Source organism: Antennarius striatus, chromosome 3, assembly GCF_040054535.1.
Source record: "Antennarius striatus isolate MH-2024 chromosome 3, ASM4005453v1, whole genome shotgun sequence".
Taxonomy (NCBI): Eukaryota; Metazoa; Chordata; class Actinopteri; order Lophiiformes; family Antennariidae; genus Antennarius; species Antennarius striatus.
The window spans coordinates 26,237,501-26,297,500 of NC_090778.1; the positions used below are offsets into that span (position 1 = coordinate 26,237,501).

At 46.0% G+C, this 60,000-nt stretch overlaps 3 protein-coding genes and 2 long non-coding RNA genes across 8 annotated transcripts in view; 4 read left to right on the forward strand and 1 right to left on the reverse strand.

The window, feature by feature from the left end:
• Positions 1-6,442, forward strand: part of tcf7l1b (transcription factor 7 like 1b) — a 28,912-nt gene extending 22,470 nt beyond the window's left edge. Inside the window, exons 6-13 of one of the 3 annotated variants that reach the window (XM_068309930.1) lie at positions 1,628-1,763; positions 1,861-1,963; positions 2,184-2,267; positions 3,714-3,854; positions 3,950-4,112; positions 4,216-4,323; positions 4,520-4,571; positions 4,946-5,959. In XM_068309930.1, coding sequence (XP_068166031.1) covers positions 1,628-1,763; positions 1,861-1,963; positions 2,184-2,267; positions 3,714-3,854; positions 3,950-4,112; positions 4,216-4,323; positions 4,520-4,571; positions 4,946-5,430 — 1,272 coding nt within the window. In that variant the 3' untranslated portion in view covers positions 5,431-5,959. Of the gene's footprint in view, positions 1-1,627; positions 1,764-1,860; positions 1,964-2,183; positions 2,268-3,713; positions 3,855-3,949; positions 4,113-4,215; positions 4,324-4,519; positions 4,572-4,945 lie in introns of all 3 variants that reach the window. The other 2 variants (XM_068309931.1, XM_068309932.1) reach the window with 2 other exon arrangements.
• A 3,338-nt stretch (positions 6,443-9,780) lies between these two features.
• On the forward strand, positions 9,781-14,308 carry tgoln2 (trans-golgi network protein 2). 2 transcript variants are annotated; one of them, XM_068311659.1, is made up of 5 exons: positions 9,781-9,942; positions 11,669-11,746; positions 12,148-13,493; positions 14,002-14,085; positions 14,172-14,308. In XM_068311659.1, exons 1-5 carry the CDS (start codon positions 9,888-9,890, stop codon positions 14,175-14,177), a joined length of 1,569 nt encoding a protein of 522 aa, XP_068167760.1. In that variant the 5' UTR covers positions 9,781-9,887; the 3' UTR covers positions 14,178-14,308. The 2 variants fall into 2 exon arrangements, with proteins under 2 accessions (XP_068167760.1, XP_068167759.1); XM_068311658.1 differs by lacking the exon at positions 14,172-14,308 and having other exon boundaries at positions 14,002-14,140.
• A 2,265-nt stretch (positions 14,309-16,573) lies between these two features.
• Positions 16,574-17,195, reverse strand: zgc:153044 (uncharacterized protein LOC751678 homolog). The gene has a single exon (XM_068311660.1). It carries the CDS (start codon positions 17,128-17,130, stop codon positions 16,576-16,578), a length of 555 nt encoding a protein of 184 aa, XP_068167761.1. The 5' UTR covers positions 17,131-17,195; the 3' UTR covers positions 16,574-16,575.
• A 2,035-nt stretch (positions 17,196-19,230) lies between these two features.
• Positions 19,231-22,942, forward strand: LOC137592961 (uncharacterized). The gene is made up of 4 exons (XR_011035057.1): positions 19,231-19,555; positions 19,656-19,774; positions 20,291-20,618; positions 20,983-22,942. It is a non-coding gene; the product is annotated as an uncharacterized lncRNA (long non-coding RNA).
• A 4,762-nt stretch (positions 22,943-27,704) lies between these two features.
• LOC137593128 (uncharacterized) lies at positions 27,705-45,163 on the forward strand. The gene is made up of 3 exons (XR_011035080.1): positions 27,705-28,073; positions 44,661-44,739; positions 44,825-45,163. It is a non-coding gene; the product is annotated as an uncharacterized lncRNA (long non-coding RNA).
• The last annotated feature ends 14,837 nt before the right edge of the window (positions 45,164-60,000 follow it).

The window sequence follows — 60,000 nt, forward strand, 5'->3', positions numbered from 1 at the left end:
CTTTATCTGTCCTATCACTTAGATGTTGTTTATATTTAAAACACGTCTCGTGTTCCTTGTGGGTTTCCTTATTACACAAGTCGGAGGCATGAAGGTGCGGGCGAAAGGAATATAACTTCTACACATAAAGCGAGTGAAAGACGGCATTGATGCGCCAGTGTTTAGTTTGAAGTCACAGTCCAGCCTTTAGTCTGGAGAAAAGATCCAGTTTTTTGATTCGTTTAAGTCAGAAATGTCCTGACTTACACAGAATTAGCTCAATGCTAACGCTAAGACACTTAGTGGACTAACTCCGTTTTTCTCCGCGTTCCGTCGGGCCGGGTAGCCCCGGGTCTGAAACATGGTGCTTTCAAACTTCGGAATATGTCGAGAGCACACGATTGGTGTATTCCGGGATGTTAATATTTAATAGGCATCATTTCAAATTCTCACTGAAGTGCGTCCCGAAAAAAATGTGTTGGCACTCAGGTCTAAGGTCTCCAACAGCCTTCACAATGGAGGGAAAACTCAGGCATATTGTGCGTGAAGAACAACAAAAGCACAACTCAAATATACATGACGTGAGGGACGGAGGGGGGGGGGTGTCTCAACGCCGTTTCAACGCCGAGCTCCATCAAAGACTTTTCTGTGTCGAGTCGAGTTCTCTCGCGCGTCGTCGTGTTTCGTTAACCTGGAATGCTCCACGCCGCCGAGACGTCACCTTAATATAGCCGTAAACATTTCCCTCCCTCCGTCCGACATTAGCGAGAATCAAAGCGTGCTTCTTTTTTTTTTTTTTTTTAAACGGGGAGGAAAAAAAAAAAAAAGGTCAGACCCCCCCCCATCTCTCCCAACCCCCCCACCCCCTCTAAACGCGAAAGTGGCAGAAAATAAACTATCGTTTTGGAACAATTCTAAAGCGGTGAGGGAGTCTCAATGCGAACCTTGTTCCCTGGTCGGACCACGTTGGGGAGAGACGAGAGGTGGTGGTGGTGGGGGGGTGTTGAAGAAAGGTTTGCCTGGAGGAACAAGCCTCCTTTCTCCCACCCCTTGACCCTCCCATGTGACGCGTCGAGCCAACAAGCGCTCCATTCAGCCGGGCCTGGGGGGTGGTGGGGGGGGGGAATGACTACCAGGCCGGGGCGATGGCTAATGAAAGCAGAGACGCAGCTGATTATTATTGTCTTCACCGTCCAGCCGATCCGTTAGCGTCCACGCGTCTCTTAACGCGGCGGCGCGATCCGTCCCCGCCCACGGGCGTGTGATTCATCCAATCGTATGACTGCTGTCATCAGCGTGAGTTCACCCCTGAGTGTGTTTGCTCGTGGTTTGCTGGTGTGACTTTTGGACTTGGTGGCACCGTTTGGGTTTTTTTTGTTGGGCTGAACAAACAGTTTTTCGCCTCAAGTAAATCTCCATAATGGCCTTGGCTTGCGTCCGTGAGGCGTTTTTGAGTGTTTCTTGGTCCAGATTGCATCACAACGCCTCGGTCGGTGGGTGTTTACGGCGGGAGGGCGATCGCTCAAGCGCAAACCTTTCACAAGCAGTCACACTCCACGCGTCTGATGTCCCTGTGTTTAGACGTCCACGCTAGTCACTTCCTGTTTGTAAAATTGTCTTCTTCTCTTGTTCCTCCTCCTTCAAACAGTCCAATAAGGTCCCGGTGGTGCAGCACGCCCACCACGTCCACCCGCTGACGCCCCTCATCACCTACAGCAACGAACACTTCTCCCCCGGCACGCCGCCGTCGCACCTCTCCCCGGAGATCCTCGACCCAAAGACAGGTAGCGTTGGGTTACTTTTTTTTTTTTTAACTCCCCACCTTGAGAGTTTTGAAGTATAAAGCTCTGCGTTCTCGTTGCTGCCCTCTCCCTCCTGCAGGTATCCCTCGGACGCCCCATCCGTCAGAGCTCTCTCCGTACTACCCCCTCTCCCCCGGGGCTGTGGGCTCCATCGCACACCCCCTGGGATGGCTCATGCCACAGTAAGCCTCGTTTTAAGTCCGTAAAACAACGGTGCGTTCAATGTCGTGCATGTTTTCTGAAAGCCGCGATGCGTTCGATGGCTTCAGACATTTATTTTTAAATATAAACGGGACTTTAGAGATATTTTTTAACACTTTCTTTACTTTCGCGTAAAGAATGCCGCGGTTTCCAGTTCCTCCTCTTCCTCGCTCTGACTCCTCGCTCTGACTCTCTTCCCAGGCAGGGCCAGCCCATGTACTCCATCCCCCCGGGGGGTTTCCGTCACCCTTATCCGGCGCTCGCCATGAATGCATCCATGTCCAGGTGAGTGGATGGAGTTCGTCGACACACACAGCCTAATGTCTGTGACTCGATATCCGTGACTCGCCATCATCTTGTCGTAGAATAAACGCCTCGCACGCCGCTTTAGGCTCCCATTGTTAGAACTGAATTTACGGTAAACAGCAGGAATCTTATCACGGATGGGCGGCGGCGGCGGCGGCGTTGGGACCGCAAACGGAATAAGAAGTGTAACCCAGACAAGCGCAGCTTCTTAAACAGAGCGGAGGTGTGTTTGGCATTCCGTCCTCCTCCTCCTCTTCCTCCTCCTCTCCTGCCTTCTTCTCTCCCAGCTTGAACTCCTCGGCGTTGAGGCGGAGATGAAAGGAGCGAGGATCGATTAGGACCAATCAAAGCTCTCCTGAACCGACACCTCCCCATCGGACGCCAGCCGCTCACCTCCTCTCCAAACCCGAACAGATTTGTCGGGAAGCTTCCGCTGTTTGTAGGAGAGGAAATATTCGATAGCGGAGGCGGGGGGATGGGGGGGGGCAACAATCGCAATTCCCCAACACCTGAGGGAACCTCATACCGTCTGATGTTTCTGATTTCTGCTCATCAGACTTGAATGAGACTGGAAAATGAGCATGAGAATGAGAGTTAGGATCATATGGTTGTTCGATGTTCTTTTTTTTTTTAAAAACGCGGAACTTGACTGCAGCTCGGAGCGATTCATCGGGGAATACGCGGGATGTTTACACAGATAGTCAGTATAGGTTTATCACCCGGGGAAGCATAAATTATTGAGTGTGTCTAAGGAAAAGATGGGAGGTAAAGCAAAATGTCGGCTCTTAAATCACAAATATTTGATCTGATGTCGTTTGGTGATGCAGATTCTTTACTTTTCTGCTTATATCCGACGCTCAGTCGGTGTGAATGTTGACCGAGGAGCTAAAACAAGCAGAAAAATCCAGATAAACTGGGTCCAGAGAGACCCCCCCCCCATCCCCCCCCCCGGGTTCCCACCTGGGGTAACGTCTGCGGCGTGAAAGGAGGAGAAGGAAAAGTCGTTTCCCATTAAAGTTCACTTAGTGGAGGTGTTTGTGTGGACAGCTGTCAGAACGCTACCCGTGCTCTGGAAAGTGGTTTCGTATGTCGCGACCATGCTGTCCCCATGGTAACAACACACTCCACTTTCCCTCCGGACATCCCAGAATAAAGTGGCTTTAGAGGACTTTTGTCAAACTGAAGGCCCGGGGGCCAAATGTGGCCCTCCACATCATTTTATGTGGCACGCGAGAGCAAAAAAGACCAGAGTGTCTAAAAGTTAATAGGTCAAGAGTGTGCTTTGAGCAAAACTACATTTCCCACAATGCAGCAATTCTTAACCTGACAAATGTGTTTTTCTGTGTCACTGTGATGCCGCTGAATTCAAACGCCTGATTTTAACCCTGACTTTTGCCCCCCTCCCCCATCCTCCTTCTCCCTCAGTTTGGTGTCCAGCCGCTTCTCCCCTCACATGGTGACCCCGCCCCCTCACAGCCTCCATCAGACCGGCATCCCCCACCCCGCCATCGTCTCCCCGGCCATCAAGCAGGAGCCCAGCGGTGACATCAGCCCCACCATGCACGCGTGAGAACCGCTCCCTCTGCGTTCGCTCTCGCTCCTGATCAATAGCAGGTTATATATACAGTATATATATACATATATTATGTTTTTCGGATTAGCAGGAAATCCCCCATCCCCCCCAAGAAAGAAGAGGACAAGAGGCCTCACATCAAGAAACCCTTGAATGCTTTCATGCTGTATATGAAGGAGATGAGAGCCAAAGTGGTGGCGGAGTGCACTCTGAAGGAGAGCGCCGCCATCAACCAGATCCTGGGGAGACGGGTGAGTGGCGTAGCCCGTGTGTGTGTGTGTGTGTGTGTGTGTGTGTGTGTGTGTGTGTGTGTGTATGCAACAGTTGTTCACCTCATCCGTTTCGGGTCGGCAGTGGCATTCCCTGTCCCGAGAAGAACAAGCCAAATATTACGAACTGGCCAGGAAAGAGAGGCAACTCCACTCGCAGCTCTACCCGGGATGGTCGGCGCGCGACAACTACGTGAGTCACGTGGCGATTATTATTATTATTATTATTATTATTATTATTATTATTATTATTATTATTATTATTATTATTATTATTATTATTATTATTATTATTATTATTATTATTATTATTATTATTATTATTATTAGAACGTCGTAACGCAAAAAAAAACCAAAAAAAAAACCCGGCTATCGTTTTGTTTCCGCAGGGGAAGCGGAAAAAGAGGAAGAGGGACAATAAACCGGATTCCAAACCGGAAGGTAAGGAGCGTCTTCCTGCTGCTGCCGTGTGATTGGCTGGATTCTTCCCTCACTAACGCGTCCCTGTAACCTCTTTCCCTGCTTCCACACTCTTGACAAGCAGCTTATGAGCTTCAGTGCTAATAGCAGCAGGTACGTCTGCTGTTGTCGTGTCTGTTTTTGACCAGAACTTGGCGATCTCTTTCCACGTCTTCTGTTTGCCCTGTGCGTGCGTACCGTGTCAACGTGTCTGCATTCGTTCCGCCGCCGTCATTTTTAGTCGTCGCTCGTCCGCTCTGGCCGGCGGCGTTGAGGGATGTGGACTAGATCTGGAGCCAGCGGCGGATCCATAATTCAGTTCTTTCTCCATCCCCCCACCCCCCACCCCCCACCAGACTTCTCCATCAGGACCAAGAAGCAGTGCGTTCAGTACCTGCCCTCGGAGAAGATGTGCGACAGCCCCGCCTCCTCCCACGGCAGCATGCTGGACTCGCCGGCCACGCCCTCCGCCGCCCTGGCCTCGCCGGCAGCGCCGGCCGCCACCCACTCCGAGCAGGCCCAGCCGCTGTCGCTCACCACCAAACCGGAGGGACGCATGCACCACCACTTCTCCCTCCCCGGGAAGGCGTCCGGCTCCTCCTCCTCCTCTTCCTCCTCTTCATCCACTTCCTCTTCCTCCTCCTCCCAGCCCATCTCCATCCCAGCTGGTACTTCAGGCAGCCACTCGACCGCCCCCATCCTCACCCGGCCGATCCCCTTCACCTCCCTGCACCCCTCCATGCTCTCCCCTCCCTCCCCCTTCCACCAGGCGGCCCTGCACTCCCATCATGCCTTGTTCCAGTCGCAGCCCCTCTCCCTGGTCACCAAACCCACCGAATGAATCCGCAGAGGCGCGTTCCTCCCATTTATTGTTGCTGTATATTGCTTTTCTTTTTATTTTTATTTTTTATTTTAAAAAAAATAGGTATTAGATCAACTTTTTTTCTAAATAATGAAAAGGAAGAAATATTATTGGTCAATATTTGACCGCCTCCTTTTCTACATCTCTCAATGAAAACAAAATGTATTTTTTGTAAAGTTTACTGCAGAACTGGTTTCTTTCTTCTTCTTTTTTTTTTTTTTTTGATGCATTTATTCAATGAACCTCTTGTATAAAAGAAGCGATGTACATAAAGTTTCTTTACAAAAACAAAAAGGAACAAAAAATATGTTTTCTTTTTAGCCTACCCCCCACCCCAAAACTTGGATTAATGTTAGTATTAAGTTGAAGTCATAGTTCTGGCTAATAATTACAGCCCCTTCCTCCTCCTCCTGATCATCCCCCCACTTTTCAATTCACGAGTGTGTGCCCCTTCTTTTGACATGTTAAATAAACATTTGAAATTGTTTCTTATAAGAAAAGTCTCCGTTTGTCTTTGAGCTCTTGTGTTTTTGTCCTTTAATAAGGAAACAATGCAGCGTGGTTTGGATGAGAGCTCATAATCGTGACCACAATGCATAACAAGTCGATAACTGCCTTAAGCTGCTGCTTGGAATATAGATTTAATGAGCAGTGTGCTTTTATTACAGCCACACAGAAAATGAGTGAAACCGTAGAACACACCTGCTTTTAAAAAATAAAAATAAAAAAAATAAAAAAAACACAAAAGTTTTATTCCCAAATAAGGTACAAATTAATAAAATCCCAGTTGATGCTGGACGATTTTAATATTTAAGAAAACAGAATGAGGTTAACCGCACTGGAAAATGAGCTCCAACTAAATTAAAAAAAAAAAAGCCCAGAATAAATACAAATAAAAAAAAAAAATAGACATCTGCTGCGTCTTGGCGCGCAGCGTCCCACAACAATGACAGAAAAGCAGGTCAGCCCCACCCCCCCACCCCCCCCCAATCCCAGAACACCCAACCCGGCCGGGTTCCCTGTTCCTTTTGCACTTTTACTGCATCTTTATTCACCGTTTGGCTCACGGCTCGGGCTGTAATGAACTCGGAGGTAATGGGATGGGGCCCCCGGGACCTCATTAGGCTTTTCAATTAGTGGAAAATACACAAGGTACGTTCGGGGGGGTTTTTTTTTTGGTGGCTTTGGAGACGAGGCTTCCAGTGCCAGGGATGGACCAATTATGACGGAGAAAAGAGGAGGTGGAGAGGGGGTCAAGTGACGTCATCAGTCGGTCTACAGACGGAGATATCTGATTGGATCTGAGTTATCAGGAAGGAGGAAGTAGAATTATCCTTATAATAATCTTATTATGAGGACTTTTCTTCTCCTCCCAACTTCTCCAAACTCAAACCAGATAAATTAAACACCAGAAACAGTTGAGCTGCTAAAAAAAAAAAAAAGGATCAGATTTCCTCCAAATCATTTCCCCTCTGGACTTTATGTCCAAACTGATGGATTTGCTGTGGTGGTGGTGGTGGTGGGGGGGTGTCGGATGTGTCGCCTCCAGATGACTCCTGCTTCCAAATGTTCCCTTTTAAATACCAGAGGGAACGATTTTTTATGCTGCTTAAATGTGGAACTGGAGATCAAAATCGCGAGACTTCTTTGTATTTTAGACGAGGAAATGAAATAATCTTTTTAATCTGCATCAGAATTTGGAGAAAAATCTGTTTTTTAATCCTTCATTTTTTTTTTTTTTTTACTGTTTTAAGCCCTGATGTTTACCACTGTTATTATCTATTTACTGGGAAATAAAACCCTTCTTCTCTCAAACACATGTGGTCAGAGGATGACCCCCTACCACCAACACTCCATCACACACACCCCCACCCTTCAGCAAACTGTCAAGTCTCCACCAGCTATGTCTTAAGCAATCATTAGCTATAATAAGTCTTTGCCTGTTTGCTGTCCTCTCTTACATCATTGCAGACACACTCCGGTGCCATTTCTCTACCCGGAGACGCTTCGCCGAGCCGTCAGTGAAATTATGGGTAATGAGTTGTCAAACCGGCCGACGGATCCGTCTCCTCGAGGCCCGACTTCAGGCGCGGCGTTCAGCGCCGCTAATGCTGAACCCTTATCATCAAATTCAACCAGTTCCACCAGTTTGTTCCTACCATTTGGAATAAAAATCATTTATTTTATTCTATTTTTTTAATCTAAGCTTTATTACAGTGAAGGAAATCACCCGAGGTCGACAAACGGAGAGAGTAAACCCCTCACGGCTCCCTCTGACTGTTTCCTTATAATAACCTATCTGGTTGCAACATCTGCCATGTAAGCACCAGGTCAGATTTAATACATGTTAATTTTTGCTCATTGAATTCTTCCAATCTCTTGCCAAGCTTCCTTTTCGGGCCTTCCTTTGATCCTGAATTCATTCCAGGTTAACCCTTTCGTGAGAGGCTTCTGGGAGCAACTTTTAAAAAATTTTTTTTCAATCACACACACACACACACACGATGGCGTTTGACGCTCTGACGTGAGATGACGTGGACGTCTCAATCAGAGCAAACCGAGACTGCGTCTTCCATTGATTGGTGACCTTACGCATCCCGTTAATAACAGGATGGCTGCTTTGCTTCCCGGGCGGATACTCAAAGTGATATTAATTGATTATTTCTGTAACATTCAGCGCGGCTTAGCAGGGCTCAGCTGGGGCCTTTGTGGAGGCAGGTATGGCTGGCTGTGAGCTTAAGAACCTCCTCCATGTATTATTCATACCCGTTTGACCTTAAAGATGGAAATGCAAATGCATGTCAAGAATGAGGGGATCATTGGACTTTTTAAAATGTCAAACAGCCTGCCACAATTAAGACGTATTCATTACAAGAGCCCCCCCAGGTCCCAAACATCCAGCTGAGATGTAAAACACCTCCAATTAGCATTTTAATGTTTATCTCTTCTAGAAAGCTTCTCACCCCCCCCACCCCCACCCCCCACCCCCCAGTATGAAGTCAAATGCTTGTTGTGTTGCTGAGCTGTGATGTTTGTGAATAAACGCTAGTTTATACCTGTCAGAGTTAATGTGTGGGGAGATTTTTGTCCCCCACCCACCAAAGATTCTTAAATACTGGTCATGGTTTATATATCAACACTGCCATCTGCTGATAGGGTCAATCATTGTCATCCCCCCCCCCCATCGGCAGGAGCCAATGGCGTCATCGTGCTCCTGTCTGGCCAGTAGGTGGCGGTAGCGACACAAATATTCACACGTGTGCCCATTTTTGGCTGCAGGAACCACATCCGTCCATCCAGGAAGTGGAAAAAAAGGGGGTTGCATCATCAAGAGAGGTAGAGCAGGGCTATGTTTGGGGCTCCTTGATGTTTGGGACCCCAAATCCACATCAGTGGGGGTCCCTCAGACATAAAGGCCCCCATAGTGGCTCCAAACCCCGGACCCTCTGCCTTTGAGTAAAATAAAAGTAATCTAATAGTTCATGATCGCTCCCATAGCGTAGTCAAGAATTTAGAGTCCTCTCCTCCCAGTTGGAATATGGGTCACATCAGTAAAAAGTATTTGGAAAATTAATGGGTCATTTCAAAGGCAAGAGTGTGACTTGAAGCATAACTGTCAACATGTAATGTAACTGTAAATATGACCGACTGAGGTACCGTCCAAGTTATCATCACTAATCAACTGACTGTGAATGACCTAATGTTGTCATAAATCACGATTAATATTTGCATCTGAATCTGATTGGAAATGTAATTTCAACTAAAAACTAAGTCATGGTTTGGAGTCTGAAGCACAAAAACAACACAACCTGACCAGCCTCTTGAACACGATCTGTCCCTTCAGAACAAGTTGTACCTGTTTTACTCAGCAGAACAGTGACCTACTTACACCTTTGTTCACACGCAGATACAGAAAACGGTCTTACGCTGCACTCCTGCCTCCAGCCAGCAAGCAGATAGCTGGAGTGAATGTATGCGTAAAAATATGATATGGGTGCATTTGTTTCGTCAGACACCTGTGATAATTATGTGATTGCATGTGAGGAAGTGGAATGAGGATTTATTTTCTCTATAATAATGGATAAAGTCTAAAGCGCCATGCACAAAAACAATACAATAAAATGCCCTTAATATTTACATTTATGATCCAGAATGTTTTAATGGACTCACTCCACTCCTAAACTCATGACAAGTAATAACAAACTTAATTTTAAACCAGCAAACTCAGCCAGTTTAGGTAATCCAAGCCTGTCGTGTGAGCGTCCTACCAGAGGGGGCAGCAGAGTCCGCCAGCGGGAGTCCACGAAGAAGAACAAACCGGAAGTGGATGAGATAACTACGTCCCTACCTGTCGGTGTTCATCTGTCAACGCGGATTTCGTCGCTAACCGGACAGAGATTACATCGGTTTGCTTGGTTTTTTGTGTCGCGGACACGATGAGGGTTTTTTTCCTGCTGCTCGCCGCGTCTCTGTGCGTCTATTCGGCCAGAGGTGAGTGGAGTTCTGCTGCTTAATGAAGCCAAAAGTGTTCCAACAGGTTATTTGGTTTGACTCATCCGTGAGCCCTGATGCTAATTTACGGCTAATTTCCCTCAGATTGGTCATCCGGTTTTCTTTTCACACAGGAAAGGGAACAGATTAAGTTTCAGCGTCAAAACGAATTAAAACTTCACCCACATAGAGATTAAACAATTTAAAATGACGGATTTGTGTGTTTAAATTTTCCTTTCTATTCCATGACATCAACATGTTTGTCCTTAAATGATTCTAAAGCAAACAAGGAGGTTTACAGTTTTAGGGAAATGTCTGGTTTACAACACGTCACACCGGAAATGAACTACCAAATCCGCTCGTGTCCAGGTACCCTTCAGGTGTTCCGCACACATCAGACCACGTATAGCTTTACTGCACCTCCAAGACAAACAACGTTTAGTTTGTAGCAACGTTGACAAACAGGCCTTCTGAGTATATTCACCCATCACCTGGATCTAGTCCAGAGATTAGGATTAATTTATTTGGTTGGTACTCCCACTCTTTCATCCGGTTTTATGGTAAACCACCAAGTAGTTTATGTTGTAATTCACAAAAAAATACCTCATTCAATTCCAATCCTTCCAATTCACTCCAGAAGTTGTTGGAAAATTACAAATAACGTAACTCCCTGTTCTGTACCCAATTCTTTCCCAGTGTTTTGTCTGAAGACATCACATATTATTTATGATTAATAGAATAAATTAGTGAAAAATGTCATCCTTTATTGGGTTAAGAAACTGAAAATAATTTCTGGATATCCAGATCCAGTCCAAAATATAAAGCCGTTGGCACCATGGCCCAGCTACATGATGCTGCTGTGTTCTCCTTTTGTATCTCTGTTTTAAACAGTTCTAAAGCAAATTTGACAAAAGGTTACTCAGGTTACAAATCAATTATACTATAGTGTAAGAAATACCGTTGGTCTGATGTTGAAATCGGTTAGAAAAACATGGGACGCTGAAACAAGATTAAGGCATCTACATCTGCAGTCGCTGCACAATGCAGCACAACCAGATTGAGATGTTTGTGCCTCGGAAAGAATTCACACGCCGTCTGATTACAGTGCAGGATTTTCTGGCTTAAAACTGACAAGCCTACAAACCTGTTTATTCTGAAAACTGAGATCTCTGAGTCAGCCAGTTGAAATGCTTGGACCCTATTGATTCATTGACCTGCAAATGGTCTCGACTTTGACCCCATCGAATGGCTCGATAGGAGAAATCAAGCCAGACCTTCAAGTCCAGATCAGCACCTGACCCAAGAAATGGTCTAAAGGATGAATCATAAATTCCCACAGGCACACTTTGAGTCTTCCCAGAAGAGTGGAAGTTGTTGGGGCTGTAAGATGGACAAAACATTTGTCCTTATAGTTTTCTCCATGTTTTCATAAATAAGTATCTGACATTTTGGCCAAATTTAATGAAGCTGAGTCAACGGATTAGAAGAGGTAGACAGGACATTACGAACAAGTTCCAACCCAACAAACCAGTACCTATTATTTACTGTTAGTGCTTCTTGTTGGTAGAACAAACTAATGAAGGAAATTCAAACCAACTGGCTCTAGTTCCGTCATGCGGGATTCACAATGGCCTCATTCATGGCAGATATTACCAGATTGCATTTTCGAGTCTGATGATTAACAGTGTACAATTTCAACTTTATTTATTTATTATTTTTTTTACAGGGGCTGCAGTTCCGGAAAAATCAAACCCACAAGATGCAGCTGCATCCAATGCAGATGGGAATGACCACAATGAAAAAGGTAACAATAAATAAAGCTTAAAAGTAGAAGCTAAGGCTCCAGATAAGAATGTAATAACACCCACAGTTCCCAGTTGGAGAAGTTAAAAACTCAGTAACAGGCTAGAAATACTGGCCTGTTTGTGAACTCTGACCTCTAAAAGCCACTTAGCCAGCCTGTTGTTACCTAACAACATGAGAGTCTGGAACACACAATGTTCCTCCATCAGCCTCTGGGTTTTATTCAGGATATCGATTTTTATTACTTTTATTCCTGTTTGGTTTTACAAGCTAAATGGTTAAGTTATTTTCATATTTCACTTTCAAACATGTCATGACGCTTTATAACTTGTGTGAAGCCCTTTGAGTTGTCTTGGGCAAACTGACTATAAAGAAATAAGCTGACATTGTCTTTCCTTCCAGTGCCGGGGAGCAGTGACCCCAAAGACACGGGAGGACAGGGGTCCAGTCAGGATAACCCACCTGGTGTGAACGACAACAAGTCTTTACAAATGGGCGATCACAAAGGAAAGGTAGGAGCCACAGGCGATAACGGCAAATCAGGAGGAGACAAGGACCCTGGGAAAGGGTCGAATGGAGGCGCGGACCCCGGCAAAGGGTCGAATGGAGGCGCGGACCCCGGCAAAGGGTCAGAGGGAGGCGCGGACCCCGGCAAAGGGTCGGATGGAGGCGCGGAACCAAGCAAAGGGTCGGATGGAGGCGTGGACCCCGGCAAAGGTTCTGATGGAGGCGCGGACCCCGGCAAAGGGTCAGATGGAGGCGCGGAACCAAGCAAGGGGTCGGATGGAGGCGTGGACCCCGGCAAAGGGTCAGATGGAGGCGCGGACCCCGGCAAAGGGTCAGATGGAGGCGCGGACCCCGGCAAAGGGTCGGATGGAGGCGCGGAACCAAGCAAGGGGTCGGATGGAGGGGTGGACCCCGGCAAAGGGTCGAATGGAGGCGCGGACCCCGGCAAAGGGTCGAATGGAGGCGCGGACCCCGGCAAAGGGTCAGATGGAGGCGCGGACCCCGGCAAAGGGTCAGATGGAGGCGCGGACCCCGGCAAAGGGTCAGATGGAGGCGCGGAACCAAGCAAGGGGTCGGATGGAGGCGTGGACCCCGGCAAAGGGTCGGATGGAGGCGCGGAACCAAGCAAAGGGTCGGATGGAGGCGCGGAACCAAGCAAAGGGTCGGATGGAGGCGCGGACCCCGGCAAAGGGTCGGATGGAGGCGCGGACCCCGGCACAGGGTCGGATGGAGGCGCGGACCCCGGCAAAGGGTCGGATGGAGGCGCGGACCCCGGCACAGGGTCGGATGGAGGCGCGGACCCCGGCCTAGGGTCGGATGGAGGCGCGGACCCCGGCCTAGAGTCGGATGGAGGCGCGGACCCCGGCCTAGAGTCGGATGGAGGCGCGGACCCCGGCCTAGAGTCGGATGGAGGCGCGGACCCCGGCCTAGAGTTGGATGGAGGCGCGGACCCCGGCCTAGAGTCGGATGGAGGCGCGGGCAAAGGGTCGGATGGAGGCGCGGGCAAAGGGTCGGATGGAGGCGCGGGCAAAGGGTCGGATGGAGGCGCGGGCAAAGGGTCGGATGGAGACGCTGACCCCGGCAAAGGGTCGGATGGAGGCACTGACCCCGGCAAAGGGTCGGATGGAGGCGCGGACCCCGGCCGTGACTCTGAGGCGGAGAGCAGTCATTTCTTCACCTACTTCATCCTGACGATGGTGCTGGTCCCAATCCTCTACATCCTTTACCACAACAAGCGCAAGGTATTTCAGTTTTAACTACTTCCTGCACAGGTTTCCACCAACCTACCTCTGAGGTCACACGTCTGGGGGTTCTTTAAACATGATTGTTGACAACTGTAGTTTTTGAACTACCCTTATGGGTCAGTCTAAACTAAAAACTGATTTGTTGCTCTTCCAACTTGTGGCTGAGGACTAACACTTGATTTCCTCCACAACATTTGCTAACAGCTCAATGTTTGTCATATTTAACCAGTGACAACTTGAAATCAAAGTAAACTGAAAGTTGTCACTAAACTTTTAACAACCGCATTTCCCAAAAGTGGAAGTTTTTGTCAAAGCGAAGCTAACTTTCATTTAGCCCCATGTATAGAAGCTTTAATGTAACTAGAGGATCTATTTGGATCTGCTTTGTTGAAACATGCAGGGGATTTTTAGACACAACCCTGGCCTCCTTGTTCTGTAGATCTTGCTCCAAACAGGCAAACAAGAGTGAGTTCAAAAGAAGTCTTTGTCTTTTTTCCCCCCCCAGATATTTGCCTTCCTTTTGGAAGGAAAGAAATCGAGATCCACACGGCGACCTAAATACGCAGAATACCAGAAGCTGGAGCAGCATGTGAGTCTCGGATAAAAGGAAACCCTGGCCTTTTTTGTGTGAACTAAACGACGGCGTCGCTGTGAATTCTCTCTTCTGTCTTACAGAAGTGATCTCAAGACTTTGTTGAAGCCATTGACTCGAGCGGTTGAAAACACTGGGCTTCGTGTGAGGGAAGGATGAACGGCTGCTGGCGTTAAACGTGTTCTTTGCGTTGATTTCACCGTGTGTTAAGTGCACGTCCTTCTTTAAAGTACCTTCTGAATGCTTATTGTCTGACTATGCAGATGACACTGTTGCCTTACTGGGGAATTAGTGACACGCAGTGAAGGTGAAGTAAGCATGCTGTTTTTTGCACTTGTGATTTCGCTTTGAAAGCAATCTTGTAATTCTATGTGACCAAGGTCCTGACTCAGGTGAATTGAGTAGCAGATAGACACTAGCCGGCTGCAGAACCTTTTGTACAGTAGATTGCACTGCGTTACCTTATCTGGTTTTATATGGTCTCAGCTGTGCAGCCTCCTCATTCAATGATCTGAGCTCCACCAAAAGAAAACTTGCCCATGAAGGCCTTTTATTTAGCAATCAATGATTTTTCCATTCCAACCAAATGTTTGTTTTCATCTTACTGAAGTTAAAAATGAAAGTCTTCATAAATCTGATCGGTTTGTTACGTTAATCATCACACGTTGTGATTACTACGTTTCCTTCCTCCCTTCATGTTGAAGACCTAAGGAGGGAGAGAACCGTGTGGAACACTCTAAAACGTTGGCTCTTCTGGTCTTAAGTGTGTGTTAAAGTTTGTTAAGCTTCCATCTAGATGTTCATAATGTTCACTGGGATTTCTGCTTGTTTCCATAACCACATGTTGTTGGCCAGATGAATGTAACGACAACCTTTACTGTCCAAATCTGATGTTAGCTCCACGCTCGCCCACGCTAATGCTAAAAATGTTCAAGGCTAAACAGAGTAAAGATTTTAAAGCAATAGTTTATGATTTTGTGTTGTGATACTTGCTTTTTCATGCTGATAAGATCAATATCACTTTTATAGTCCGTTTTTCCTGGCAGTGGAAGACTGTCTGTTGGCCTAGTTTAGCTTTATGGATAGTAAACGGACACAACTACCCTGGTTTCGTCTGAAAGCTGTAAAATCTGGCTGGAACGTTTGAAACTGAATCTGTCAACATGAGCAATCTTTGTTTGAATTGTAAAGTTGTTAAATTGGTATGTTATGGTTTTATTTGGGGGGGGGGGTGTCATTATATGGGAGAATTTTATAAAAGCTAAACTAACCAGCTAATGACTACATGCTTCGTTGGTGTAAACATGCTCAATTTGATCTAAAAGGTTGAAAAATTAGTGTGAAGTACATCTTATGACACGGTTACAGTTATTTGAAGGGCAGCTTAATGTTTTCTGCCTGGTTGAAGTTGTTTTCCTTGGGTTGAACGTCACCACTTGTGCTGCTTGTTCTCTGAAACGTTTGAAATTAAAGATGATTTTTTTTTCTGTGACAGGAAGTTGTCTCACATTGTTCAGACTGTATTGGAGCGACAAAACCTTTCCGGGTATTGGTTGACCACTCATCAGATCAAATCTTTCTCGAGTAGACGTGTGTTTATGTTCAAAGATTACAAACCTGTGCCAAATGTTGATGTGATTCTCGACTTTTGCCTGTCGATTGCAGTAACTTTTATTTCTTCTGAGTACTTGTTGAAATATACGAAGACCACTTTATGTAAAAAAAAAAGAAAATCAAATATTTCTCAGTAGAGAATTTTATTTTTTTGGAAAAATCCAAATAAAATCCAGCGTTTTAAGCGAGTTCATTTGCAGTACGATACATTGCTCTTTCATGACACAATAGAAGTAGTGACATACCACGATTTTGAGACTGTATTTGGTTAACTTAGTATATTTAATATTTTTAGAGTGGCTGTCCACGTTTCTGTGTGTGCTGAATTAAATAAAGGCTTTTTGTACTTACTGGCCTCAAATCTGTTGGACTGACTGCCTTCACGGCTGTGGAACCGTCGTCACGGTACAGCGATACTCGAGGGATCTTAAAAGATGCCCAATTTTCATGTGCAAAGGTTTTGGGAAGTTGGCGTTGTGTATAAATCCGTTTGCTCCGGAATCGGATTGTTTAGTAGGAGCAAAGATTCTGGATTTTGGATTCAGTGGCGATTACTTGGAACCAGTTTTGAGACTAGTTACACCTGCTTTATGGTTGTTTCATTTGTTCAACCGGGTTTGACCCGCAACTAGTAAACACTCCGGTGTGGAATGGTGAGAATTCCCCACTGGGAAGACTTGTTTGAGGCTCTGCTCCACCAACAGCAGTGACCTTCATGTCGGTCGGTCACTAACCTTTGTGTCAATTGCGGTAAGGCTCGTTTAAAGTGGGCTGTGACCACATGGTGTTCGGTTTTGGGTGGAAGTGAAAGAGTTGTTAATTTATATTTAAGTTCCAGTATACGTGACATCATATAAATGGAGACAAAGTGTTTCATTGAGTTGGTCCTAGTGGGATCATGTGTCTGGCCTCCTCCTCGTAGATGTCCGGTATCTCCCCTATGGGAGAAGATACCATCCGGACAGTGTTGCACCCGCGAAGCTCCATCTCAAAGCGGATGAGCTGCTTCCAGAAGCCCCGGTTCGGCCTCACCAGCGGCCGGCAGGACTTCACCCTCCCGTGGGCTTCCAGGAGCGTCATCCCGCGGTGCTTCACCAGGTAGGCCAGGCACAGGGCGGCCGAGCGGCTCACGCCGGCGTTACAGTGCACCAGCGTGCGGCCGCCGCGCTCCGACGTGACGTGGATCTTATCCGCCACCTCGTGGAAGTGCTCGCCGAGAGGGGAGTCCGGGGAGTCGGTGACCGGGATGTGGATGTACTCCGACACCGGGGGGGGGCGGCTGCAGCCGGGCTCGGTAGCGTCCACCACGCAGCTGATGTCGGACCCACGCAGCAGAGAGTGATCGCCCGCCGCTCGGGCATTACTGAGGAAGAGATGGTCCGTGACGCGACACAAGCCCACGGGGCCGCCACGACCCGCCCGACGCATTCAGACCGCGGAATTCCCCGTTACGTAAAGATGATTTACCAGGATATTGTAAACAAGACTCAAACGGCCACTACCGGCTGAGAAGAATGCTGAAGACCTCAACTGTCTCTGATTGGCTTATCTGGACACATGTCCCGCCCCTAAACAAGTTCCATTGGTCATTCTGAGATGGAGCGATCTCAACAAATAAGGGCTAAGAGCACTAGCCAATCACAGGCGGAGTAGAATGGGGCGGGCCTTGATCAAGGCGGATGTTACACAAGTACGGCAAGATAGGAAGGACAAACATGTGTGAACGCGGAAGTGTTTCCCCCCAGCCGCAATAAAATAGAACTTTAATGTCTGGGTTTATTAAATAAAACACATTGTTTTATAAATAAACGCAACTCAAATTATGCAATAAAATAATTCGTAGCCCAAAATAAAATGTAATTACATCTTAATCATCTTCTTTCGGCTTTTCCCTTCAGGGGTCACCACAGCGAATCAGTGTCCTCCATCTAACCCTGTCTTCTGCATCCTCTTCTCTCACACCAACTACCTTCATGTCCTCTTTCACTACATCCATAAACCTCCTCTTTGGTCTTCCTCTAGGCCTCCTGCCTGGCAGTTCAAAACTCAGCATCCTTCTACCAATATATTCACTATCTCTCCTCTGGACATGTCCAAACCATCTCAGTCTCTGACTTTATCTCCAAAACCTCTAACATGTGCTGTCCCTCTGATGTACTCATTCCTGATCCTATCCTTCCTGGTCACTCCCAGAGAGAACCTCAGCATCTTCATCTCTGCTACCTCCAGCTCTGCCTCCTGTCTTTTCCTCAGTGACACTGTCTCTAGACCAAACAACATCGCTGGTCTCACCACAGTTTTGTACACCTTTCCTTTCATTTTAGCTGAAACTCTTCTATCACACATCACACCTGACACTTTCCTCCACCCGTTCCATCCTGCCTGGACACGCTTCTTCACCTCTTTTCCACACTCTCCATTGCTCTGGACTGTTGAGCCTAAATACTTAATCCTCCACCTTCTTGATCTCTTCTCCCTATTCAGACGCTTTTCCGAAATAAAATAATATGTAATTAATAAATAGATTTTATAACCAGCACTGAGCCCAGTTATCGCTTAATAATTGACTCTGATAATGCTTATGCTACCATATAATGGAGATTTCTCGACTGTGGGACTAATAAAGGAATACTTTATCTTGTATTAATAAAATAATAATATTTAAACCAATAAACAAAAGTTGAGACGACTAACAAAACTAGGAAGTGCATGGTTGAGGACAGGAGTGCTTAATGTAGAACCAGAACTAACAGGAGACTATCAGGCACATCTTTGTGAAATAGAAACGCTGAGATCAACTAATCCTGTCCAACATATTAAGAAAAAAATAGTGACAAAATGCTCTGACATGCTAACAAACTCGATTGGAAACAAACAAACAAACAAACAAACAAAGACAATAGTCTATATATAGATGTTACTTAGTGAAGTTACACTGAGGATCTGCCTGGGAACATGTGGGCAGGTGGAAACGAGTCAGGCTGTTTAGTGTCGCTGTGACGACACCTAGTGGATGGAAGGAAAACTACAGGTGTGAAGGGTTCTACAGTAAAGCAGCAGAACCGGACTGGGACAACAGTTCTGACTGTCATGCTTGACATTGTCTTCACCTGTGGAACCACCAACATGTGGCGCCACCATCAGGTCAAAGTTTTTTGAACTATATAAAGTAAAAGATTTACCCATTCAGATGTATTCAGATCAAACCACATAAAGACGGTTAAAAATCGAATCCATTGACGTCACACCATTTATTTCTGCCTTTTATGTCCTTTCGCAGTTCAAACCTGAGGTGAAACCAATAATCGAACGTCAATATTGATTAAGAATCAGTTCTGTGATGGATTTTACCAGCTATTTGCATGTATTTTCGCATTCTTAATTGGATGCTGAATGATTCTTTTTCATATGAAGTTTAACTTCCAAAAATCAGACCCTAGAGTGTGTTTCTTTAAGTGGTCCTATAGCACACATACTGCTGGGTTGGGTTTTTTTTTGTTTTTTCAGAGGTGGTTGCTGTGTGTGAGCTGCTGGTGCCTGCAGGCAGTCCTCGGTTGCCCAGGAAACACAGATGGTGGATGAAGGGCGCGCATACAAAAGACTATAAACCTGTGGCAGCAGCTGGAGACCGAGACCACCGATTAATTCAGGTCTGCGCAGCCCTGCTCAGTCAAAGCCGTGGCTGTTCTCCTCAACGCCTCCCATCCATGTCTTTGTCCCGAGGCTTCCGTCTCCACTTCATCCCGCTTTCCCCGGACTGGACTCCCGTCAGTGCGCAGCTGTTGTCGGCACTCCCACATCTGCTCCCCTCGGCTCGGCGGCCATACACGACGCTCAGCCGCGCTTTGTGTCGGTGCGTAATGCGCATAGGTCCCGGGGTGGGGGTGGGGGGTGGGGGGGCGACGAGCCGTTTTAGTGCAGGTGTAATCGCTGCATGCATACGGCGTTTGCAGGTTCGGCAGTGCGCCCACAGCAAGGAAAGATGGAGAAGGAGATGAAGATGAAGGAGATGCGTTCGTCTCACACCGGTCCATGATGCGGGACGGGGGCGGGAGGAATCGAGAGATCACTGGTAGGAAAAATAAAAATTGTACAAACCTGCTTCTTTTTTCCCCCTCCGAGGTTTTTAATCAATCTGGTTTATTTGTTGTTGTTGTTTTAAAACTCTTCTATTGATGAGACGCATTTCCTGCAGAGGAGGGCCTCTATCGAGACCTCAATCTGACATCCCGGCAAGATTTATGAATATTAAAATGTTCTTATTTATAGAAAAACTATTTCTGGTCCACACGTACAGATTGGGGTGAAGTTGTGCGTCATGTTCCACACGAACATTTGTGGGTTTTAGCCTCTGTGGCCCTTAAATCCTCATCAACTGAAGCCACCAGAGGGGATGTTTTATTCTGCTTTAGCAACATAAAGACTGAACTGAAGCCTGATTTGGTCTAAATTTTTCGGCTGCGTCTATTTTTAGGGCAAAACGCGCAGAAATAATGCAGCGCTTCATCAAATGCACAATCATTCATGAATATGTATGATCATCTGTTGTGTGTTGCACACCCTCACTCCTCATGCTTTTATTTTGTAGCCAGCCAGGCGGTCAGTGTGGCGTGGATTTTTTTTGCACCGGATTGAAAGCGGAGGCGGTCAAGACACCGGGAGGAATCCGGACGGGAGGGGGCGACACCCGGACAGGTTATGTGTGCAGGCTGCCGTTTTTTAAATTTGTGTCAAAATAAACAGAAGAAGCAATAAAAACCACAGAAGAAGAAGTTCCTAGGAGGGTGGGGGGGAGTAGTTGGGGGTAGTTTTGTTGCGTCCCACCTTTCTGCTGCTTTGTCTTCCTGTCCAGTGACACCGATGGATCCACCTGGACCTGAGGAGAGGTGTGGCCCCGCCCTTCACCTACTCACCTGGTACCGGACCAGTCTGTAGTTTTACACCATGATCCGTTTTATATAAACCCGCAAAGAAAATCGGTCTCTGTTTGGCCCGCATTCGGGATTTGCGCACCTTGTGTGCGCTAAACCTGTGCGTAAACCTGTGCGTAAACCTGTGCGCGCAGAGGAACCCAGAACACGGGAGATAAAACCAGGTGTAAAACCGATGTAGTTCCTCTTCCGGATTAGGTTTGAAGAGCAGAGATTAATCAGATTATCCTAATCTGCTTCTCAGATTCCTCATTCAACATCACGCAGATTATCCCGGGAGAATGTGTGAGTTCGATCAGCGTGTTGGGAGTCTCTCCTTTCTGACCGTGACGTGTCGTTTCTCCCGCAGTGACGGATTTCCTGCTGACCTGGACCTTCATCATGGAGGAGGCGACCCACGTCCGAGCGCATCACACACCTGTCCACCCCCCCCCACACACACACCCACACCCACACCCCACCTCCACGCGTGAAGAGACGACATCTGCAGCTTTTTGTGTCTCATTGAAAAGGTGTTTGCGTTCAAGCTGAGTCAGCATCATCTGACTGGACACCCCCCCCCCCCCGCAGTGTAAAGAACACGCGTGTTTTCCTGGGTGTGACTAATTCAGCTTCATCCACCCACACTGTGTGTGTGTGTGTGTGTGTGTGTGTGTGTGTGTGTGTTACCTGCTTGTGTTGGCGTAAAAACCGCATTCTGTGGGCGTGCGTGTGCGCATGAGTTTTGCACGTGCTCCATTTGTGTGTATGCATATATATATATATATATCTGTGTGTGTGTGTGTGTTTATGTGTGTGTGTGTGTGTGTGTGTGTTCTCTCCCCCGTACGCGTGCATGCGTATCCAGTCCGTCTGACTGAACAGACATCCTGAAGCTACCAGCTGCTTCCCAACGACTCTCTCATAGCTGCCAAGTTCTATTAAAAAATGATAAAATGCCTGATCCTCTTCTTTTAGCCACCGGATGGACCCGAGAAGGGATAAAAAAAAAAAATTAAAAAAAATTATTTGCAAATGGTTCTTAGCATTTGTTTCAAGCACCAGTTTTAAGTGGGGATTGTCGTGATTTAGATAAGAACGAGAATGTTGCTGGAAATTAATGGTGTGTGTAGATTTCTAAATGACTCCCTGGCATTAATTCAACCTCTAATGAGTCACGGCGTCTGCAGCCCCGCCATCTGATGCTTAAGCAAATTAAAGCAAATGCCAATAATTATGTGCAAATAGCTTCTTTTTGTTTTTTTTCCTCTTTAAACCCAGGTCTGACTTGTTTCTACTAACATTCTCTCACTAATATCTAACATTACTAATGTCTGCTAACCGTCAGAGATACTAACCTGTCCTCTGAATGCTGATGGCTGGCCTTGTTCTCTCTAACCCTCTGACTAACCCTCTGCTTTAGTCTCTGCAGTCTGATGCACACACTCCTCTGTCAGGATCCTGCAATCCTTCTGTTATTGATTCTGTATTATTGATCAAAAATGAATGAAAGCATCAAACCGACCAAACCGAGAAGGGTTTCAGGACTCCTGAATCGGACCTCTTATTAACCGCTAGACGAAAAGAGGAACAGAAACAGCTGCTGAGGCCGAACCGGGGTTGACCACATACTTTGGTTTAATCCTCGCGCAGGTGATTGTGATCTGATTCCAAATTATAATCCCGGATTCTCCAGTCCCCACCCCCCCCACCCCCTTCACAGGTTGTGTGGTCAACCTCTGCAGGTGAGTGCCTGTCAGCTGTGATGTTAACGTGATGCTGACGCCCGCGGCGACCAGGCCGCAGACGTCCAGCTGCTAATCTCTAATCTCTGGACTGATTACAATTGTGATGTTAGTCTGGAAACAAATTATTCCAATCTGATTTGAAAAAAATAAATAAAATGAAGGCCTTAGAATAAAAACATTCAGCATGAGTCCCTGAAAACGAGCTGGATTTGTTCTGTCGGTGAACTTCTAACTAAAGACTAACCGAGGAGCTTTCATTAGCTCTCTGCAAACTAACCAACTAACCTACTAATGAACTAATGATCTAACAACTAACCAGAGATGCTAACATTGTGCTGACTGGGTGAGCTCATGAAGCCCCAAAGTGTGTGTATGCGTGTGCGTGTGTGTGTGTGTGTGTGTGTGTGAGAACTGATTTATTTCAAACATCAATCAAAAATCAGTGTGATTATTTTACATCTGCACAAATCATAGTCTGTAATCAAACCAAAGTATGGAAAAACAGCAATAAATTAAATGTACACAAGTACTTTTGTATTATATCCACTTATTTCCTTCACATATACTTTTGTAATAAACGTTTTATCCCTCAAATGAATAAAAAATGTTATTCTCTTGTCTCTTGTCTCAAACCATTTGAATAATTAATTCAAACATGTCATCTGACATAGAAATGATTGAATTACAAACTTTCCTTTGACTTCCTGTCATCAGACTGATGCTCGGTTACTGTGACAACATACACGGATTTTTGAAAAGTTAAAAAATAAATTAAAAAAATAAAATATATATTTAAATATATATTTCTAGGTTGTAAACGTACATCAGCACCCAAAACCTGCGTTACCGCTGCCGTCCAGCAGGGGGCAGCATCTCCCCGGATGACAGTCGAACATTTTCATTGGTTTTGTTGAAATTAGCGGCTACATTTCTGATGTTTGTGATGATGTAACGGTTCACACTCTTCTCTATTTATCTGGGTGATAAAATCCGTAAATCTAACGACGATTTAACGGACGTGTTCTCTGGCTCGCAGTCGTTTCCCACTAATAAGTCGGATTTCTGATATTCTGTCCGCCGGATTTTTGCAGTTTGACTCTTTTTAAACTGTAATGGATGAACAGAAATGTTGCTGAGGAAAGTGCAGCTTTAAATTGAGTTCATTTCTTTCTCTCATTGGTTTGTAATACAAAAGGTCAAAGGTCACATTTATAGCTGTGATGAATTCATTCTTACCTCAACTAAATGTTGAGATACTAACACACACACACACACACACCTCAGTAAACCTTTGTCTCATCCTCCTCCCTTTCTCCTGTCTGATGGGGGGCGGGGGGTCCACGCTCAGGCCCGATGTGATCCAGATGACAGGGGTTTCTGGCGGTAGGGGCCCGGGTCCCGGGGTCTCCATGGGTCAGCTGTAATTCACCACAGAGCCCAGAGAGCAGAATCCTAGCACACACAAAACCCCTGAAAGAGCAGCGAGGCTCCACTTAAAGTCTTAAATATCACACGACCCCCAGTTCAAAGGCTCGACGCCGGCATGAGGAGCATTAATCGGCTTAATGATGTTCTCCACTGGATGTTAGTTTAGTTTAAAAGCACACAGATGCTCCGGGTTACCGGGGGCTGCGACGCCACGGAGGCACGAACGACTGCAGAACCATCTCACCGGCAAATTCTACTCATTCTGTTTTTCTTTTTCATCCTGGAGTTAAAGGAGGAACAAAAGTGTGTGTCGGCGTGTGTGTGTGTGTGTGTGTGTGTGTGTGTGTGTGTGTGTGTGTGTGTGTGTGTGTGTGTGTGTGTGAGTGATCCAGGAGCAGCTCTGTGAAACCGGAGCCTCCATCCCGGGGAGGATGTCTGCCGAAAAAACAGCTCGCCGCCTCCGATGGAATCCGTCTGCGTGCTGTAAAAGATGGAGGGGAGGGGAAAGGGGGAGGAGGGGGGAGGAGGAGAGGGAAGAAAGAAGAAGAAGAAGAAGAAGTGAGACGGGGAAGTATTTCTCTCTGTGGCGCTGTAATCAACAGCACTCGACCCTGCAGAGTTTAAAATAGTAAATCCGCTCAAAGACAGTTCAAGGGCTGAATATAGATTACTGCTCCTGTGTGTGTGTGTGTGTGTGTGTGTGTGTGTGTGTGTGTGTGTGTGTGTGTGTTTGAGTGTGAATCTGGGTCTAGCGTTCCTTTTTGGAGTTTGGAGTTGGGGTTGGGATCTCGCTCACTAGCCTAAACCATCCCACGCTGCAGGTATGCTAATGCTAATGCTAATGCATGCTAATCCACACCGGTAGCAGCAGATCGTGGAGATGAAGCAGGAAACTCATCCTCGCACACACACACCTCTTCGTGCACATGTGGTCATGTGTTCGCGTCCCGTTCACCCAACTGCAGAAAACCCGTGAAATCCGCCGCTAACGACGAATAACGGATCTTATTATTCAGGGTGAGGGGGGGCGCTTCCGAGCAGACATGGAAACAGAGAGCCCCCTCCAAAAATTCCCGTTCAGGGGCCGTTAAGTTTGCGATACGAGCTTTGGGAGTTCAAGAAAATGGTTTGCAGACTTTTAAAACATTTAGAGAAGTCCAGCTAAATCGCTGAGCACTCAGCGATTTAGTTGGACTTCAGGTTCCCGAGCAAAAAAAACAAACAAAACACAACGATTTCTGTTCTCCGCTCATAAAAAATCATTCTTAACATCATCCTAAAAAACCTCTCCGCTTCAAAACCTTCCCATCAGGCAGCATTGAGCTATCCAGCAGACGATCTGCTTCCATTAAAGGATTTGACACATGATCCCCCGCTCCCTCCATCCTGCACCTTTCTTCCAAACACTAAGTCCTGTTAATAGTGCGAAAATGGTGATATTAAGTCGGAGACCCGGTGATTCCTAAATGCCTTCCGTTTCCCCGCCTACAGCTAACATTCCCGGAGCAGATAAGTGTTCGGTCGGACGAAGCCAATCTGTCCTGCTGGCTTGCTGAATGATGGACAGTAATTAAAAGTTAGCTAATAACCTCTTCACACCTGACATTTCAACAGGGAGGTCCTGGACACCATTATCTACATATAGATTAAACAGCATAATTGGCAGGGAGATAGGGTTAGGAGGATTGCACAAGGAAGAGGAAGGTTGAAATAAAAAAAAAAAAAGAGAAAAAAGAAAAAAGAAAAAGGCCAGGCCATCGCCAAACCATTAAGCGGAATATCTGAGTGACACTCTGATTTTGCTCGTCGCGCTAATGCGACAGGAATTGAGCTGAACTAAAATGTTAAATGAATGAAGCCTATCTCGGCGCGGTTATTACCAGGGCAAACATCGGCCACGGAAAATAGCTTTAATTTCATAATAATTGCCGGATGGACGTGACTCGTTAGAGACACAATATGAGAGGCGAGGGGGGAGACCGGGGAGGGGCGGCAGAGCTTTAACTCCCTCAAACCCGATGACGGCCTGGTGGAAGGCATTTCGTGTGGTTCAGACACTGGTTTACACAGGGTGGAACATCACGCGCCCCATGTAGCATCCTGATGGATTGGCTAACGGACGTGACATTTAGCTTCCCTGGCTCGCGGGAGCGGCTGCCATCAAGCTTTTAGTCTCGTTTGTTAATATTCTAAAACAAATGGTTTCAAATTCAAGCTTCATTTTTGTACAGTTAGATCAGAGAAATTGAAATTTGTCTTCGTAATCTAATGTTGGAGCGACTGTCTGAGTAGCTTAGCCCATTAGCTGGACTCCCTCTATCCGTGACTAAAGGTGACTAAATCTGTGTGGCAGCCCACGCTAGTTCACCATTTTAACATGCAATAGCTTTGTTTAGCCATAGTTAGCAGTTAGCAGCTAACTCAAAGACAGTCAAGTTGAGGTACTGATGATGTTTCAGTCCTTGGAAGTTGGCAGAAGATGAGGAAGTCTCTGCTATTGAAACACAAAGCCACCACCTGTTGGTGGCTACACTGTTTTGTACTAATGGTATGGTTACGTAATGTGATGCCAAAAAGGCCAACTTTGTCAAAAGTCAGAAAATGGGCTAAAACTACCTGAAAAAAAGTCTTTTTTTATTTACTTTCTCAAAAATAAATCAAGTCGACAACCGAACAATAAGGACAGAAGTATCCGGGATTTCGGACACAGACTTCCTTGAAGCCATCAGACGGTTTATGGTTACGTTAAACCCTGACAGGTCGCTGCTCCGCGTTCTTCTGACTCTGATTATTCTCTGGCGATGAAGATAAGCCCTCTCTCCTGCTATATGAGGGTAATTTTGTAGTCACATTTTGGACGGCTTCTGCGGGTTGGCCTATTATTTCCACTGTCTGCAAAAGGGCGATTAGCCTTCTGGTTGACACAACTGCATTTACCCAATAGCTCTTCTTCATTTTTCTTCGTGAGACATTCATCAAATGATAATAATGCACACCCCAGCACATAAATACACATAAAAATAGCCAGAAGATGGACACCACATCCTACTGAATAACAAAATACTTCAAGACAGGGTGGTCATCCTGAGTGGGCGCGTGCAGATTGGGTTTCTCCAGGAATATTATCGACCGTTTTGACGTGAATTCTTCTTTAACAACTCGTGCCTCCACCAAAACCATAGATATGAGAGACGGAGCTGTTCAAACCTACTTCACGAAAGACTATGAACAGAAGTATAGTCTTAGATCTTGCCAGGAAGTTGATCACCAAAAGGAAGCAGTTGGATGAATTAAGTCTTTCCTGATGGGAGGATTCGGTTGGCGGTGTGGGCACAGCTAGCTCAATGCTTTGCCTGCTTTCACTGTTGGTTTGAGAGGCTAACTAGGAGGAACTCCAGAAACCAGATGGATGCCTGAAACCAAAACACACTGGACCGACACTAGGTCGGAACCGACACAAAAGGGACCATGGATTAGCATTTTTGCTGCCCAATCCATCCCTAAAGGAAAAATAAAGATTCTTGTCTTGACCAAATCGCCAAATGCCTACATTCCAGTTAGCAAAGCCCCGACTGTGGCAGGAGATAGAGCATCATCACAAACCGGACGGGGCAAATTTACTGCCGAAACGGACCTCATCCTGCCAAACTGGTTCATTTGATCCCGGAGAAGTTCCCAGCTTGTCAGAACCAGACTCAAGGTTGATCCAGAGGTCCAAAAAGTTCCTGGTGAATCCATCCCAGAATGTCTGGTGTAACCCTGTCAGTAGAGGATTACTGGTAGTGGTCGTTTATTACTGAAAGTGGTAATTTATTATTAAAAATGGTAATTTATCCAGAGAATTATTTTAGATATGTTTATCTATATGTTATTGTGAAAAAAGGAAGTTACTGACTTTTATTTTGAAAACGTCCGCTAGAGCAGCGCAGGTGACTTCCGCCTCCTGCAGCGTGCCGAGAGTGAGGAGAAAGACGACTGAGAGGAAAGAAAAAGAGAAATAAGGTGTTCCTCTGCACCACGTGACAGTTTTAATGAGTGGAAATAATTTATGACAACAAGTTTGTGTTGATTTCACAAGAACTTTATTTTTTGTTTGACTTTTTTTTTTTTTTTTTTTTCTGGAGATTCATTTCGGGGAATCCAACCGGAACTGTTTCATTGATGCTCCACGGCGCCACCCTGTGGCCATTCCGAAATCGGTTTCAACACATGGTTCCAGGATGTGACATGAAGACGATTGATGCTGAGATCCACTGAAGTTGTCCAGATGAACTTTCTGATCCTGGTAGGATAACTTGCATCTTATTATTATTATTTTTTATAATTTTTATAATTACAAAACCTCGGGGTGTGTTTTGTTTATTGTTTTAATGATTTTTGGGCCGACATTCTTTTATCGCAGAAGTGTTATTTTCCTAAAATGTTCATGGTTTTTCTTAAGTATTATTTATAGATGACTGTTTACGTTCCTGAAAACTTTATACATGTTATCTAGTCAAACCTACTGAGTTTGTCTCTGTTTATTAGACCTCCTGCTCCAGTGATCAAACCTCCGCACTGGCCCAATCAAAAAAAAAGTTGAACTATGTGTTAAATGTCAAAATAAAATCTGTTGCGTTGATATTTTTAAAATTCCTCTCTGGTGATAAATATCAATATTAATGTTCCAACAAACAAAACAATCTTGGTGGGAAACCATCTTGCGGTGCAGTTCCCATCCCCGCCACTAGATGCCCCTCTTGCTTCAGCCTGGAGGCCGCTGCGCTGTGATTGGCTGGTTCTCAACCATCTGTCCACGACTTGTCTCTGCAGACCCCACGTTCATCCATCACGTCCAGAGGTGCGAGTCTCTCTAGAACCCAGCAGGAAAACATTTCTTCATCCCTCTGCTTCATCTCCATCGCTCGCCGTTCGCTCGCCGTTCGCTCGCCGTTCGCTCCCTCCGCCCGCCATCGATAAAAGGATCTCTTTACTGTTTATACAGGGGGATTGGTGTTGTTAACAGGTGTAGGGTAATGGGATCCCCGCCGGCAACCCGACACGGAGAGGGTCGCGCCCCTCCTCTTCCTCGCTCTCACACTCGCTCCTCTGATGGATTGCGCCGCCATTCGTCTAAATTATGTCGCCGCCAATAAGCCATCAGTTCAATCCGGCCTAAACGAAGCGCGGGGTTTGTTTCTGTCGACACTTCCTCAGCGTTCACTTCTCCTCCCGGTTACTGTCAGGGACTGATGTCACCCGGGCCCGGTTCCCTTTCGTGTAAGGGTTCACTTTCCGTTGGGACCGAGGTCTAGGTTGATCGGCGCCGCAGATCGTTCTACGTGAAGCGTGGCGTGTTACGCGTTTGCCACTTATTAGTTGAAACTTCACTCGAGGCGCAAATTGCTTCACCTTAACGTAAAAAAACGGGGTTTTATACCGTAAAGGTCAGTCTGTCCGGTTTGGCGAGGAAGTAACCGCGTTGGGAAGGTGTTCCTTCCTCTTCTGCCATTTCCATCCAGTCCGACCATTTTGGATCCTCTCTCCTCTTCCTCCAGCTCCTCCTCCATCGGTTTGACTCCCAGTTCTCCCGCCGTTCCTCAGAAACACTCCCAGCTGCGTCACAGATGTCAAAATTCATTTTTCCTTTCCTTTCCTTTCCTTTCCTTTCCTTTCCTTTCCTTTCCTTTCCTTTCCTTTCCTTTCCTTTCCTTCCCTTTCCTTTCCTTTCCTTTCCTTTCCTTTCCTTTCCTTCCCTTCTCCACCGACGACATCACATTCTCATCCTTCCTAACCTTTATTTTCCCTTTCTTAAACTTCGGTTTGATATTCCTCTCAAATCCGCAGCTCCACAGGAATTCCAACCCTTCCTTCTCCCAGTCAACCATTTTCTGATGGGAGGGGGGGAGGGGGGGGGGCTAGGATACGATGAGAAGACCCTGAAAACTTACTCCCTGGTCTCTCCTCCCAAATGAGCAAAGTTATCCCAGGGAAAGACTTTTTGATTCATGGAGCGAAATTCCTGCTGCTGATGATTTGACCATGTGGGTTCATTCATCATGCGAAGCTTGATATATATATATATATATTTTTTTTTAAAATTTTTTTTGTCGTGAAATGGTTCAGACCTCTTAACTACACGGGGGCGGGGAGCGGCGAAACAAGCAGGAATTGAGAAAAGAGAAAATGAGGAGGCTGGTTTTGTGATTCCCTGGTTAATTGAGCCTATCTAACACTCCGTTACCTTGTTATTTCAGATAAACAACCCCATAAATGTTCCCCAGATTACATTATTACAGCTGTAAAATGTACCCGGGGAATCACATCCTCCATATAAGAAGAACTGGTGATCATGTCTCCCCCATACTCATTGTTTTTTATTGAGTTCTTCACCCACAGGACCCAAATATAGCGGCGGAAGCCTCGCCGGTAGAAATAAGACGCAATACTCATCTCCAGCTCCACCCGTCTGCACGCTTGAAACCTCACAGGGACGACAAAACAAACGCCCCTTTCACCAGATTTGCGTCATTCCCTTCACGTCGAGTCTTTCTGGCTCTTTTTTTTTTTTTTTTTTTGGGGTGGGGTGGTGGGGGTGTTGGAACCCTACATCTGACGGGCGAGCATGTCATCTCCTGAGAGGGTGGTGTTTGACTGGAGTCACCGTGCCCACCCCACCCCCCCCGCCCCCATCGGTCCGTATTCATGAAGGTGCAGCCATTACTGACATATTTCCTTATGGGAACAAATCACCAGCGGGGTGTGAAGAAGCTGCAGCCGAGGCGTCGCTCTCGGGGAGTTTTGCTGCGTTCAGCCGATCTGAGTCCGGGACTTCCTGTCATCGCAGGAAGTCCCCACAGGCGGGACGGTTTCAGGAGAGTCAGCGGTTGTTGGTGGTGGTGGGGGGGGGGGGCGGTGGCAACAGAAGGGAAGACGGGAGGTGAAGATCAATGAGGACCGACGGCGAGACGGGTCAAAGTCGACTAGGAGAACACAGGATGAGGGAGCATCTGCGGGGTCGCCCGAACCCGACCCCCACACAGAATGGGTGGAGGGGGCGGAGCCAAAGCTCACGGTGATCCAGGCGTTGGGGTCAAAGCGACATAACGCGTAACGCAGATGTTGTATCTTTAACCTCGCACACATCCCAACGCGTCCACATTACGGGTCACATTGAGCCCACTCTGTGAGGACCACTTCAGGGACCGTGGGACGTTTCTGTTTTTGACTGAAACAAGTGTAAATATGAAATATTTCAGTCGTGTTTGTGGAAACTAAAGATCTCTGTAACCCTAAATGAGCAGAAAACACCAAAAATGTCAACATTTAAAGACGGAAATGATGAATAGGTGCAGATATTTAGTGTTTAAGGAACAGAAGAATCCCTTTTATTTGTCTGACCCTTGAACTGGTCGCAGCATCAGGACCGAATGACGACACGGGGCCAGCTGCATTCAGATTTCAACATCGTTTTTTGCATGAATGAAGATTTTTAATTTGATATAATCTTCAACTTCAAATTCACACTGGATGATCCAAACGCCCCCCCCCCCCACCCCCACCCCCCGTCACATTAACACTTTCAGATCTTTGCCGACCTCTTCTGATGGCGTGACCTTAACCGGACCATTATTGATCCGACACGCTGATTGTGTCTCATGTTGCAGGAGGAACATCCAACGTGGTTGAGGTGTGTGTGTGTGTGTGTGTGTGTGTGTTAGCAACAAGTCAATAACCGACACACCTCAGAGCGTTGAGGGTTGCGGGGGCGGCGCACGCCTGCAGACTGCTAACACGCGTTGTGCATTAGCAAAGCTCTTGCATGGCGATGACTTCGTTAGTCCGTTACGAGGCGCAGGTATTCCTCCTCTACCTCATTAGCGCTGATTTACGCCACGGCTAGGTGAAAGCAGCCAGGATGGACCTCCCCCCCATCCCACCCCATCTCCCCCCCCCCCCCCCACACACACACACATCCCTATCTCGCTCCTTCTCATTCTCCTGCCACGCACAGACAATGGGGCCCTGGAGAATACCGGCTTGTGCTGAATTATTCAGATCAGCAGTGGCAGCAAGCCGGAGAGCAAAGGAGAGAGGCGAGGAAGAGGAGAAGGGGAAGAGAGATGGGGGGGTGGGGGGGTGGGGGGGGAGAGAAAGGGGGGAGATAAAGCAGGGCGATGGGCGAGAGAGAGAGGAAGCGGTTGATGGAGGGAACGGCGTGGTGGAAGTGGTGGAACTCGTCGTCTCTGCATGCAAATGGCCTCCTCTTCATCGCCCCCCCCCCATCCGTGAGTCACCTCCTGCCCTTCACCGCTTCATTAATAAACATCTGTACCTCCTCTGCACCTCCTCGCTCCTAGTGATGAGGAAGAGAGGAACAGAAAAGGATTGTGGGAGTGAGGCGGTGGTGGTGGTGGTGGTGGTGGGGGGGGGGGTGGTGGTGATGGGGTGGGGGGGTGAGGTGCTCGACAGCAGCAGCAGCATCTCGCTGCTGGCAGGAGGAGAATGTGCCGGTAATTAGCCAGCACCGGTACAGACGAAGAAACCCAGGAAGGAGAAAGAAAGGAGAAGAAGAAGAGGAAGAGGAAAAGGGGGTGGGGGTGAGTGTGGGGGGGGGTAGAGGGGGGGGACAAAGCTCTGAAAACAAGCCTCCTGCCAGGCTAAACTCCCCAGAGGCGAGACCTGGACATGTTGGTGTGCATTCTGGGAACAAAGGAGGAAGAGGAGAGACGGGAGGCTGAGGAGCTGGTCCCTGACAGCACCTGTGTGTGTGTGTGTGTGTGTGTGTGTGTGTGTGTGTGTGTGTGTGTGTGTGTGTGTGTGTGTGTGTGTGTGTGTGTGTGTGTGTGGGCACGTCAGTGCTGTTTCCTTGTGATTATGTGCGCGTCTGGCTGAAGGATGCCTTCAGAGACGAGCCTCATCACCTGCAGGACGACACACACTCCTGTTTGACTTCTATTTAAAACACACTCCTCCAGAGTTACACACAGGTTCTGGAGACCGAACCCCCCCCCACCACCCCCTCCGATGTGGATCAGCACCTCACATCATATGCATGTACCCGTCTGTTAGCAGGGTAGCTATGAAGTCCGTAATAAGTTAAAGTACTGATAATTATTATTATTATTATTTTAAAAATCCGCATTATTTTAAAGTGGCAAGCGAGGATCCCTCGACTTCATCGGGTTTTTGAGCGCCTTATTAATAATTTCCGGTGTCAACGTGACTCTAATCTGAGAGCTTTAACTTTGATAATGCTAAAACGGCCGGCAGCGTCTCCGGAGGTCATGAAGCTGTCGTTTCCGCGGTGACGGAGACGCCTCTCTGCCAGGTGTCGTGGAAGGTTAATGAACTTAAGGCTAATGAAGAGGTGCCGACCTGTCCGCGCTAATTAGCTGAGAGCCTTTAAATCTTCACTACTTCCTTCACAAAGAGCTCCGAAAGATGAGTGTAAGTGGAGACAAAGTGTGTGTGTGTGTGTGTGTGTGTGTGTGTGTGTGTGTGTGTGTGTGTGTGTGTGTGTGTGTGTGGACAAGAGAGTGGGAGAGAACTTGACCCCCCGAGTCCTTTGCTAGCCTCATTAGCGAGACGACTTGGTTCATTAAATGATGTGAGCGAGTGGCGAGGCCGGGCGCTCCCGCGTTCCTTTTCTTCTACCCATAATTCAGTGGTAAAGAACGAGATCCGGCCTCACTGATGTTGTATCCATCCGCCAACGAGATTGTCAGTGGAGGCTCGTCCTCTCTGGACTTGGCGTTGGATCTTCTCGGCCCTCATGGCGTCAGGCCCATCCAACCATGCTGGACCCCCAGGAGAGCTGGTTGTAGTTTGACACCCCCAACCCACCCCCCCACTCCAGCGTACCTCCCGCAGCAGCCAATCGGCCGTCCCACCCGCCCGATAAAACCCGGCGTACCTTTTGGCGCGTCAGCCCAGCGAGCTCTACTGGGAGCCGGGCTTGGCAGCACCGGGTGCAGGGCTCAGATGGAGCCGCTGATGGGGACTTCTGCCCATCCACCCCCCCACACCCCCCCCATGAGGGCAAGTAGGACAGGGGGTGGGAGGGAGGGGGGGACAGGTGTGTTTGAGTTCCTCATGTCTCCACGGATTTCAGTGACAGCGATTTTAGAAAAGGCTGGGACTCAAACGAAGGTCAGGAGGGGGTCGGACGAGAGAGAGAGGAAGGGAAACGTGCTGCAATGGAATAAAAATTGATCTAATAAAATCTGCTCAATAAAAATCAATAGAAGCTTCCAGTAAGATGCAATTTGTGACAAAGGCTTCCCTTCCGCATCCGAGCTTGCGCATTATGATTTCCCCCGCTAACATATACCCCAGCCTTAGGCAGGAAACACATTACCGGAAAATCTGCTTCTCCAAACGCTCCCCGGACGCTTGTGAGGAGTCCCTTCATACTCATCACCGCCCTATTTCTATTTATTTATTTACTTTTTTTTGGTGAATATCACGCCATGCTCTTGGAGCCGGCGTTCACTCGGGGTGTCTAGGTTGATGACTGAAGCGGCGTCAGGTTGTTTGGCTCAGCAGGTTCCAAGGCTTTGAGTAATCAGGGTTTGGGGATTATAATTAGGACAATTAAATCCTAATTACAATGTAAACACATTCTGCTGCCAAAAGCTTAGACCCCCAGAGTGAGGCCTCTGTAGCGTAGCCTCCCATCCTGCCTCGCCGCCTGAGGAACGGAGCGGACCTAGCGTAGATTAAACAGCCGCAAAGTGGGAAAAAACACACAAAGAAGACGTTTAACCTCCGGAGTAAAGATTCCCCAGCTAAGATTTTAATCCTGTTAGAGCCAATACTGGAATAACAGCCGGTAACCTGATAAATTTGCCTGTTTTTTATATGTAATCCCTCGTTTTTTTTTTGCGCTTCAACATGCACGGCTTCACTACATCGTGGATTTTTGGTAGGTGGTCATGTGATGCTGTACAATACTGATTCTATCAAGGAGTTGCACTGGAATACGCTAAAACCACTAACGCTCCTCTTGTAGGTGACAGGAAGTTAGCCTCCACACCAGCAGGGGGCAGTGGTCTCTAAGCCAAAACAACTCAAGATGATTTCTTTCCAGGCGGTGGAGTTGTTGTAAACATATTGTGTACTCGGACTGTCGAACACCTGTAAACAGACCCTGGTAGAGGTCAGACTTACGCTAGCGCGTGGCGTAAAACTTTTAACACGAAACGATTCGAGTCCACGGAAAATATTTTATTTAAGGATTACCGTCACGTGTGTTGAATATGTATGGATGTGTGTGATTAAATTATGAACGTAGGTTTTGAGATCTGATTGATATTCTCTGCGTGGACGCAGTAGTTGTGTTCTACAATATGCATGCTGGACACACACACACACACACACACACACACACACACACACACACACACACACACACACACACACACACACACACACACACACACACACACACACACACACACACACACACACACACACACATTTCATCCTATAGCTGCAAATACAGATTTATTTATCTTTGAATCTCTTGGGCATTTACGCGTTTCCTGTTTATCTTATAGATGTTTACACGTAAACACCAGTGAACGCACATTTATTTGTGATGTAGGTCAAAACAACGTCGAGTCAAAACAGCGGAAACTAGTTAAAAACGGAGGCGGGGACGCGTCGTCGTGAGATTGTGTCAGCTTTTTCTCCCATCAGCCCCGTGGGCTCAGAGAGGAGAAACAAAAGCGAAGGAGCTCTAGAGACGATGGAGGTGACGGCGTGTCAGCCTGCTGTCACCGCTAAGGATCAAGAGTCTTGGCGGCGGAGAGAGGAAAGGTCAAAGGTCCGACGTCAGCCGTTAAACCACCGAGGGAAAAATACACGCTTGGATTTTTCAGCCCCCAGAACTGGTTTCCTTTCCGGAAGCTGGTTTCCTGATATTTTTCATTTGTTTCCACTGTTATTCTGGGAAAAACTTTGTCCGAATCCTCTCAAGGTCCACCTTCCGTGTCCTGTTCGGTGCAGAGTTTGGGATCCTGGCTGCCCTTCCAGAACCAAACCCACCCCCATCACCGAATCAGCGCCCTAATTGTCACGCCACTTCCCATTACCCACGTCATTCCTCACGCCGTCGCTCCCGTGTGACCGCGCGCTGGGCCAGCTGCTGGCGAAGGTGTCGCCGATGTCTGGTGTGAAAATCATTTCCGTGCAAAAAAAAAAAAAAAGCCAAGCATTGATTTTTTTTTTTTTGGGTTTTTGTTCCCAAATATGTTTTAAAAAAGCAGAAAAAATAGAAGTTGTTGTTATTGCACTTGTAAGTAAATACATTTCTGAATGTTTCCCTGGCTGAACGTCGCTGAGCACACAAGGAATATATCTGAACAGCGTGATATTAGACAGCTTTTGTTCTGTCTCATTACCTCTGCAAATGTAATCCATGACTCCAAAAGACTTCCATCCTTTTGAGCGCATATGCTCCTTATGATATTAATACCCCACCCCACCCTACCCCAATACCCCCACAGCACACACTCCATCCTCCATGAGGATATCTGGACCTGACAGCCCACCCCCCTCAACCTGTCATCACTTGGGACAAAGCAGGAACTATATTTAGGAAATGAAGTCTCCAAATGAGACTGTCATGATGTCACTTCCTGTCGGGCAGGTCTTGCGGAGTGGTGTGTGATGCTCAGGGCGCCCCGACTGAAGCCGCTGGAAATGGGATGTGAGGGTGAATGGTTGCCCTGCTATGAGGTGGCGTCTCATCCGGGGTGTACCCCCACCATTCACCTGTGGGAGACTTGTCACCCACAAAAGAGGGACAAGATGACGAGACGATCTCGTCTGCAGGACGGATGGAAGTTCCTAAACCAACAGTAAGAACGCCGGGCTGTATCTATAGCAACAACAGGTCATGTGACCTCATCAGGAAGTAGTGTGTTGTCCCCTGAGTATTCAGGAATCATTTCAATTCATTTGTTCTTTCTAAAAGTAAAAGCGATGCTTGTTTGGAACAGACTGAGGACTAACTATAATGATGTTGTTAATCCCTTGTGTTCATCTGTTTGTGTTCCCTCCGATCATCGTCTCTGCTGTCACAATAAATAAATACCAAACTATTAGCCTCCTTCGTCAGTTGACTCAGTTCCTCGACTTTCGGCTTCTAAAACCCTTCGGTTTGTTAACAAGACATGTTTCTGCACACGTCTTGGCGCCAATGCCATCCGAACGCAACTCCAGCATAAATAATCCCTGCTTTAACATATTCATGCCGACAGAGATCGGGAAAAAGTTGCGTTGACGTCCGACGAGACGCGTTGCTTTTAGGGTTTCTCGCCCGTAGCCGTCGCCAACTGATGGCGGATTCCTAAAGCAAATGATCATCGTAAGGAGACATCAAGACATTTCACCAGCAGCGCGGACGTCGGGCGGAAAAGGGAGCCGCCGCCGTCCGCCGCCGCCGCCGCCGCGTGCGCCGAGCCTTTTCCTGTGCTGGCTTCTTCTTTTATGGTTTGACCTTTCTCTTAATTGGCTGCCATGTCTTTACACTGAGATTCTGTTGGTCTCCCAGCCAAGTAATTTCCCCTTCTCTCCCAGCTAAAACGTCTCCCCATGACCCATAAATTGGAAGTGCTTTAACCTTTCCTGAGTGCTCACTTTATAGCGCTCTCTTTATTCCTTTATTATGCAGATGAGATGGATTTTCAAATTTCAAAAAAAAAAAAAAAGAAGAAGAAAAAAGTGACTGGTATCACTCGCACCTTCTTTCTCTTAAATCCTTTTTCATCGTCGAACGAGTGTTTCGACTGGTGAGTAGAGAACATAATAAATTGATGATGTTAATTCGCTCACAAAGGCTAATCTCTTTAAAACAGAAAATAATACCAGCGTATAAAGAAACACATTCTACATTGTGGCGTCTGTATTATAGTTAGAGATTAAAAAAAAAGAAAAAAAAAGAAAGTATCCTCATTAAAAGCCAGTAATCCCAAATTCACTTAAATCGGCAGGCATGTAATATTCCTCCCAGAATCAGATCCTAATCAGCAATGATGGCCTGGTTTGCTTGTTTCATCCAGTTATCTATAAAATTCATTACTTGTGCATTAATCAACCATCTGTTACGCCAAAACAAGCTTCATAATATATCTGTGAACTCCGACGTGTGTGCTCTCGCTGTAATATAGGTGATTTATTGATATGTTTATTTCAATTTATTTCCAGACCTCATCTTGTGACTCTGACCTTAGAATCGATACCTTCATTTATGGTCCACCACCTTCAATCAATCGTGGCCCCCGTCTCCGGACCGCCTCCGACTGGACACATGTAAACAGTCCGAGGCTTCCACGGCGCTGTGCGGTGGGAGGTAACCGGTCACTCCAATTCTAGATTGGCCGCCCCCCGGGGGTGGGGTTGTTTCGCACCTCCCAGCCGTTTGCCCTCTCCTGCACTCTCCTTCTACGCTGATGACTAGCGGCTGTTCATCTCTGATCCCCCCCCCCCCCCCGCCCCCATGAACCGAGCGAAGGAATCAGGTGGAGAACAAACGCTCTCGTCTCATCGTTCCCGTCGCGCTTCGTAGGCTTAGAATGCGTAATCTGGCGGGGTGGGTGGCGAGGGAGATTTACCCCCGGTCACCTCCTTTTTTCTTTCTTTTTTTTTTAGAAAAGCATAAGGCTGAGGAGCAGCGAGAGGTTTTACTCCTCTTAAAAAAGCCGCTGCTCAAACCAGCCCTTTGCCTCTTCTGGATTTATTAGCCAATTTCCACTACCATTGTCTTTCACTTCAATCTCAGAAGTGAGGGTGCAGCGGGCAGAATATAGGGCTGCAATCATCCGAGTGTGTGGAGACAAAACCTCCAGCGCTCGCACCTGGAACTCAATAGATATTCATGAACATTCTCGTATTTAGAGAAGGAAATAACTTAATACCGACAGTGTCGATGGAATAATAGCCATTTCCTGCCTGACTTGCAGCCCCTCAGAAAATGAGATTGCGCTGGCCGTCATTTTTCTTGTCTGCTGGGTGTTTCCACGCTGAGGTCTATAGCTGCAGCTATGCTCCCTGCATCGGCAATGAGGTGTCGGATGGAGGGAGGCGGAGGGAGGGCGAGAGAGGAAGAGGAGAACATAAAAGGAGAGAGAGAGAGAGAGAGAGAGGATGACGAGTGAGAGGGGTTGACTTCTGCGAGAGGTAGAGGATTTGTTGTCATATTTACCGGGAGGAGGAGGAGGAGGAGGAGGAGGAGGGATAAAAATGGAGGTTCAACAGAAAATAAAAAAAAACCCGTTAAAACAATAAAAGAATCTTTTTCTTAAAAAACGTCCAGGTGAAACACCTCCAGTCCAGAGACGTCGATCCCAGATTGAATATTTCATCAGCGATGGCTTCCGAAAAAAAAAAAAAAAAAAAGGGGATGTGTATCCAGGATAGGAGCGATGCCTGAGCGGAAAGACAAAAGGAATGGTTCAAACCGTTCTTTACGTTCCTCGGTCAGTCACGTTACTCCAGCCAGCGGTCTTATAAATTAACCATCTCACAGAGGAACCCTCGCTCTCCTGCACAATTAGCTTTCTCCTCCTTTGTAAGCCTTTCTTATCTCCGTCCTTTTCTTCTTCCTCTTCTTCTTTTTTTTTTAGAACTCAGGGGCCTCATCTTAAGACGTATGTCACGACCCCCCTTTGTTCCAATTCTCATTCAGACCTTCATCCTCACAAGTGCACTGCATTCATCATGAGTTTGAGAAGGTCTGTTTTAGATTCTGGTGTGGGCCATAAGCGGCTAGGAAAAAAACCCCCCCAAAACTCCAGAAATGTATGTATTTGGCGCCATAAAGGATCGTCTGGATTGTGTGTTCTCCAATCCAGGAACTCCGGCCATTTCACGTCTCCGTGCCGAGCGCGCAGACGGAGGAGGACAGTCTTGCTATTTTTGGCCGAGTTGAGAGTCTCCTTTGTGTGGGTTGTTTTCTCGAGGAGCGAGGACGCAGAGAAAAAGTGTCTGCGGGTGATTTCATGTGGGATAATACCAGGAATCAGTTCTGAGAGGAGAGATTTTTCTATACGGAGTTCAGAGTGGCAATAAAAGGAGTGGAGACGGTGAGGGGAGAAGTGGTGCTATAGCACTCGAGGAGCTGGAGGTGGAGGGGCGGCGGCGGCGGCGGCGGCGGCGTGTTTGAATTAATTTGATCTTGGATGCCTCAGAGACGCGAGTGGCGTGAGCTAGCCTCGCCATCCAGACGGAAACCTGAGCAGATTGCGCGTCTGCTTTGTATTCCAAATTAACTGGCCTCTGAAGATCGCCCTCCGCCCCCTCACGACAATACTGATGCGCGCTTTCCATCCCTCAATTAAAAGAGCGAACGCGCTTCGCAGCCCTCATTCCCCCTCATTCCCAACGACTTCTGACTCCCCTTGTTACCAAGAACACACACACACACACACACACACACACACACACACAAACCACCCCAGGAATTATACCGTCCTTCGGTTTTAGAGTGTGAGGCGATTGTCGTTATTTGTGCATAAGCGATGAGGCTGCCGGTCGTTATTATACCGTGCAAACAAATATAATGAATTCATGGAGGGATTCTGAACACGTGACACGTCGCCCATTGACGGATGGACTCACACGTTGCAGTTTTGGTCTTGTTTCCAAAGATGTGACAACAATAAATCCAACGGATTCCCATTCGGGGGACTTTGTTCTGGCACAAAATGTGGTGAAGTTTGTCGGATGTGACCGACCTGAAGAACCAGCACAGAAGAGCACCGCTAAGAACACTGGGAATTATGATAAGCTTTCACATTCCTTCTTAAATGTGCGGAACAAGCGTTAGCTGCAAACGCAACTCACTTGGCTATGCCAGCGCGGACGAACCGAGGAGATCCCAGAGAGGGGAATTCATTTTGGCTTCGTTTCACGATTCCTGTTTGAATGTGGGGGCGGTGGGGGGGTGGGGGCGATGATTAGAGGTCTCGGGGCCAAAATCATCTCAACCTATTCTCAACGAAGCTCGACTCGCCGGCTGGGAGCCACTCGCGGTTCAAAATAAATATGCAAATGGACCGCGTTCCACGTCTGGAAGCATTCCTTAAATTGACATCATCAGAAAACTTTCTGCAAAGCCGCGTTCTTAATCATTCAACCAGTTTCATCAGATAATGGAAAGATAAATCTTCTGTGAAATAAGACTAACATAACACGAAATGTTGGTTTTGGCTCAGCTGGGCCGACTGAAACGTTCAAAATAACCCGACGTCTGAGAGAGGACGAGAACGTCAACGCTTTTATTAAACTAGACTTAACATGCTAGACATTTGGCAACTAAAACCTTTAAAAAAAAAAAACCCCAAACAAACTAAATATGATTAAACCAATAAGGACGTTTGTCAGTCAACGTCTTTGCCTGGGACGTTTTCTTTCTCCATTCCTCGCAAATGTCAACGACGTTTTTTTCTGTGTTTTTTTTGGTGCGAAACAATAAGAGCTGAACTGTCGATATAAAAACGACAAAAAAAAAAAACATGTTCAGTAAATAAACGTCCTCCTGAGACGCCTCTTAGGAACTCCGCCAATCCCAGGCGGCGGCGTTTTTAATTCTAAGGGTTCCTTAATGAAGTTTCTGTTAAATAGGAGCTCAGTTTTCTATCTGATGGGTTGTATGATGTCAAATGTGACCTCCACAACCGGTCTGATGGTTCTCGTTCTGTTTTTTTTGTTTTTTTTTAACAAACTATGAAAGCTCCCTGAGCAGCAGGGGATCGGTTCGCATCCCCATCGGCCATAAATACGACATATTATTATTATGCGAAGCTCACTTTGCTCCTCGCTCGCTGGGAGGATTCTTTATCCCAAACAATCAGATTCGTACCTGGCCTCCTCCTCTGTCGCCGCGGCCTTCCGTGTAAAGAAAGTGATCCGTCTTGAAGTAAAAATAGTCGAGAAGTCTGACATATTTATTTATGAGGGCTCAGAAGTTTGGAGGGGAAGTAGTAATGTGGGATGAATCTATTTATTGAACAAAGGACGGCAAAACACCACAACAAACACCGGGCGAAAACACTCCCGGATCGGAGATATTTCAGTCGGGAGAGATGTGAACACGTTCTCAGAGGAGAATTGCCCCTGCGGACGACAAATGCCAAAACAACTCCGACAAAGAAAGAAAGGAGGAAAATGTGAGCGAACAGAAGGAACAACAATTATTTATGTAAATAATGTGCCATTGCTGCTTATAATTAGTGGGAAAATTAAGCAGAAACGGGGGGTGGAGGGTGGAGACATCACGCATGTCACCCAACTAATTTTTCTCATGCAAATTAACAATCGAAATTATAAATGGAAATGGTGTTGTTGTGATCGGGAGAGAGAGAAAGAGAGCAATGAGAGATGAACGGCTTTTCTTTTCTCCCCACCCCACCCCCACCCCCCCATCTTCTTCATACTGTTTGGAATTCATTAGCCGGTGAAGCAAGCAGAGGCAGATGCAGTTTGACACAAAGGAGGAAGTTTATGGCAGCAGCAGAAGGAAAGAAGTTGGGATTATTGTTTGGGATGGATCAAACATTAAAAATAGGACCGTTTCATGCAGGGGTGGGGGGTGGGGGGTTGGTATTGCAGTAATTCATGCAACAGTCACAAGATGCAATCGACTGGTGCACAAACATAGATATTGAATGCTTTTGTGATTTAGAGGTCTGTTTTTTTTCCATGGGGGGGTGGGGGTTTCGTTTCGTTTCGTTTTGTTTTCTCCACTGGAAAAAGCACCACAGACCCATTTTCCCCACTGAATGAACTCACTAGATCAGGGGTTCTTCACCTTGTTGGGGGTGCTGAACCCTGCCGGTTTCATATGCTCACTCACCGAACCCTTCTTTAGTAAATATATATATATATTTTTCAAATTTAAGACGTAAGTATATGTTTTACTGGTGTATTTAATGAATTGTGCATTAATGTCACCTTTTTCCAAGAACAAAACCATGACAGTGCATGAACTCACATGAAATGACCTACCTGCAAATCAGTTTGACTTCTGCTGTTGTTATAGAGACCAGTTCAGGTATGGGTGGTTTCACCTTGACAGGTGTTACTCTGATGTCATTTTCACAGCAAAGTCTGTTTCTGTTGTTTTCCATGCAGCTTAAGGAAGTGTTCCTTTATTTTTACCAGAGCCAGACTAGAGTTGCTCAACTTGACATTGCAAATCCTGCAGAACGCTGACTCCCATCACGTTCCGTTACACAGTACATGTACATTCACGTTACACATATTCGTCCGACCACTTCCTTCTTTTTTTGCTCAACATGGTTACTATGAATTAAAATGAAATCAATCAGACGACGTACCATCACGACAGGCATAAATCGACTACTGAGTGCGCAAAACCCTTATGTAGCACAGGTAGGCTAATCGATGTAGCGTCATGTGATCACCTGCAGCCAGTGATGGCTAAGGGGGGCGTGTCATCACCAATTGACACGATGTGTCAAACGTACACAGTGATTCGTGTGTGTTCGGTAAAAAACACTCGACAGATCATGTCGGGTGTTTTGTCTTGACCTCGGTCTCCACCGAACCCCTGAGACCGACTCACCGAACCCCTGGGGTTCGATCGAACCCAGGGTAAGAACCACTGGACTAGAGGGGTACTTAATGCCCCTGGAGCCCACTCCACTATGCTTTCTCCACTGGAGAGTCTCCATAGAGGTCAAGTCTTTTGTTTTCTCCAATGGAGAGTCACCATGAAGATTGAGTTGTATCACCTTCTCCATTGTAGAGTCCTCTTGTATGACGAGTTATTTCATTTTCTCCACTGGCAAAAGCATCACAGATTCCATTTTCCCCACTGAATGAACTCACTAGAGGGCACTTGATGCCCCTGGAGCCCCCTTCACTCTGTTTCCTCCTCTGGAGGGCGCTCCATCCTGTCGTGGGTGTTGTGTTCCGGTGTTCTTATCCCGTGTAGATGATGACCCGTGTTTCCCACTGAAGTGCATCTCTTTCCCAACACGGATCAGACGCGCCGCCGAGGTGCTGACACGGTTATTAGACGCTAAATCCCTGCAGCCCTCCCACACTCCCCCACCTCACCCCCCACCCCTCCAGTAAAGAGGTGGCGGTTGCAGGTCTGTGAAGGCGGCGTCAGCGACTGCGTGATAACTGTGAACGTCTGTCTACACGTGTCTCCTGTCTCGTTGCTCCTCGCTCACCGCCGCGACCTCCTTTTCTGCCTCTCCTCTGTCAACGGGAAGTGTTTCTTTTTTTTTTTTTTTTTTAAAAAAAGGAGCCGGGATCAAACGCAGTCGGAAAACGCCTGTGTGGCGTTCGCTTGACAGGCCTGCATCCTGAACCCTTTTAAAAAAGGAAAAGAGAGGAGAGAAAATAGGACATGTTTCACACAATTTATGCAGCGTTAATTTTCCAGCCCACGCGTCGACTGTTTACAGAGTCCTGCATTTCAAACCTCCATTTCTTGTACTCTGCACACCCCCCCTTCTCCATCTCTCATCCACAATCCCTCCTTTGCCTCCCCCCTTCCTCACCCTCCACCCTCCTCCCACCTCACTTTTTGTGGCTTATGTTATTCTGATTTTTTTTTTTCTTTCTCCAGTCTCTTTTTGTGTCACTCCTGTGGATGCTCGCCCTTGGGGAGGGGGGAGGGGGGGGGGCTAAATTTACATCTCTCCGTACGACAAACACAAACAAAAGAAGCAAATAAATCAAATGAGAGGAAGAAACTGTGATATTTATCAGCCTCAGAACATTTCTGTGTCTAAAACACATCTAAGAATATATGGATCCTATAATGATTAAATGCTCCTCTACAGACTCTACTACTCGCTTATATTTTTATTAATCATTATAAAATGACTATTTATTATTTATTTGTTAGATTTTGGATAAATTGCATCTCCTTAAAGCCAAACTGCTCCACGATGACACCAGATGGCAGCCGGCTGGAGAGCTTTTGGGTATGATTTGATAAAAAAAAAAAAAAAAAAAAAAAAAAAAACTATATATAAATATAGAAATGTGATTTTTTTTTTTCTTCTGCAGAGCCCGAAGCAGCTTCCGAACAGAGACTCACCTGGACAGAAGGAGTCATTACGGCGTCACCTGCCAGCGTCTCTACACCCAGGCTGGATGTGCGTGGGTGTACAGACTGGAGAGGCATGGCGATGTCAGAGGGCCCTGGAGGAGCTCACCTCCATCACCTCTCCCAACCCCTCCCTGCACAAAATCCCCCCATTAAATCACACTTTATGTTAATTTCTGCAGCGGAGATGAATCCCACAAAAACTTGCATTCACTTCCTGTTGAGGATGTACATGCATGTAAGTATGGGGCTTCAGCACACGTCAACAACACGCCACATGCATGCACTCAGATCTCTTTTCCCTGCCTCCTCTCTCTTTCCTGCTTCTAAATCTGAATATTGAGAGGAGCGTCGGGCGGGGTGGGGGTGGGGGGGGCTCCTGCAGACAAGGGGGCTTGATCAGTCATTCACCAAATGTATGTATGTGTGTGTGTGTGTGTGTGCTTGTCACAAGCAGAGGAGCCCTGCTGTGTCTCAGCGCGTCCTTTCTGATACATTATTAATTAGGCAGCGTTTAGAGTAACGAGCAGAGCATTTGAGCCCCCGCTACCCCCGTCTTTCGGTGACACGCTCCCTGGGAATCCGCCGTGTGACTGCAGATCAGAGAAAGCGACAATCCGACACCGCATCACCACCTTCCAGGAATACCGGAGAGCCGGGCTCCCGGGGAGACGGAAGACAGGAAGCATCATAATGCGTGCAGATTCAAGGTGGTCTGCAGCTCGCAGACCCCCGATATGCAGAACTTAAGCAGCACTTAACGCGACTTAACTTTTTTTTGTGTGTGTGCCAAATGTCTTCTCTGCCAGGAAAATGCAAACGGAACGAGTCAAGATAGTGTCGCTAAATGCTAAAGTCGCTAATAATTAACTTTCTGCAGCCGAGGCCTGAGTCAACGTCAGGTCCAAAACAGGCTAATGTCTACTTATAGATGTTTTATCCTGTTTTATTTTTGTTTTTCACGCTCACGTTTCTATAGTGATGAGTAATGCAGTCCGCTGAATTGAGAGGTAGCCGCTAACGCTAGCCAGTGCTAAGCGAAATGGTGTGGAACTTCAAGGATCAACAGCATGTTAATGAGCCACATCTCCTCCTCCTCCTCCTCCTCCTCCTCCTCCTCCTCATCATCATCATCATCATCATCATCATCCTCTCCTCTCCATCTCTTCTCTTTGCTGTTTCATGTACGTCTTCACATCATTCCCCTCTGTTTCTGCTATTACTGTCTGACTAATTCAATAATTTTCTCTTCCCTTTGTCACCCCCCCCACCACCACCACCACCTCCCCCACCTCCCCTCTTCTCTCCTCCGTCTGCCCTTCAAATCTTTTGGGTCTGGCTGACTTTCTGTTGTCTGCCTCATTACCGACTGTTCAGCCATTTGATTTTCTGAAACGGCTGTGCAGCCACGCTGAGACCCTCTCATCCTTATTATTGTCCAGCACACAAACAACCACACACACACACACACACACACACACACACACACACACACACACACACACACACACACACACACACACAGATGAATGTATAAAGACAAAGCAGGCTTTTCATTTTCTTGCGCGATGCATGCAGCATCAGTGAATATGTTGAACGTCTGTGTTTGGCGCGCCGACGCCGGACAGTGTTCTAGTGCGGCGGGGCGTGATGGTGACAGCCGAGATTTAGCGTTTATTTTTCCAGGGCTACTCAGCAGAATGTAAAAAGTGCCTCCATAAAAAAAGTGTATCGTGGAGCGACTGGCTGTGATTCCACACCACAGCCGGCGATGACACCGCCATTCCTCTTGGTGACGGATGTACTGCTGCATCCTCCCAACTCGCTGCCCCAATCAGATTATGAATGTTGCTGGCATAGAGAGGAAATACTGGGACCGGTCTTATTCTCTCTGCTCGTTCCTGTTTAATCAGAATCAAAATCCTTCATTAATAGGAAGGAATTCTGGTTTAAACTGAACCAAATTAAAAAAAAAAGACAAAAAAAAAGACTCGAAAGCATCAAAAACTGAAGACAACAACAACAACACTGAGAAAGAGGTATGATGTATAACACGGCATCATCTGCGTATAGCATGAGCTTTTACATGATGCATCAAGCAGCGACTTTGCTACCAATGGAACAGCATTGGAAAAAAAGTACAATTTACATCTCCAGCTTCATGTAGACTGAACATGAAGACATTTCTGCTCCATTCTCTTAATTATTTGAGTTAGCAGCTAACTGCTGCTAGCTGGTTGTGGACCGCAAACCTTCCTCCTATCTCCCCACCTCCCTTTTCATTCCGATACCTGTTTCACTTCTCAAACTACCACCTCAAAATGATGTCTTAATGGTGTTTAAATGAGTGAATAAAGGCGATGTAAAAGCCCCTGCCTCACCTTTTTACTTCTGTTTTCCCCCTCACATCCTGCCGGGCTACCGCGGGGGACATCTCAACATGCCCACAATCGACAAGCATCAGCGGCAGATAACACTAAATGAATCTGCTGGTGCGAGCTTGAAGGATTGCCACAGATTCCTTTTCTCGCCGTCTTGAGTGATTGGCTGTCATTTTTCTGCACCTTGCTTTGTTTTCCTTTGCTGTGATTGGATCAGCATACAAATTAGGCTCAAGTGATTGAGCAGTGAACGGCGGGTTCGGAGGCCTCTTGTCTCCGCCGGTGACGGATGCGACCGCGGGGATCTTCCTTTGTTTTCCCAACGTTTAGATTTGGCGAATGGTGAAATCGTGTTTAAAGAAGAGCCGGTGGAAGTGGTTTATAGCCTCACGATGAAATGTAAAAAACATTTTTATTTTCCTTACCTATTTATAATTCATAGAGAGAGAGAGAGAGAGAAAACAGACGAGCTTCAACCTGCATCCAGATGATTCGTTATCTACCCCCCTACAGCGGTCCAGAGGGGCAAACTGTGTGGCCACTGCATAAATGCTTGGAGGCTGCAGGCCAGAGCCAAATAGGCCAAGCACCTGCTCCAGGTGTCAACAGGCCCCCCCATCGGCCCCCCGAGTGCAGACTTCCTACCGAAATAGAGAGGAGATGGAGAGCCAGATAGAAAGCCATCTCATTACCTGCTCCCTGGGGCTGCAGCTGAGGAGGGGATGGGGGCAGCGCAAAGGGCCGTGTCACCGTCACCCCCACCGTGCACGGCCCTGGTGAACTGTGGTTAATTGAAATCTGATATATTTGAGTCCCTACTTGGCGTCCGACCGTCCAACAGCAGGGTGGGTTTTTCATCCTGCCAAGTAAAGCTGGAAGGAAAAAAAAAACAAAAAAAACTGGAAAGAGCTCCATCACTCACTCTTTTTTAAAATTTTTTTTTTTTTTTTTATACATCTTCCCCGGCTCACTCTCTCTTTTTTATTTTTTTTTCCCAGTCGTGCACAATCCACCGTTATTGATTTGCCGGGGAGCCGTGAACGCGGTCCATCATTGTGCTTGCTCCAGAATGGTAAGAGCTGATCATAGGGCGCAGTTTGATTCCAACTCGGCGTGCCGATGCGCTGACCTTGGCTGAAGCACACAATGCAAGTCTTCCTGAAATCCCAGCCTCCCACTGAGGTGAACGCCAGGTGGGGATACAAGCGGGTGAAGACGCATCTCCACAAAGCTGTTTAACTGTCCAGAAGCCCTCCGGGTGCTCCATCTTTCACTTTATCCTTTTAATATTTCATATCCTGGCCCCAGCCATTGCTCTGGCCAAATGCCTCTGCCTGGGTTGCTGGAATATGGATGAGGGTGCGCATTTATCCATTTACCTGGATGTCAGTTGGAAGCAGCTCTAAACAACACACCTCTCTCACCCCCCCACCCCCCTGCAAGTTCACCTCTGCTCACCTCGCCGGGCCCGGAGCTGGCTTGTTACGGAGAGAAGGAAGAGAGATCGAAGGCGAAGGAAAATAGACAGAAAAATCCTACAAACAGGAGCCCTGGGATAACAAACACACAACACCTGTGAGTGTGTGGAGAGGACGTCGAGCCCACAGGATGGAGATTAAAGGAGATTGAGGATGTGGACTCAACTGATTCGTTATGTTTGGACAAAATGTACAAATTGTAGTTATCGAGGGACGTTTATTCACATTTTAGCAGCTAGAGAAAGAAGTGGTTTTTACTCAAATAGGGAATATAACGCAGTTTCTAGAGATGGTCAACCTTAAAGAAGGACAATTTATGAAATAGACTTTAGTAATACTAATGATTAAACCAGTGGATACCGAACTTTTATTTATAAATTACATACTTAAACCAACAGATTTCAACATTTATTCACAAAAACACATAAATCAGCGGATCCAAACCTTTATTCACCGACAAAAACATTTTAACCCAGTTGATCCCAATCTTTATTTATCAACATTTAAAATAAGCTTTACTTACTAACACAAATATTCAAATCAATAGATTCATAGATCTCCATTTTGATTTATCAATAATATTTAAATCAATGACCTTGTCATGTTTAGAATGTCTTTGGGTTCTTTACAGTATTTCCCAGGGGTTCCTAAACCAAATGCATGACTGTTACCTTTAAATTCTAGCCATGTCGCGTATATTTTTGCTATGTGAAAAGTTTTAAATGTGCAGCCGTAATTCCAGTCTTGATTCCATGTCAGAAATAAAACAGAAGGGTAACGGATGTATATTTTAGTCCGGAGCCAACGCGTTAATGTTGTTTCAACAGAGAATTTAGTCAACATGACGCTGGGAGCTGCTTTATTTGCTCCGTTCCATACGTCTGGTGCCCGTCCCATTTGGACGGCTTTCTTTTCATTATCAGTCCTAGTCGGGCCAGTGACCGCTGTTTATCCAGGTTTGACACAAAATGACTCAGACTGCTGGGAAAACAAGAGCGTCCATCAGAAAAGTTCTACGTCTCCCACCGTGAATTAAAGGTTAAAATAAATTTAAAAACAGAACGGGTGATTTCCAGATGATGGGAAGATGAAGGAAAAGTTTTAATTGTTCCTGAGGATTTTCATCTGGCAGGATAAATGTATGGTTTCACTCTGATTGTACTGAAGGGCCCCTTTGACCGATTGTCAGACACTTACAATCACAATCCCCAAAACCTGTAAAACCCTGGTGGTCAATTGGAAACCAAAATATGTCCCACGCTTTAAGTGTGTGTGTGTGTTTGTGTGCTCACACACACACACGTCAACTCATCGCTCCATGCCAACTGAGACCAATGCTAACTGATATGGAATGAAAGGTTTCAGGCAGTATGAAAGGCAGCCTGATCTGATGTCACACCGACCAATCAGCTGAGCCAAGATGGCGGCCTTCCTGTTACAGAGGGGTGTGGCTCCTAGCAGGGTTCCATCACTCCTGCTTGGAATTAGCTGCTAGCATGGTTCCATTACACCTGACTGTAAGTAGCTGCTTGCATCTCTACTGCTGTACGCTTTATTCTGGATCAAGCTAATTTCTCTACTGCTGTATGCTTTATTCTGGATTAAGATAATTTCTCTACTGCTGTATGCTTTATTCTGGATTAAGATAATTTCTCTGCTGCTGTATGCTTTATTCTGGATTAAGATAATTTCTCTACTGCTGTATGCTTTATTCTGGATTAAAATAATTTCTCTACTGCTGTATGCTTTATTCTGGATTAAGATAATTTCTCTGCTGCTGTATGCTTTATGATGGACTATGCTAATTTCTCTGCTACTGTATGCTTTGTGCTGGATTAAACCAATTTCTCTGCTGCTGTGTGCTTTATGCTGGATTAAACTAATTTCTCTGCTGCTGTATGCTTTATGCTGGATTAAGATAATTTCTCTGCTGCTTTATGCTTTATGATGGATTAAGATGACTTCTCTGCTGCTTTATGCTCTATACTGGATTAAGCTAATATCTCTGCTGCTGTATGCTTTATGCTGGATTAAGTTAATTTCTCTACTGCTGTATGCTTTATGACAGATTAAGATTATTTCTCTGCTGCTTTATGCTCTATACTGGATTAAGATAATTTCTCTGCTGCTGTATGCTTTATGCTGGATTAAGATAATTTCTCTGCTGCTGTATGCTTTATGCTGGATTAAGATAATTTCTCTGCTGTTGTATGCTTTATGATGGATTAAGCTAATTTCTCTGCTGCTGTATGCTTTATGATGGATTAAGATAATTTCTCTGCTGCTTTATGCTCTATACTGGATTAAACTAATTTGGGGCGGCAGAGGCTCAGCGGTAGAGCGGGTCATCCAATTGCCGGTTTGATTCCCGCTCCCGCCCAACAAAAAAACACCCTAGGTGTGAGCTGAGAGTGGGAGGTGTCAGTTGACCTCCGGAGCACTGCTGAGGTGCCCTTGAGCAAGGCGCCGCCCCCTTTTCAAGTTGCTCATATGGGCGCACCACAAAGGAACTGCCCGCCACTCTACCTGCCCCTACAGGCCCCCTGTGTGTGTTTGTGTGTTCAGGGCCTGTACACACATACCTGTATACGCATGATTCAACTAACTAGAGTGTGCTACTAATTTTCCTTCGGGGATTAAATCAGTATTAAATCAGTATAATAAAATCAGTATAATCTCTGCTGCTCTATGCTTTATGCTGGATTAAGCTAATTTCTCTGCTGCTGTATGCTTATACTGGTTCATGCTAACATCTCTGCTGCTGTATGCTTTATGCTGGATTAAGCTAATTTCTCTGCTGCTCTATACTTCATGCTGGATTAAGATAACTTCTCTGCTACTGTATGCTTTATGCTGGATTAAGACAATTTCTCCGCTGCTTTATGCTGGTCTATGTTAACATCTCTGCTACTGTTGTGTTGCCTCTTTGTGCGTTTTTGTTACTTTATTAAGGGGAAAATCCTTTTACACTCAGCATGTAAACACAAATACAGGCTGGAACAAACACACACCAGCTACCAGTTCACCAGTTTTTATTGAAAGCAAGGAATTCTCTGTGTCCACGTTTACATCAGTTATCTGTAACGTCGTCCGTTGTAGAAACTGATCATATACCTTCAGTTGTTGGCAGGATTTGAGACGCTGCACTGGAAGCAGCCTCAGAGATGTAATGCTGTGAAACGACTTTTAACCTTCCACAATTCTTTACACTTGTACGTATATACACTCATATAAATATGTAGATCAGCTGAGGTCTGGGAAACAACTTCATATTTCTCTCTGCATTTGATCGTGACCTCCTCTCTTGGCATCATTTAACTCTAAGACCGGCATCAGATCGACATTTCAGCCGTGTTCCGAGGATTTAAGAACGTTTTCCGCCGCTGCATGTCTGATTATTTACAGGTTGTTTCTCTAGTTGGTCACATCGGTACACCTGCACATCTCCATGCATTAATGGAATGCATTTATAGAGTTTAACATTGGGCAACCACTACACAAGACTTCACTTAATGCAATTAGGATGTGGTATAATTGTTCTTTTATATCTATGGATTAAGTCGGCGTGTTACATCGAGTAATTACGACTAATGATTTCAGTGGGAGGGGAGCAGAAAGTGGGGTGTGTGTTGAAAGAAACCAGCGAATTCATTTTTGTCTAATAGACCTTTTGTTGAATCGGTTCCGTCCGCATGTGATAAGGGTGTTAAAAATTAATGATTTATAACTATTGAGCCAGCAATCACGTTTTAATTAGGTGGTAATTTATGATAATTTGTCTTCTTTCGTGGCAGAACAGTTAATAATTGTTAATTAGCCGTTGATGATTTGTCCTTTGAACGTATACCCTAGTGGCCAGTTCTCAGCCTATATGAGCAAAGATCCCTGGGAGAACGACGCGAGGATGTGTTTAAACACATGTGAGGAGAAAGACGTGGAAAGGAATACAGCAATATTGGACACAAACAGAAAACAGCAACATGTCACGTCCATCTGTACCATCTCTGCATTGGCATCAGATTTTCTCACATTACCAGGCTGGCTAAGAGCGCCTGCCAAGTCCATCCATCTATCCCTGCCTCGGCGTGCCAAGCCAGCCGAGAGAGGCAGAAGACAGGAACGCACTCTGGGAAGTTCTGCCAAGAGGAGGAGGAGGGTGGAGGAAACGTGGAGCCTCAGACAGAAAGAATGCAAAGAAAAGGAAAGAGTCGTACCTTCTCTTCTCCAGCCCGTCTGAAACAACTGTTATTTGTTTAACGAGTCAAAGTGGCTGAAATTGTCCGTGTAAGTAAGTCTTTGGCTTTAGAAATTGACCCTGGGCTGCTTTTGCGCTAAGTGCTAGCAGATTGCTGCTGGGGCTTTCCACTCCTTAACTAACGCTGCCTTTATTTGCCCCCCCTTCCCTTTTTCTACCCGGGAACCTCACATGATTCTGTACAGTGAGAAATCTAAAGTCAAGCAAAAGGCAGGTGAGGATAACATACCGTAAGAATACAAGAATGATAGTCTGGAGAGGTCAAAGATCAGACAACGTTGGTTGGGTCAATATCACGACTAACTATCTTGCATCTTGAAGCGCAAATAAACATCGGTTTCCTCTCTTTCTGATTAATATACCCCCCAGTTGTTGTTTGTAATGGGGTTCAGATTGTAAGGGGGGAGGGACGTTCGCATGTAAAGCTGCTCGGATCATGGAGGACAGATGTCCCGAGCGACTGCCCTGCCCCGCCCCATCTCCTCACCTTCTTCCACCTGATGGCACTTTCCTTCACCTCGCCGGGATCGTCTGTGAATTCAAAAACGCTTGCTCAGCTCTCAGTCTCACCTCGTCTTCACGCGTTCGCACCTCCTCCTCGTCACCGTCGACCGTTTCGTTTCCACACAGGTTATAAATTCGCCATCGGGGATCGTCTTCAAGGCGCCCTCTGAGCATCTGTGCAACCCGTTCGGCGTTAGCAGAACTCTTCTGTACCTCGGCCTGTTTTTTAAAGCGTGAACGAACCATCCCTTCGGTCATCTTCTATTTACATCGACTTTACTCCCGATTTCCTGGGCAACCAAACAGGAAGCTCGACTCCAGCTCCTTTCAACTCTCTGACCCGTCTTGGCGGCCTGTGGTCGAAACACGTATTTATTTGTGTCTGTGCGTGCACGATTGCACAAGGGTAATTATAGTGACACGGCTAAGTGTTGTCATATGACATGCTTTATTGGGCCGGCTCCGGTGCAACGGGGGGGCTATATGCATCTTTTGTTTGAAGGCATACCATAACCCTGAGAGCACGAGGCAAGGCAGCTGCTAATTAAATCAATATGAGATAATGAAGTGCAATTAGAGGCAGCGACTGGGCCGATGCTTTAGCTGTAAGCACCGCTTCCCTCCCTCTGGGCTCGCGCCTCTTTAGAACCTGTTAGTTTTTCCACTTCCAGGAGCCACAATCCCCACAGCAACCGTTTGGAGGAGTGATCACCGAGCTCCCGAGGCTGCCAACGCATTCTCACACTCAGAGTTCTGCTCTCCATTTATTCTCACCTACCTCTCCGAGCAGAGTGCACACACGCTGCACGCCTTCCTTCTCATCCTCCTCCTCCTCCTCCTCGCCTCTTCAGCTTCTCATAATTTCACCTGAGCCTCCTCTCTCTCTCTACTCCAGAACCCACGAACCCGTGTTTGCAAAAGCCGTTAAAACATACCGGGATACAACGCTCTAAACTCGTGTTAATTAGACCCCAACACCTGTCTCAACTTGAAATAGTGCGTTTGTTATCCGCCGTCGTCCTCTGGCGTCGTCGCCCGATTCTTTTAAGTCACCAGATGGCACTATTTAGCTTCCTGCACGCTGCATAAAGAGCCAGTGTTAACGGTCGTTCTCCCCCCCACGTCGTGCAGAACTTCCTCTGCGGTCGCGGTTGACCTGTACCTCTCTACCTCTATACCTGTACCTCTCTACCTCTATACCTGTACCTCTCTACCTCTGTACCTGTACCTCTCTACCTCTACCTCCACCTCTCTACCACTATACCTCTATCTCTATACCTCTACCTCTCTATCTCTACCTCTCTACCTCTACCACTATACCTCTACCTCTATACCCCTACCTCTACCTCTATACCTCTACCTCTCTATCTCTACCTCTGCCTCTCTACCTCTACCTCTCTATCTCTACCTCTGCCTCTCTACCTCTACCTCTATACCTCTACCTCTCTACCTTTACCTCTCTACCTCTATCCCCATCTCTCTACCTCTACCTCTACCTCTCTACCTCTACCTCTGCCTCTGCCTCTCTACCTCTACCTCTCTACCTCTACATCTACCTTTCTACCTCTACCTCTGTGGTCGCGGTTGACCTCTACCTCTCGCTTGCATCGTGCTCAGCGCCGCACAGGCAGGCATTTTCGTTGACAGCGAAAGAGCGGGAACACCGTGGAGAAATCCAACAGACGCATCTGTCAAGCTGCGAACGCGGCGAGATGTCACATCCTGCTGCCACTCTCAGATATTTACCACATAAAGCGAGCTTAAAAAGTCAACAAACACACTGGCGTGTGGAAGGGGAAACAGGAGTTTTTTGCATGCATCAGGTCTGCCTTCATGCGTTCCCCGTGGCATCAGGAGCACTTAGCGCCGGCGTCTTCGGCGCGGCACGTGGTGACGTCTAATGGGCTTTTAAGAGCTTCGCAAGGGGACTATTTGTGTACCATCAGTAGAAGCGTGTGATCGCTATGTGACAACAGTATTTTAAGCTAGCGCCGCAGCGGTGTAGGATGAGTACCCCGAGCTGCAGCGTTCCCCTGGGGAGAGCATGCTACCGAGATCTGACGCCTCAACTTTTCCAACTCAGGTGTCTGTTTCCAGCGAGACGACTGAAAAGTCTTGATTCCTCCTCTTTTTTTTCTTTTTTTTTTCACCAGAAAAATGCGCGTTTGTGAAGTAAATAGAACACGACTAAACACGGCGTTTTCCGCAGAAGAGAGGCAAAGTTTTTTCTGTGGGAGGTTGTTTGGTTACCCCCCAGAGACGAGGGAGTTTTCGGTTCACATGGGAGTTAATGATGATTATAATAAGCGGATTATTATAAGGTGACCTCTAACGACGACTTTCAAGGTCGAAAAAAGCTGCAGGTGACATCAGGGCTTGACCTTAAAGACGCCTTTGATGGGTTAACGTGTGAATATTAAGTTTATCGCGCTAAAGCTAACCATTACTGACTATTGTAAACCTGCCTTGGGGAGAAGTCATGAAATAACTGCTCAGTAATTTTCTGACAAAAACATCCTTTTTCCGTCTTTTTCTTCGTTTTGAAGCGAATTACTGATAACAAACCTCGAAGATGTTCTCAGCTTAGTTAATTTTTTTTACCTTATAGTCACTTAATTACTTCTCTCCTGCAGCCACAGGGTGTTTAAGGGGAAATAAGCATAATTAAGGCCCCAAACAAAGACTTTGGTTCATGCTGGCTGGTTTTTTTTTCTCAAGGTATTTAATAAAAAACACACCCGTCTGTTCCTGCCGGACTGAGAAGCCTGTCAAAACAAGGAAATAATTCTAAAGAACTTTATATCTAAAATAATTTGAACAGCGCGGAACCATTTTTTTCCTCATGCTGGTGTTTTGTGATTAAATGTCCCTAGAATCAGGAGAAACTCCTCTCAAATTCTCAGAAGACGACATTTGACTCTGATAGGATGGAAAAAAACAAAAACAGACATTGGATCAAAAATGGTGACATCATAATCATCCTTTTGACAAGTTAAAAAAATGCATAGCATCTTTTAAAAATGTCTGCTAAACACATTTTAATCAACGAAAAAAAGGAGATAAGCTTTTTTGCGTTCTGATTTTAAAATTTTTAGAATTCAAATATAAAATTCAATTTCCCTCACGGTTATAAAGTTTTTGATAAAAAATAAATAAATTAAAAGTTAAGTGCAACAAACTCGTAGAAAGAAGACTGAACTAGAGTTTGGCCCTTTTTGATGGAGGGCCAACCTCCTCCTGTTTGACTCCCGCCTTCCCGAGTCCTGGAGGAAACTTCCGGCCTCCAATCCCGCCGGCGCAGGGCTCCGGTTGGGAGTTCTGCTCCAATGACTGCCGGTAGATCTCGCTGGGGAGCGTGTAAAAGCAGTCAGTGGACGCTGATGCAGTAACTGGATGGAGGAAGAGTAATTAGACGTGAGCGTGGGACTGTCGTGATGTATACATCATCAAATCAGATAAACGGAGAGTTTGTGGAGCAAAACAATTAGCAGGATGGGGGTATAATGGTGCGGGATAATTATTGGCTCTCATGTTGGCTATAATAATAAAGTAAAATGTTATCTTTGCATAATGAAGTCTTGGGGGAGGGGCAGCGAGCGAGGGAGGGAGGGATTGGACCCGAGCCCGGCCTGAAATGAGCGTCAGTCTGTAGCTTTACGAGTGCAGAACAAGAAGAAACGAAAGATGTTTTGACTGACTTTTATATTTTTTCTTCCAGATTTCATTATCACATTTATTTCTTCTCATTTAGTTTGTTTGAATTTATTCATTTTAGCAATTTTGACTGCAGCAGGAACTAAAAAGGCAAACGTCTGTGATGGCTGAACGCTCCGACAAAACGGATCATTAAAATAAATCTTAATCATGTAAACATCCGACGGAAACATTCTGAATGTTTCACAGAAGGTGTATAAAATAAATGTGATGTTTTCAGGTCACGTGAACAGAAGTGAATCCTGTAAAATCAAACTACATAAAAATGTATTTTCCTTATTTTTTTATTCCTGCAGACAGGTTTAAACAAAAAAGACAAACACATACGGATGAATATATTTTATTATCATGCATCGTAATCCTGAATTATTTCCTGAGAAATTAGGGGACAAATTTTTAAAAATGCCAGATCTCTCAATCTAATTGAAATATAAATTGAACCATCTCCACCCTGAAATTCAATTTCCCCCCCATAAACAAAATTTTTGTTCTTTTTTTTCTGTCTGGTGCAATTTTCAAATTTTATATATATATATATATATATATATATATATATATATATATATATATATATATATATATATATATATATATGTATATATATATGTATATATGTAAATTAATAAAAAATAATTTACAAAAATAAATAAATAGTTGGATTTGCCTTTTCTATCCCGATCAAACCACAACTGAACGCGTTTCCTGGTTCTTAGAGTGACTTCCTGCCAGAAATCCAATCAGCCAATCAGCATGCAGACAGATGGGCGACATCATCTTTAAAGATGACCGCTCTCTTCCTGGTTTTAAGTTTGTGAGACGGCGAGGGAGCCGAGGGAGCGACGGGGGGGGGGGGGGTAGAGGTGGGGGGTGTGTTATCTCAGCTGTAAATGAGACAATATAATTATGATATGGAAATGATTCCGAGACGGAAGCTCATCCTGTTAGGAAGCCTCTCCGGCTTCCATCTCCAGCACCAATCAGTGACGTCTCCGCATCGGTAAAGCAGCGCTTTCCACTAATTCTTCTATAACATTATAAATCTGAAATTAATTTTTTACCCACACGATTTTGGAATTGAACCGGTTTTGCCGATTGTTTGCCCAGGAAACAAAATGTCCTTTTTTTTTTTTTTTTTTGCTTTTTTAAATTCAAAACTCTTTTTTTTTTCTCTCCTTGTTTTAACACACAGACAATCCACACACTCGCAGGGAGAGTGAGTGAATCTGCCATTTAATAATTATGAGGCGTAAAAATCCTTGCCGACGGCGAGCATACTGAAGGATGTAATTATGACCCCTTTCAGAGGAGCCCACGCTCGGTGGCGACGCAGACGTTTCTACCCAGAGAGAGAATAAAAAATAATAATAATAATAGAAAAAAAAAAGAAGAAGCTCAAGGAATGATGGGAAAATGTGTACTTCATCGCAATTAAGGACAATAATTCCCTGCAAGAAAATTGATTCAATTGCTTCTCAGCCCAGGAGCAAAATGGCACCAATGGTGGTGGTTTGTTAGGCTTGAAATGACAAAGGCGTAAGGAGTGACATAGGGGGTAGGGGGGGTGATAATGGGAGCATTTTTGGGAATTTAAGCAAAATCAGGGGGCGCGTGAAGAAGCAGACGTAAACAGAAGAAGCGTGATCCGTGTCTCCTCCAGGCGGGGATCAGGATCAGGAAAAGTTAGAACATCCGTTTGTCTCCACAAATCACTGTCATCCGACTTGTCTTCATGTCAGCTGCTGAAAGTCTTGTCATCTTTTTTATTTTATTTTATTTTTTTTTATATTGCTTCATGCAATTCCTGATTATTTACAAATTTAAATAACATGCATTTCTTTTCTTCTTTTTTTTTTTTAATGCAAATGAAGGCTGGGGAGAAGGTTTTATTTCCCAGAACTTTTGATAACAAGACGCCTGGAAAGACTTTTGCCTCCCCTGTCGTCTGCAGCTATTTGTGCACAAATGTTCCTGAGCGAGGAGAAGAAGAAGAAGATGCTGAATCCTGATCCACCGGGGGGGGGGGGGGGGGGGGGATGCGCCGTGACCGACGCGGACCTTTTGGCCTCTGCTGCATAAGCAAAAAAAAAAAAAAAAAAAAAAGGGAGAATTTCCTTTCGAGATCGATGCGGAATCGCAGCGAAACAAAGGGCTGTAAATCCAATCTGGAAATAATTAGGAAGCGAGGAGGCGAGATGCAAATCAAAACACGACTTTGCCGTGAAACTGTGACGTCTGCGCGTTTGAATAAAAAAGTGATTTATTAGAAGCGAGTGATGTTTTAAAGCGGGTTGAAGGATGGCGTCGGCTCAGCTAGCTGAGTTAGCAGCTGTCAGAAACGGCCCTAAATGTGAGGACGCTGGGAAAAAAAAATGATGAAGAGTGAAAAACAAAACGTGGGTGATTTCATCGTTCAGATTTACTTACTATTGTTATTTACCTGCAAGGGAAGGGTGAAATACTTCCTCTATATTCTTTTAAAAATTCAAACGACTTTCTCTTCAACTCTTTTTTTTTTTTTTTTTGTCATCAGGTGGCGGGAAAAAAAAAAGAAAAAAAGCTCAAAACGGTTAAAAGTTGAACCGAAAAATGCGCCAGAGGGCCGAGCGTTAAGCTGTAAATTCTCTTTTTATTATGCTTTTGGTAAACTGACGTTTTAATTTTTATTTTTTGCGGTTGTAGTTTTTTATGCGATCAGCCGTTTGGCTGCCGGGACAAAAAGAGGGTGATTAAACGTTTAGGGTCCAATAAGGTGCAAAAAAAAACCTACAACAAAAACAAAAACGTCACTATTGAGACAGATTTGT

Bases quoted from the DNA above. Each gene is read 5' to 3' on its own strand.
- zgc:153044 (XM_068311660.1), bottom strand. From the start codon at position 17,130: ATGCGTCGGGCGGGTCGTGGCGGCCCCGTGGGCTTGTGTCGCGTCACG.
- tgoln2 (XM_068311658.1), top strand. From the start codon at position 9,888: ATGAGGGTTTTTTTCCTGCTGCTCGCCGCGTCTCTGTGCGTCTATTCG. The intron at 11,747-12,147 runs GTAACAATAAAT...CTTTCCTTCCAG, and splicing joins GAATGACCACAATGAAAAAG to TGCCGGGGAGCAGTGACCCC. The intron at 13,494-14,001 runs GTATTTCAGTTT...TTCCCCCCCCAG, and splicing joins TTTACCACAACAAGCGCAAG to ATATTTGCCTTCCTTTTGGA.